The sequence below is a fragment of the Diceros bicornis genome, chromosome 2, assembly GCF_020826845.1.
Source record: "Diceros bicornis minor isolate mBicDic1 chromosome 2, mDicBic1.mat.cur, whole genome shotgun sequence".
Lineage (NCBI taxonomy): Eukaryota > Metazoa > Chordata > Mammalia > Perissodactyla > Rhinocerotidae > Diceros > Diceros bicornis.
The window spans coordinates 92,282,071-92,352,689 of record NC_080741.1 but is presented as its reverse complement, the minus strand read 5'-3'; the positions used below and the strand labels follow the sequence as shown (position 1 = coordinate 92,352,689).

Below are 70,619 nucleotides of genomic sequence, written 5' to 3'. Positions count from 1 at the left end.
GAACCTAGACCAGGGCACCGAGCTTTTCTGTGGCTTTCCATTTTGCATGTCGGTGTGGTGAGGACACCCACTGCTGAGCCATGAGGTGTGCATCCCCACAAGTTCTGCTGGGGTTCTACCTGCTGCAGAGGGGCCTCCATCCTCAGCCTGGCAAACCTTTGCACCACACTGTGCAGCGCGGGGATGGCTAGACGGCCTGCACGAGCCTCCCCTTTACCTGAGTAGAATCCCAGGGTGTTCTGGACGGAGCTTCGGCGGCCTGCCCTTCCCGGGGCTGCTGGCTGAGCTCTTCCTGCCCCAAGGTAGCAGAGGAAGGTGTCGGTTCCATGTCTCGGGGGGCCAGTGGGAAAGACGCTGAGGCTCCAGGGTAAAGGGGGTCTTCATCTGGGGTCTCAGCCCCGCTGGGAGCTTCTGTTTGAGGGAATGAAGCCAAGGACGGCACCTCCCCTTGCCTGCCAGCCCACCCAGCTGCTCCCACAGTGGCCTCCTCATCTGCCTCCTGAGGGGCCTCCAACTCTACCCCACGCCCTGTGGCTGGCAGCACTGTGCTCCCTGCCTCCTGGCTGGTGAAGTCCTGACCCCCCAGGGTCACTGTACTTGGGGTGACTGAGGGCGGTGGCAGGCTGGGCTCCATGCTGCTCCCCACCTCCACACCCGAGGAGGCCTGGTCCCCAGAATCTTCATGCCTGTGTTTGGCAGCCCCTGGAGTCTGGCTGCTGCCGATGGAAGAAAAGTCATGGACCTGAGTTTGGGCTTCTTCTTGGGATCTGTTCACAGGCAGCAGCGCCTCCTCTTCTTCCTCCTCCTCTTCCTTCTCTACCTCCTCCTTCTCCCTCTCCTCCTCCTCCTCCTCCTCCTCCTCCTCCTCTCCAGGAGCCATATGCCAGGGTGGCTCCACCAGGTTCATCTTGGGCAAGGGAGAGGGGAGGCTCGGCACCTCTTGACCCTGGCTGGTGTCTTCTATGGGACCTGCCTTCTCAGTCAAGTCTGGAAAAACGTAATCTAAGGACAGAGAGAGAAGGTTCATTCACTAGTTTAATCATTTGTTACTGGTTCAGTATTCACTGGGCAGATGATATAAAAGAACCACGAGACCCTCAGGAGAGGGGAGGTCATGTGGGAAAGGAGTGGGAAGTAGGCTGGCTAAGGGAGGGCAGACTGTCGGAGAAACATGGGGCAGGCTGGTCCTCATTTCCTTCATGATAATAAAAATGACACAAATCTGCTACTAAAATCCCATGAATACAGGAATGTACACAGTACAAGTCTGTGTGACCACCCCCTCAGAGATAGCCATCGTTAACAGTTTGATGTATATCTTCTCTATTGTCTTTATAATGTGTTTCTGTTTCCTTATCTGGAGACTTCACCAAGAAGATCCTTTTAGTCCCTTGTCTAATGGGTTGTTAGGAGGGTCTTCTTGGTGAAAGTCCAGATGGGGTCTGAGAACCCTCTTACAACAGGAGCAGATGAGACCCATATATTACAACCATTGTTCCTAAACTGTGCTCTGTTTCTATAATTTAGGCCTTGACAAGGAAATGATAAAGATGCAAGGAGAGCTAGACAGAGGCCACGGGCTGAGCCCAGAGGTTTCTAGAGCCTTCCAGAACTTCCAGGGTCCCTGCTGGCAGTGGGAGAGGGGATTTTTCTTCTCCCTGCTATTCTGAGGAATTACATTTTGAAGCAGAGAACTTAGAGAACTCCTGGAGACCAGGACGTTTTCTGGCTTTTCAATGAATGCTAGGCCTCTTCAGGATAATGACATATGAAAACCATAGACCTGTTTTGTTGGAAATTCATTCAAATGACAGATTTTTGTGTGTGTGTGAGGAAGATGAGCACTGAGCTAACATCTGTTACCAATCCTCCTCTCTTTGCTGAGGAAGATTGACCCTGGGCTAACATCTGTGCCCATCCTCCTCTACTTTATATGTGGGACACCTGCCACAGCATGGCCCGATAAGTGATGCACAGGTCCGCGCCCAGGATCTGAACCCATGAACCCCGGGCTGCCGAAGCAGAGCATGCGAACCCAACCACTACACCACCAGGCCGGCCCCTCAAATGACAGATTTCTTTTTTAACTGCCAAATGAAAGTTTAAAAGTTTAGACAAATTTCTGGGAATATGGAAAGCAGATGAGATCATAGGAACAGATAACCTCTCAGCCAAAAGAAGCACAGGAAAAGACAGCAGTGGAGGAGGGAGGCTCTCTTACCAGAGAGTTAAGGAGAAAGAACGACTACGGGGTTCAAGAACATAGAATATAGAAAATTCATGGAAAAGAAGATAATTTTTAAAATTCCACTTAGTATCCTCGGAAAGACTCAAAGATATCGCATCCCTAAAATAAGAACAGGTTATAAGAAAATCAAGTAATGTTTAAAAAAGAAAAAGTTCTTGGAAATTGAACTTCAGTTGTTGAAACGTGAAAACTCAATAGAACGGTTGGAAGAAACAGTCAAGGAAAAGTCTCCAGAGCAAAAGCAAGAAGACAGGAGAGAAAAGTTAACAGATATACAGGACCAGTGCAGGAGGTCTAATGTCGAGCTAATATGATTTCCAAAAAGACAGGACCAACAAAATGGAGAGAATAAATAGCCACACAAAGCAGAAAATGTCCCAGGCCTGGCAACATGAATCTTCATATTGAAAGGGTACATAATCAAAGGTGAATGATAAAAGACTCACACCTAGCCTCATTCTCATCACATTTCAGAATTCTAAGGAGCAAGAGAAGATCCCAAAAACTCTCAGAGAAAGAATAGGTTACCTACAAAGGATATCAAATTATCACCAAGCTTCTAATCAATAACACTAGACTGCAGGAAGGAAACTGAAAAATGCATTCAAAATTCTGAGGGAAGATTATTTTGAAGCTGGAATTCTATATTCAACTAAACTATCATTCACGTGTGATTACAAAATAAAGACATTTTCATATATGCAAGAACTTAAAAGTTTTACTATCCACAGCTTCTGAGAGAATTACTTAAAGAAGTTCTCCAAGAAATCCAAAGAAGAAGACATGAAAAGTCAAGAACCATGAGAGGAATGTGATGAAAACAAATCTCAGGATGGAAGCTGTGCAGCAGGCCTAGAGAGCAAGCAGCTCAAATCAGGACGAGGATCCAGAGGGCTCTCGGAAGAACTACCACACAAAGAAAAACTGATCCCCGTAAGAAAAAGCATGATTTTTAGCAGCTGAATAATCTTAGTGATAACTGAAAGTCCACTATAATATTTAAATAAATAAGTAGAATAGTCCGCCCAGCCCATTTTTGTTCATTATACTTTTTGAGTAGCAGAGACTTAGTAACTGAAGCTCTTCTCCTCCCCCTGCACCCACTCTGCAGGGAAGCTGACCTATCCCCACACACAGCAGTCAAGCACGACTCTCCAGGGAGAGGCCTGCTGGTAGGACAGTGACCCCAGAACTGCTGAGGAAACCCACGCCAGCCTCTAATAACTGAGCAATCTAGTACACCTTTATAAATATGAAATAATGAGCAAGATTCATAGGACATTTGAGGAAAGCCAGCCTCACGAAGAAGCATAAGGGAGAGAAAGCATGAGGGCGACCTCCGAGAAAAGAGTTACTCTAGTAAACAAAAGAGAACTTAGAAAAATTTCTCATTAACATCTTCAGACAGATTCAAGAAGAAATTATACCCATAAAACAAGAATAGAAGGGGGCTGGCCTGGTGGCGCAAGCGGTTAAGTGCACACACTCCGCTGCGGCGGCCCGGGGTTCACCAGTTCGGATCCCGGGCGCGCACCAACGCACCGCTTGGCAAGCCATGCTGTGGCAGCATCCCATATAAAATAGAGGAAGATGGGCATGGATGTTAGCTCAGGGCCAGTCTTCCTCAGCAAAAAGAGGAAGATTGGCAGATGTTAGCTCAGGGCCGATCTTCCTCACAAAAAAAATAAAAAACAAGTATAGAAGAATAGAATATATAAAAGAATAAAAATATTTTACTTCAAGAGAAGAACTTTATAATAGATAGATCTGTTTAAAATTAATATGCAATGCATTAAAACATAATTGAAGTGGGCTAGATGACCACCTGACAGGAATACTACATAACAGAATGTCAGATGGGTGCTTGGGAAACACAACATACAAAATCTCTTACAATCATACGATTTCATGACTAGAAGATTAATCTGACAGCAATAAGAATTAGATGAAGGAGAAGATGAATAAAAGCAGAGAAAAGAGTTAGGGGGCTTGTTGCAATGGTTCAGGAGAGATAAATGAAGGTGATAACATTAGAAATGATAAGAGAAGAAGGGATTCAAGAGATGGCCCTGAGGTAGAATTGATAAAATGTGTGAGTTGGCTAACAGGAAGAAGTTAGCACTCTGGCTGACTGTGGGAGTAGCCACACCATTCACAGAGATGGTGAACTCTAGAGGAAAAGTGCACTGGAAACCCTCAAGAAGCACTTGAAATAGCCAACAGATGAGAATGTGGCAGGAAGATGGTGGATGGGGACGCACTCCCTGGCAGAACCCCACTTGGGTAGGGGAGTTCCCTAGAAGGCAAGCTGACCAAAACAACTTGTCTACTCAGTTTGACGCTGTCTTTCCAAAAGTCTGAGTCTCTATACCTCCAGAGAAAGCCTGGCTCCCAAGAGAATTCCCTACACTGTTTACATCCTCCTCTAAGATGGCCAATAATAGCAGTCATGCTCTTGGTGACATGATCTGGAAGCTAGAAGACTTAGCCACCAACTTACTTGTCTAAGCAACGGTCAGTCCCCTGGCTTCTTGGGGCTTCAGTTTTTCGTATGACAAATGAGGATGCTGGTATATGTGATTTCTAAGATTCTTTCTAGCACTAATATTCTAAGCCTTAGTTTCGATAAATGTGTCTTATACACCACTGGCATTCAAAACAACAACTCCTCTACTGTCCTAAATAAGAATTAAATGTAATTCACTAGATTATAAGCCCCTTTTGACAAGCAAGGTGATTTTCTTCGTGTCTGTATTCCCAGCACCTAACACAGTGCCTGGTCCAGAGCAGAAAGGAGAGCAATGCGTGGTGTTGAATGCTTGACTCCCATCTTCTGCCTCCTTCTGTCCTTCTAGGGAGAGAAAAAAGCCTCCAATCACAGTGCAGACTTCCCCTGCACTATTTCCATTAGCGCCTCCTCCACCTCCTTCCGTGTGATCACTTCCAAACAGCCAGCCCTTGACTCAGCATTTCTGCATGTCTTTCTCCACGAGGTCACTGATTCCAAAGACGTGATCTATTGTCGCTGTGCTACCGAATCTCCATTTTGCACCAAGCCTCCCCCGTCCAGCCTCTCCTCTCCAGTGACGTGACAGGCCACTGAGCGATGCTCACTGGCACTCGGAAGCAGCAGGACTTTTCCTACTTCTTTACCACCTCTCAGCACCAAAAATTATTCCTTTTCCTTTTCCTGCATGATCTCAGTATATCAACTGACATACTATGATATTCCTGCCTTGGACATGTTACTTAACCTCTACCTGTCTCCTTTTCCTTATATGTAAAATAATAATAGTACCTAGCACATAGGGCTGTGGTCAGGACACAATGAGATTAAACGTGGGTACAGCCCATGGTACAGAGCATATTCCTCCACCACCTCCTGCCCCATTATTGTCATTAAAGGAATTTTTATATTGTAAAATCATAATAGGAAAAGTAGCGCTATTCTGGAAGTCCACTCCCCAGGATGAGGGGCAGGATCAGCGCTTGAGTGATAAGTCAGAGAGAATCCAGGAGAGAGGGCAGGGCAGGAGAGGATTGATCGTCTAGTGACAAGTCTAAATAACGATGTGAATATGAAACGTCTCTGACACCAGAAACAAGAATTTAACGGGAAGCCTAATGGGAGCACAGTCTGTGAAGCAGAGGTGTAACAGGAAGCCAGCCATGAGCAGCTGTGGGACAGACTCGATGGGATGAAAACGGGGGTCCCAGGCAGTGGGTAGTAGGCTTGGACCCAAATATGAATGTAGACTAGTGAGTAAAGAAACCAAGCTTTATCCAAGAGTAGAACCATGCTATGATCGACCAAGAAAGATACAATAGCACTTCTATGATATTCCTGCCAAAGACGGAGAACCTGAATCTAATCGTGGGGAAACATTAGGCAACCAAAATTGAGGGGTATTCTACAAAATAACTGGCCTGTTGCCTTCAAAAGTGTCAAGGTCATGAAAGACAAAGAAAAACTGGAGAATGTCCCAGAATAAAAGAGACATGACAACTAAATGCAGTAAATGATTCTGGACTGGACAGTGGACTGGAAAAAGTAATGTTTTTTCTTTTGCTATAAAGGACAGTACTGAGAAAACTGGCCAAGTCTGAATAAAATTTGTAATTATATAATACTATCGTATCAATGTCAATTTCCTGATTTTGATCACTGTACTGTTGTTTTGTAAAAGAATGTCTTTGTTCTTAAGAAATACACACTTAAGTTTTTAAGGGTAAAGGAATATCATGTCTGCAACTTACTGTCAGTTTAGAAAAAATGACATGTCTAAATGTCTACAAACACATACACAGAATAATAAAGCAAATGTGGCAAAATGTTAACAAGAGGAGAATCTGAGTGAAGGGTACATGGGAATTATTCTTTCTGTAAATTTGAAAATTTTTTTTCAGTAAGGAGTTAGAGAGCATCACTTTAATTACTGGCTAATGAACATGCCTGAGCCACCAGGAGAGGAGAGAATGGAGGCAGGGACAGGGCAGGCCGTCCTGGGCTAAGAGCTCTAGAGTGCTCCGGGAGGGGACACAGCTGCATGAGACAGGTGAACAGTCCTGGTGGACAGGGAGGAGAGGGCTTCTCCCGCGCAGGCTCCAGGGAAGGAAGACCAGGCCTCGAGGGGCTCGAGACACTGAGAGGGGAGGCGAAGCCTCAGCACACTGTGGAGAGGAAAAAGGAGTAAACTGGCAACGGAGGAAGAGAAAAGAAGCAGTGAGCTAGAGCAGGCAAAGGAGCGGGGTGGAGATCAGAGACTGAAGCAGGGGAGAGGAGAGGACAGCACAGGCTAGGGGCAAGAGGGCGAGGAGGCATGGTCCCCTCTCCAGGTAAGGCAGCCTGCTCCCAGCCCTGCTGCCATGGAGCGCTGCGACTCCACACAGGGAGAGCCGGCCTGCTCAGTGCCCAAGGTCCTGCCTTCCTAGTCCCCTACTTCAGGCATCCGGAGTCGGCACAGTAGGTCCCCCCGAAAGCCTGTCTGGGACGAAGACGGACCTGCAGAGCACTCCCCACACGCCCCACACCTGGACACTGGTGTGAACAAGCAGAGACGCCCAGGAATCTCGTTCGAGACAGCACGAAAGCCAGTCAAAGCCTGTCCCTGTCCCCAAGAGGGTAGTGACAGCTACGGCACCAAAGAGGTATGAAGGGTTCCCCATAGCTCAGGCCCTCTGGGGGAGGCTCCAGCTTGGCCTCAAAGCATGGAGGGTCAAGGAGTGGCTAAGCTGCAAGGGGACTCAGAAGACAGCTAGCGCAGTCCTTCACTGTCCAGGAGATACCCGAGGACCACCTTAGACTCATTAACTCTCCTCCCCGAAACACCAGGCAACAGCGCTGTGAAGCTGCAGTACCCCCTGGTGGCTGTCGTTGGAAACTACACCTTCCCCAGGGCCCTGGGGAAAATCCAGTTTCCCAGTCTCAGACTTAGTACTTTACAGGTCAATAGGGGCCCTGCGAGATCAAAGGGCCCACTGCCCTCCTTTTACAGATGAGGAAACAAAAGCTTGGAGAGGGAAGGATGCTTGCTCTAAGTTGTGAAGTTAGACTTGTCATAGCTGTAAAGTTGTCAAACTCAGGCTCATGTGTTAGGCCAGTGCCCAGACTTGGCTTCAAATGTGGAGAGGACCACACTGACAGCAGTCGCTTCTCCTCTCCCAGTTCATCTGCACCAGTCCCTTTAAAGCTGGGCCTGAATCACCAGAATGGTGGACACGTAAGAGCCAAGGCCAAGCCTCAGAGTTCTACAGGCAGGGGAAGGAATTCCGGATGCCCCTTGGCTTGGCAAAGGACCCTGGCTTCTAGGCTGGGCACACCCACTCTTCTGGGACATGAGGCTAAGATGAATGCAAAACACCTGGCCCGAGGAAGGCATTCTTTTCTCCCCAAGGCGATCTCTTCAAGTCACACTACGTCTTACACTCCTTTGAGCTTTCCACAGGACCCAGCTCCCAGTAGGTATACCTGCGGGCAGGTCTTATTGTAACAGGACTCCAAGGAGCTGAGGGTCCTAAGATAGAAGGGACCTAGGTGGTTATCTGATGGCCTCAGCCCTCTGGCAAGTGACTGGTGAGTCTAGGATGGTGGGCTGGCAATCCTTTTCAAGAGCATGTCTTGGCCTCCTCAGAAAGGCACTTCTGTGTTGTTGGCTTTTTTTTTCCTCCCTAATTTCCTTAAACCCAATTGTGATGGTTTGGTTACAACTGAAGCCCATTTCTGTTTTATCAACTAAGTGAGGAGCACCCGGAAAGCAGCTCCCTCTGGGAAAAAAACCCTCATATTCTCTTAGTTGTCCCAATTTAGCCTTCTTTTTCTGGGGCTAAACGACCATAATCATTCCTTGTTCTCAACCCCACTGTCAATCTTCTTCTCTTGCAAAAACTCTGGATTCGCCACAGTTTTTAAGAGCGGTTACAAAATCAAGAGTAGGTACACAATAATATTTGCTGAATGAATTGCTGAAAACTGAACAAGACTAACTAGAGGCTAACTGAAGCAAAATATAGAGTCCGAGTCTTGACTCCTGCAACATCATTTCAATTGATCACAACATTTAAGCTGCCTTCTCCCTAGGTGATTGATACGGCGGCTCAGAGGCAGCTGGAGGTCCCCTTGAAGTTCCAGGTCTCGACAACATGGATTCTCCAGGCTCTTTTTTTCTTTTAATCTCACTGTGGTGCTGGCCTTTGTTACCTAAATCACGTTGCATTTTTTCCCTCTTATATTTCATCACAGTTTTGTAGGTCTCTTCTCCCAATCTATCAAGGTCACACTGGACTTTTTCTGCCTTCCAGGGTAGCCATAGTCTTATGGATGACCTTCGGCATCAGCTGAAATATTAATGAACTGATTCGTCTAAGACACGGAATTAAAACAGGCATGAGGGCCAGTGGCCTTGAAAGATCACTTTAAATGTCCCTTTAGGTTAATGTCAAATCACAGAAAATTGTCCCCTGAGTGCAACAGTAAAGCCAGTTACTCAAGCGAGTGAATAAAAAAACACTCAAAAAATTCACAATAGATTTGTATAAAACACAGGTGCAAGGCAAGACGCTTTCGGTGTAATTTAAAATGACTTTTTAATAGTCAATCTCAGTAGTCATCAAAGAAATGTAAATTAAACAAGATGATAAATTTCTTGGACTACCGACTTGACAATGTATGTATATATTTAAAGATAATACCTGGTGTTGGATCAATGCAGGAAACAGGAACTCAATCTGTGCTGATGTGAGTGGAAATCAGGCCACATTTGGGGGGTGGGGGGCAATATGAATGAAAAGCTTTAAAAACAAACATTTTGAACCTACATTTCACTTCTAGAGATGCACCCTAAGGAAACAATTAAGGATGATCATAAAGATTTGGTTTTAAGGATTCCCATCACAGCACAGTTCATGTAACAGACTGGACACAATCCAGCTTCCACACAGCAGGGGGCCAACTAAAGAAATGGTAGCCTATCTATACTCAGGATACTACTTCAGCCTTACAACTGAGGCTGGAGAGCTCTGTTTGGTAAGTGAAACAGCAAGATCTGTACACTATAATTACCTTTTTTATAAAAGCATATTTTATGTATTTCCCATATGGGAAAAACGTCCAGAAAGATATACGCCAAAATGTTAACATTCGCAAACTCTGGGTGATGGGATCATGAGTGGTTTTTATCTTCTTTTAACTTGTTTGCATTTTCTAATTTTCCTATGATATTTATTACCAGCTTAAAATAAAAACACAGGGCTTTTTTTCTTGGTGTCTAAGTGAAAGTGCTTCTGTCAGCTGGCCCTCCTCTTAGTAAACGTGCGTAAGTGCGAGCAGTGACCCACAAGGTCCAATCATTCTATAGCAGATACGATCTCAGCAACGATTTGCTGTAGAGAAGCCGTGTCCAGGTCCCAGCAGACAGCTGCTTTGATGATCTGGTTTCTACAAAATTCATTACAGGCAATAGTAATAAAAGTAGTCTAACGGATGATTTCATTAGAAATCTCTTCTCTATAAAAGGAGCAGATCTGGAAGCAGAAACTCAGATTTGAGATTTAGCTCTGCCACTTATTATCTACGTAATTTAGTGCCACTTTTAAACCTCTCTAAGCCAGTTTCCTTAGCTATAAAACAGTGATACTAATCATGCCTGCTTTTACAGATTTCATTGGGTTGCTTTGAGGTAAAAAAAATCATGTGAAAATAATTTATAAAATACAAGCACTTGAGGAATCTTCCTTACTCAAGTGCAAATACCCAACCATCACTTCATTCCCCTCTTTCTGTTAATGGCACCTCAATTCTCCTTTGGGGGGAACTCCTCCCCCTTCTTGGTCCAGGAGTGTGGGGCCCTGGTCCCTGGCTTCAGACCCAGTCTGGCCCAGTCAGAGAATTCCATCCCCATGCCCTTAGCATTGGTTCCAAGATGGGCTCATGACCCAGACCAGACTAACGAGCCTCCATGCTGAGACTTTTCCAGAAGTGCTGGGGCAGCAGAGTTCTCTCTCTGCTGGCGTCGCAAAGTGAAAGAAGGACGAGCCCTAACCCCAACCCTAACTGGAGTGACTGGCGGCTCTCAGCCCCACAGGAGCAGCCTGCCCAGGAATGAAGCCAACGAGGGAAGGCAAAGCACGGAGGAGCAAGGCAGCTTCTGAAGCCGTTTCAACACCTGGACCACACTGGCCTGGAGCTGGAAACCTATCCCTGTGCCTGCAGGTACTGAGCCAATAAACGCCCTATTTTCACACAGGCCTGTGAGACTGTTTGAGCTGGGTTTTTAGAACTTGCCAAACCCAAAAAGTTATCTCTTTTCTTGTAGAACACTAATTAGCTTGTTCAATAGGAAAATTAAAAATGCATGTGGAGAATTTTATTAAGGAGACTGAAAAATGAAAGGGGTGGAGAGTGACCACAGGGACGGTCTTGGGATGAACAGGTAACCCAGGAAAGTATTCTTAATCATTAACAATTTTGCATAAATTAACTGACCAGGCTTTAAGTTGGCTTGATGCTAGCTGGTGGAGTGGCAATTTACATTCCATTTCTTTTTCCCTACTTTGTTGAGAACACTCTTTTCACCTGAAATGTCAGAGAATCATATTATTTTAAAGCTGGAAAAGACTTCTATCATTCCCATGGTCTCACTTACAGGTGAAGACTGAAGCCTCGGTTATAAAAGGAATCCACTCAAGGTCACACCACTCCTCACCGGCCAAGCAGAAACTCCGCCAGCTGTTCTTACCATCAGACCCCTGAGGGTCACTGCCACAGAAGGAGAAGGAAGGCACCATCTCTGGTTCTTCTAGGCCCAACAAACCAGAAGTGAGATGTACAACAAAGTACTAGCGACAATAAAACGTACTGGTTTCCTCTCTAACACATAGCATCCACGTGCTCCCATGGCAAGAACCCAGGTGCAGAGGCATCACTGCTCAGGAGACACCAATTCTAGACTCAGCTCTGCCACACACAAGCTGTGTGACCTTGGTCAAAGCTCTTAACCTCTCTTGGCCTCAGTTTCATCATTTGTGAAGCAAAGACAGTAACTGCTGCCTTGATGACCTCACAGAGTGGTTGTGAAGTTCAAATGAGCTAACCAAAGAGAAATTCTATGAAATAATGGTGATAAGTACTCTACAAAACATTAGACATTATTGTTAGTCTCTAGTCAAGTTATTTAGCTGAAAGGCCACATAAGAGAGCCATGGCTTTGGAGTATGACAACTTGGGTTTGAATCCTGGTTCCTACACTTATTAGCTGGGCTGTTATCCAACCTCCCCAAACCTCAGTTTGTCCACTGGTCAAATGGGAATAACAATACATACCTAAATGTTTTTGTGAAGATTAAATGAGATAATATACTAAAACACCCAACCCAGTGCCTGGCATTCTCGTGTCCAATACATGGGTAGACACCATAATTACTGAAAGGGTACCTGATCTGAGACTGGGCCCATCTGCAGCATGGCTCTCAGCAGTCATTGCTACTGCTGCAAGGAGCTATCCATGTCCCCAGTGGCCATGTTAGGATGGCACTTAGCATGTCACCCTGAACTATGGATGGACTCCTTACCCAGGCGGGCCCTTTGAAGGTTCCTTTGGTCCCCTCCAATCTGAGGAGCAAACCCCAAGAGTCGATGACCTCCTTCCTTCCAGAGAACTCGTAGATGGAAGTCTCTGATTTTAGGGTCAGGAGCAGAAGAGGGCAGTGGGGAGTGGCACACACTGTCCTCTCTGGGATGCCTCCCCATACAAATCAGCCTAACACCCTGAACACCTGTCTCTGTCATGTCCTAATAGCGTATTATCAAGGTGCTGTGAGAAAACAGAAGCAGGAATTACTAGCTTAACTTCAGGGCCAATGTCAGCACACAGAGATGTCCCCTCTGGGCAGATGAATTACAAAAATGTGCTCCTTCCATCCAGCCCACGGCCTGACAAGTAACATAGACTGGACTTCAGCCCCAGCTCACGTGCTCAGTGAGGCACCCCTGGACGGGGCACCAGCAGAATGACCATCTGTAGTGGTCCTGCTCACTGGGTAGAGCTGAAAAAGCCCTCTCAGAGGCTATGTCTTTTGAGCCTGGTGTTGAAGGATGAATACAAGTCCAGTAGGCAGGTGGGATGGAAAAGAGCACCCCAAGCAGACAGGACAGGAGTATGGGCATCACAGCTTTGGGAACTGGCCAAGCCACTATTACTAAGAAGACACTGATTCTCCACCCAGCTCCATCCCATACAAGGCGTGACCTTGCGCAAAGCACTTAACTTCCCTGTGCATCAGCTCCACGTGTGCCAAGGAGGGATAAGAACAGGCTAATTACATGACGCATGTTGGAGAAGGGAAGGAGGTGAGGCCAGAGGAGAGGCTAGGCCCAGACTGTTGAGAGCATTTTCTGCAACACTAAGGCCTTTAGCCTTCATTCTGCGGGTACTATTTTTTCACAAATCGCCTTGGCGGTGCAATGGAGAAGAGACTGGCCTGAGGAACAGTAAGGGCTGTGGGCAAGCAGACCAGTCAGAAGATGAGCAAGGAGGGAGCCTGGACAGAAGCAGCTCTCCCTCCATCCCCTCCTCTGTACCTCTTGCCATTCCCCTTGTAGGACACTCATGTCCCTGCCTCAGTGGATCAGGTATGTATAGTACAGGTGAGGAAACAGAGCCTGCTGTGGGGCCAGGTGAGGAGGAGGAAGAACGTCTGCAAAGTGCCTATCACGGAGATTGCAGTCAATGAATGACAGCTATTTCTATCATTAAGAGACCTAGAGAAGCCAATGGGAGAAGAGAGATGAAATGAGAGAAAAAGAAGGGGAAATGAAACGAATGGGGTGAGGCAGGGAGCAAATCCGAGTTTATCAAAGCCTGAGGGCCGTCCCACCGTAACCCTGAGGAGGTCCCAGGCCACACCTGCTGCTTTCTGACTGAGGCTCCCTGAGTAGCCTGCTTGTCAGACTAGAGTCTCTAGAGTCTGAACAAAAGGAAAAGCCCAGAGAAAGACCCAAGTACCTATAACTATCCGGCACAAGGTAAAAGCGGATTTCTTTTCAGTGGTGAGAGGATAGATTCATCAATGGATGCTGCTACAGCAACAGGTTATCTGTACAGGGGAAGTCAATTAGATCCCTATCTCACGCCACACACCAAAATAAATTACAGCTAGAAAAAGGAGTTAAATGTAAAAATTTAAACTGAAAAAGAATAGAAAAAATAAAGGTGCATATATCTCAGGGAGGGAAGGCTTTTCTAAATATAAAGCAAGAAAAACACAGAAACATTTCAAAGGAAAGACTGTCCAAGCTTATAAAAAATATATTTATGTATGTCAAAAATTACTATAATAAAAACAAAAGTAATTGATAAACCGGAAAAAGGTTTTCTGTATGTCAGAGAAAAGGTTGGTATCCTTTTTACAGGAAGATTTGTACAGTGCTAAGAAAAAATTAAAGCCTCAACAGAAAAAAATGGAAAAGTAATAATAACAGCTAATATTCACAGAGTCCTTATGATGTACCAACACTGTGCTAGGCACTTTAAATGTATTATTGCGTTTCAACCTCACAACCCTCTGATACTATTTCCTACATGAGAAAACCGAGGCTGTTACTCGCTAAAACCCCACAGCTGTTAAACAGCAATGCTGGGACTCTGGAATCTGCCCGACTCCAAAGGCTGCTCTTAATTACACTCTGCTTCAAATAAAAAAGAACTATAAATGGTCAGAATATATATATATTCAGTATATAGACAGATTCATCAATGTGTGTGTGTGTGTATATATATATATATATATATATATGCACGTATATACCTTAAAATTTACTAGTAATCAAAGACCATTATAATTTTGCCTATCAGATTGACAAAGTTTTCTAAACGACAAAATCCAGTGGTGGGAAGGGGTCCATAAACTGGCATTCATCCCACCTTTGGTGGGTGTGCAAATTGGAACAACCCTTCTAAGTGCTAATTTGGAAATATTTAACAAAAGCCTGTGGAAAGATTCACATCCTTTGTGTCAGACATGCTCCACCCCCTCCATATCCACTCTCCACCTTTCTCTACCCTGCCCTCTCGGGAGACTCACCCAGTGAATTACATCAATAGGCCACATCCCTGCTTCCTAACAGGACTCCTGGACAGAGGCAGGGGAAGGGAGAATGGTGGGAACCCTGGCAGGAGACGAGAGGAGTGGAGGCACGGGATTTACTCTCCTGGTTTCCCCCTTGTCGGGTCACTGCTCTCGTCAGGGCCACCTGCTCTCCACCACTCTATCTCTGCAGGTTCCTTTCATCCATCCCACCCTGTGTCCCTCTGGGTGTAGGGGCGCTGAGTGCTCTGCTGCCGCTGGCCCTGGATTCCTCTGTGGTTCGCTTGTCCCCTGCACATACCTTTGTAAATTCATGCCCTATAAATAAACCCTCCTTGGATTATCTTAATTTGATTGTGTCTTCTGTTTCTGGGTGGGATGTTGATTGATACATCTTCAGACCTAGCAATTTCATTCTAGAAATTTATCCTAAGGAAACAATCAAAAAAGTGCAAAAATATATAAGGATATTTGTAGCAGCATTAAAACTGGAAACAACCTAAATATTCAATAACAGGGAACTGGTTTCATACATATGATGATCCACATGATGAAATACTACATAGTCATTAAAAATCAGGTTATAAAAGAATATTTAATGATGTAGAAATACATTTATGAAATATTTTAAGTGAAAACATTATGTCCCCTATGATTCTAATTTTGCATACAAAAGTCACCTCAGGGATGTATCCCAAGCTATTAGCAGTAATTATCTTTTAGTTGTGAGATCATGGGTGGATTTTATTTTTTTCTTTGTATTGTTTTTGTATTTTTCATATTTTCTACAATTTTCATGTATTATTTTTATAATTACAGAACATAAATACAAAATATTATATATTTTAAAAAGAAAAATTAGGGTTAAATTCTGTAACACCCCACTCCCGTGTGCGCGTGCATGCACACATACAATCTGACAGCTTAACATTTACAGATGGGCTCCTGCTGGCGGAGAACATGTGCACAGCTGCTGTAGTGAGAAGCACCGTGAGCACACTCTGTCGCATCTGTGACCAGCCCCTGCTCTGCACATTCTGGCTGAGTGTCAGCCTCAGGCTTGCTTTGGGCCACACATGTTCGTCAGGCATGCTCTGAGACCCAGAAACCAGCTCTGGTGCATGACTGAGGGAAGGGCAATTACAATGCCTTGATCGGCGGTCAGAGAGACCTAAGGAGGGACACAGGATCTGCTGACCTCCAGGAACCTTCAACAGAGACAATACAGCACAGGAGGGGAAAAAACCAACCAAATAAAACCCTAGACCTCGGAATGATCTAGGCTTGAATCATGAGTGAATGTCTGAACAGCTGTGTGACCTTAGGCATGCTTTAACCTCTCTAAGCTTCAGTTTTCTCATGTTTAAAATGAGGATAATATTATTTATCTCACAGGCTATCAGCATTATACTGAATTATATGAGCACAGAATACTCAGTAAACAGGGGTGAATATTAAAGAGAAAAGGGCCTCCTTAGCCAATCAGACACTGGGAGTCCCGGAGACTTGGCTCTGCTGTGCATGGACAGCCACAGGGTCAGAGCTGGGGGTGGCAGGGAGGGAGGATGTGACTCGAAACACCAGCTGCAATCAGCACATACTCTCAGGTTCTCAGGTGAGAAGAGCTACCTGCAGTGGGTCCCAGGTCCAGACTTGAGTCATTTAGCTCCTCCTCCTCTTCCCAGAAGTACTGTGGCGGCTGCAGAATGCGGGACTCTTCGCTCTCTTCGCTGGGGAAGCCCGAGCCAGGGGCTCCCAGGCCAGCTCCCAGCCCCATGGCCTCACTGGGCTCCTCCGAGTCCAGCGGCTCCAGGCCAATGGGCAGCAGGAGGTCCAGTAGGGAGGTGGAGGTGAGGCCCTCTGGGCCAGGCTCATCAGACCCAGCTGTGCACGTGCCCAGGGACACTCCTGCACAGACACAAAAGCCAGAAGGTTAGGAGAAGCTGGAGGGAACAGAATGGCACAGAGTTAAGACGTGTCTCCAACAACAAAGAACCCAGGGGTGGGGGTGGGAGCTTCAGGGGATGCTCCCAACACCAAGGGGCTGCGAGGGGATTCTGAGATGCCGTTCTCATTTCAAAAAGGCCAAGCTGCTTTGCCCTGCCTGTGGCAGGGGAAAAGGGGAGACAGAGAGACAGCCAGGAGAGAGTGAGAATTGACCAACTCAGCATCCGCTGGGCATTTGCCCACTCAGAAACATCGACTGAGTACTCATTCTTCACCACAACTGTGCTAGGTGCTGGGGGCACAAATGCAGTAAAGACGAGCTCCCTGCTTTTAAGGACCTTGTGTAGACACTGTTCCCCAGGCTTCTATCCTTGGCTGAAAATTTTCCAAAACTGCATTAAGAACATGATTTGTATTTCAGCAATTCAGGATCCTAAACACAGTCTTTAAAAACCACGTGAGGTCACAGGTCAAACTCATCCAGTGTTGGTAATAACATGTTTGTTTACAATCTTGGATCCTTCTCTCCTAATTTCAAACAAATAAACAGAAACAAATTAAACAGCATCTTTTTATCCTCCCTCCCACTCCCATTCACTAAGAATAGGAATACAGCCCTATTTGCAGGTTTCACAACTTAGTTTACTAACTTAATTACACGAATATTACCAACTTGCTATATGTCCTCCTGAAAGTTGCCTCTGGGTCTCAGTCTCCTCATCTGAAACATGAGGAAGGTGGATGAAATGACCTCCAAATTTTCTTTTCCAAGACGAACATTTGATGAGGCAGGAAAGAGGGAACTTCAGGGGTTACTTCCTGCTCTACCCATGCCGTGCACTGTGACCTGGCTTGACAGTAGTTCATGAAAACTTCAGTGATGTTTATAATAAAAATAAGAGCTAACATTATTGGTGCCATGTGCTAAACGCTTTGCAAGCTTTATATGAATTTTAATCCTTACAACCACCTCATGAAGTATCAGGTCATTGGTTTGGCGTGTGCCAGCACAGCGACTGGCCCCCGAAGAAAACAGGGGCATTGCAGACTCAGAAATGAGTTCTATGAGAAATGGAGTGACTGTCCAGGGGGTGACGGAGTCTTTGCACACTATGCTCCAGTCGGACACGAATACGAACGTCTAGTAGTGAGGAAAGCACTCGGGGGTAGAGTGAAAGGGGCTTCACAAAGTAAAAAGTGTGCAGAAGAGGATAAACAGGTCTTGAAATCAGACACAGAAGGATGTTCTAATAGAGAGAACCTGGCGCCAGGGAAGCAGATTTACGTTGGTTGTAATTAGCTGGTTTCTCCTCACAAAAAGGTCTTGCAGATGTTCCGTAAAGAAAGATTGGAAACCTATTACTTGCTGGGCTGGGTACCCCTTCCCCAAAGGATTCGTAAAGGCAGAGAATATCCAAGATAGCCTAATACTTCATGGGATTTAAGAAGCAAGGAAAGAAGCCAGAGTTGAAGACTTAAGAGACACCCCCTTTCTTCTAGCACCCTGCTCAGGGTCCCCACGGCAAACCTAAACAATACGGTGGCTCAGAGTGCAGCAATCGCTCCTTCTCTCGCAAAAGACCTCAGTCAGTAAAGTGGCTCCCTACATGTTCACCAAGAACCTCCTTTATTTATATTTCTGCCTGGATCCTATGTTTAGAAATATTTCATATATAAACTGTACTCATTTAATAGTTACTTTCCAATTTTTTAAAAGTTACTCAGAATCATATATACGTACTGCCAGTCAGATATGACGCCTACCAGAATCAAACTTTGGTTTTAGGTAGGCTGAGCGTCCTCCTGGAGGTAAAATCTGCAGGAGATTTGCAGTTACACAGAAGAATATGGTCCCCCCGAGCTCCTAGTCTATGCCACATATTGCGCCAGGCCCTCCTTGGGAGACACAAAGATGAACAGGAGACAACCTCTGCCCTCTGGGAAACAACTGTTGTTTGGGAAACGTAATATAAGTTTTATATAAGATACCAGCCGACATCACAGCCCTACTTTGCAGAAGTGGCACCCTCAGGGCTGCGCAAACCAAACACGAGAAACTAATCCGGAAGAGCTCACGAAGTTCCGGGAGAAAAACAGTCAATTGATGAGAAATGTCTGTAGTAATTAAGTAACAAAAATTTTACAGGTTCTCAGGCCACCTGAGCAGCCAATCGTGAGAGGGCCATGCGGTGAAGAGCTTTATCTACATGCTCCAGTCTCTAGCAGGTATGCTGGGAAAGACACTACTTCAGCCTTTTTAGAAAAGTACAAACTGATTTTCTTTAAGAATTCTTGGGGTTTTACCCTCTACAAAACCACTGGAGGATCAAACATGTATTGCTTCTTCCAAACCTTCGAGCTGTGTCTCAGAGCTGAACTGTGGCATAGTGGGAGAGAAGCCACCGCCATCTCCACCTCAGTCCGGCTCTCCAGAACAACCTGGGTCTTGATAAAACCACATCTGTCCTCGGGAGCAAAGTCTGACCAGCAGTCCTACTGATTTCCCACCTCTGGGGATAAAATGCTTTTGAGTCAGTGAAGCTCTTTGTGCAGTGGTCTGCTGAGGGCGTTGGGTCTATTCCCTGCCATTTCCACAACTCAGGCAAGTTCCTCCATTCTCTGCACCTCTCTCCTCCACCTGTCAAGCGGAGGAGCCACAGTCTCTCTCTCCCTCCTTGTCTGCCTTTCCCAATGGTCTGATAGGAATTAACAGAGATCTTGATAACCTTGCTGAAAAGCTGCGTGTGAACAAAGCAATCTGGTTTTTCATTCCTTTTCCAGTAAACAGTTCCATTTTCTTCAAGTTATTTTTCCCTTTGATGATTATTTTTTCTTTATATAGACCTTGATATTTTCAAAAGCCTTGGCAATGGGTAATTATTTAGGTAATTACGAGAGACTACTTATTTTCAATCTTGCCCACCAAAATAGTAGCTGAGACCTAGCCATTCTGTGTATAATTACTTTTGCACTTAATAATCTGCCTTAATTGAGACCCCACCTGATTTAAAATATCAGAATTACACTCTTTGTGACTGATTTTCTTTTTTTCTCTAACACCTCATTTTACTTCATCACTCCCAACAGAGAGAGGGAGAGGAAAAAAAAGCACATGGAAAGGATTCGGGGAACAGCCTCAAAGAATTGAAAATGTGACACAAACAAACTCAGAAAAAGACACAAACGAAGGAGGCTTTTATCTCGGGGGGTGGGGGTTGTGAAAAAAACAAGGCCCTAGTAATCCCCATGTTTTATCTTCCCTGCAATCTGCTCCTGATCCAAACATCCTTTTCTGATTTCCACCATCAGCCACACCCCCACCCTGCCCCTAATCAGCAGCTTTGAAGTCCAGATCTCCTGAGCCCTTGCCAGACACCAATCCGGGAGCTGCCCAGCAGCATCTGTCACACAGCCCCCACACCCTTGAGTGTCAGCTACAACAGAAATTGTCTAGCACTGTCACACTACCACACACACACTTACACTTGTGTGCATGTCTGTATGTGTCTGAGAAACAATGCTGAAGGGTCCTTGCAGGGTTTCCATACAGAGATGTGTGAGAAAGAGACACAGCGCTAGACGTGCACATGTCACCCAAGCTCAGGGGTAATAATGTGCACCATGAGGAGCCCGTACAGGGGAGGAGGAGGAGGCAGAGAGAGCGGAGGGAGCGAAGCTGCTGATGTTAATCCACGGCTAGCCACGGGGGTACAGGCAGTTACAGCCGGGCATGGGTCCTGACAGATTCTGCTGGCCAGTTCTGGTGTGGCTGTCCCACAAAGAAACAGCAGACTAATCAATATTTAATTTAATTGTGGAATCTCACCTTCTCCCAAGGATGGTTTAAGGCACACAAGAATAGAGGCAGGTGTGTGTGAGTGTCTGAGACAAACACTGAGGAGCATTTTTTCTGTGCACACCACTTAGGTCCTTATCCATCCCTGGATTGACAGTGGAGAAAATGTACCCTCACTGAACTGAGCCTTCCTGGGACACGCATGGAAGCGAGTGGCCCCTTTTCCCTCCCAGCCATTTTCCCTGGGATTCTGTCACTAGGACCCCACAGCAGTGGCCCATCTCAGTGCCACCATCAAGCAAAGACTGCTCCTCCTCTCAAGTAGAGACCCTTCACAAGTTTCTCCTTCACTCACAAACATGCACACAATGTGCCCATGTCTTTGTGGGTTAACTGCCTGGGAAGCGCCTAGTAGCCAGGGGCCCATGTACACTCCTACATACACATGCACACATGTTATACTCCTGGGTGTCCACTGGAAGTGGAGTCACTTAAGGTTATCTGATAAGCCCACACGTATACACACACATACACACTCATCCCAGTACCTCTCTCCACCAACACCAATTACCAATCACACCTTAACATGTGTACTCACGTCCATCCTCTCCCCTCCGCTATGCCGGCTGCCTGGAGAAGCTGTTCAGCTGTGTCCTTATTTGACCCACCCTTGCAAACAGTCTTCTCCCTACCCCCATTCTGTGGTGGTGGCCTGTCTCATAGGCTGTCACATACCTCATGCCTACCCCCACGCACACACCTAAATCTCGTGTCTGCCACTCGGAAGCTGTTCAGCAGGTCTGTCTCTTTCTTTCTCACAAGCACATCCATTTCACATCTGCCCACCACCCCCAAGAGTGTCATCACCCGCAAACATCCCCATGCCCTTGTGTAGCTGCTGAATGGAAACCACATCTCAGGGGTCTCTCATGCACCTCCCCGCGTGTCAGCTGCGCAGGAGCTATCCAGCAGTGTCACTGTCACAGAGACCTTCCCGGTGCTCCCAAACCTCTTTTTATCAGCTCCTAACAAAGTTGCCCAGCACAGTCTAGTACACGCATTCACGACGACACCGGCCCCTCCCCGTCCAGCAGCACCCCACACACATACACGCATCCCCACTGTCGCCGCAGCCGTGTGTAGACACTCTCTGGCAGTATCCCCCTGGCAGCCGCAGACGCCCCATGCTCAGGTAGTGGCGCCACGAGACTTTTAAATGCTGTGTCCCCAGCCCTGTGTGCTGTCACGGGGGTTGGAGGGCAGGTCGCTCCCTCTCCCACCCGCGCTCCCCGCCCTCCCGACGCCCCCAGTGCAGGGCCCCAGGGGCGTGTGCAGGCGCCGCGGCCACGCTCCTGGCTCACTCTCGTGTGCATGTGCGTGTGTGTCGCGCTCACGCGCACGGGACCGCTCACACCGGGGCACACGCGGCCGCCCCACGCACCCTCGCCCCGTGAGCGCGCGTGTGGGGACGCGCAGCCGCCCAGCCCGCCCGCGCTCCCGCGCCCCGCCCCGACCCTTTGTTGGCGCTGGGAGCTGTCCAGCACCGCGGCCCGCCCCGCGCCGCCGCCCGGCCCCGCCGCCCGCCCGCGCGGCCGCACTCACCCCCGGCCAGCAGCAGCAGCAGCAGCGGCAGCAGCAGCGGCGACGGCAGCAGTGGCCGCAGCCGGGCGGGCCGCAGCACCCGGCCCATGGTGCAGCCGTCGCCGCCCGCAGCCGCAGCGCGCGGCGCCTCGGCCGGCGTCAGGGGCCGCGCGGGCGGTGGCGGCGGCGCGCGCCCGCCCCATTGGCCCGTGCGGCCGTCACTCACCCCGGCCCCTCCCGGCCGCGTGCCACGGGCGCGCCCCCGCGGAGAGGAGGCGGGCGCGCGGGCAAACGCCCCTCCGTTCCAACCCCGCCTCCCGCCGGCCAATCGGCGCCCCGGAGGCCCGGAGCGGGCGGGGCCACACGCACACCGCCTGGAGGCCGGAGCGTCGCGCCTCGCGCCTCCGGACCTCAGCCGCCTGCCGGGGCCCGGCGACGGAGGAGAGCGCTGGAGCCACCCGGTCACCCGTACACTGGGAACACTCCTGCGCGTCCCAGAGGCGGAGAGTGGTCCACTGCATCCACTGAGATTGGTGAGGGGACGGAGGAGAGGACACTGGCGCTGACGACGGGGAGAGCGTGGCTAACCGTCCATCAAGAGGTCCAACGGGGGCCGTGGGAGGAGTGGGGTCAGGAAACGCTCCTGAGGGGCGCTTGAGCTGGGTGGCCTGAGGGCCAAGGTAAGAGGACTAGGCGAAGGCCTGGGCCACGAGGGAGCAAAGAAGCAGACTTGCGGGCAGGCAGTCCCGTGCGCGTCTTTACTTCAAATTGGCTCAGAAACCTTGAGCGAATCTCTTTTCACTTCTGGGCCCGGGAGCCTCATCTGTTAAATGAGGGCTTTGGGTTAGTAGGGCAGTATTTCTTAACTCTTGTTAGGTGCTGTGTCCCGTTTGTCAACTAAAGTTCACCCATGTGCCAAGCACGATGGTAGCGAACAAAACAGGCGCAACCTCCGGCCTCATAGTTTAGTCCAGTGGAGAAGACAGACTCAAAATCAACACAACGCAGATATGATCGCGTAATTACAATTGTCGTGAGGTCTGTTAAGCAGTGTAAGGGGCTATGAGACAGTGTAGAAGCGAAGCCTTACACTTGCCTTCCTGAAGAAACGACATCTAAGCTGGCACCTGGACGGGTGAATGGGTATTAGAGAGGAGGTTGGGTCAGGGAGAGAACGTCTGGTTGCAGAGAGAAAAGCACACCTGTAATTTCTGAGTTAGCAAGGAGCTCAGCCTCTTTAAGGAACATAGAAAAGTCCCGACCCTTTTGGAATTACTGCTATTTAAATATCTCCAGCAGTCATAATTTTGTGGAATTTTACTTTATATACAGTATATTTGGAAAACACTTCTTTAAAGTAAATTATTATATTGAATCTGCTTTTTAAAACCATATCCTCACCCCTCTATCCAGGGGTATATTATTAGACATTGTATATGATCTCAAAGGACTCTCCAGGGCTAATTACTTAGGAGAAATAGGAGGTGGGGTGGAGGAGGATAGGGCGGAAATGGGTCCCAGACAAAGGAAAGAATAAGAGCAAAATGTAGCACAGTATGACAGTACATGGCATGTCGTATTTAGGGGGATGATGAGTTTCATGATTAGGATGGGGGCAGAAGACAAGCTTAGAAAGATAGATGACTTACTAGCTAAATACCTTAATGAATTGTTGGTTAATCTGTACAAAATAGTAAGCCCTTCTATTAAAAATGGGGAAATGAAACACAAGGAAGAAGTGACTAAGAAAATCATGAAAAGCAGTATCATAGAATTAGAATTTTTAGGTAAAGATGTTCTTATTTTATTCACAGAACTACATCATTTCGTTTAGCCTGTGGTCAGTTTAAACTCCACAGCCCATTTTATTTGATGGACATTATGGGTTCTAGAAAGGTAGTGAGGACCTGGCAGTAAAGGGTCTTGAATGTCATGATGAGAAGTTTGGACTTCATCCTCAAGAAATTCATTTCTTATATAGAAATCATGGCATGATTAGGTCTGTATTTTAGACAGACAATTCTGAGGGCAATAGGGAGGAAGAATGAGCAGAGCAGCCAGTGGAGAGATTGCAGCAGCAGTCCCAGGGGTGGATGGTGAAAGTCGGACCTGGGGCTGGCACATTCGATCTGAGAAAACACTCCAGAAACAGAACTAACAGGACTCGGAGAATGACTGAATTGAGTCTTGCTGACTGTGTTTTTTGGTGCTATTCTCTATGCAAGTACAAATTAGAGGAGACCTAGTTCATAACAGTTCACACACAAAGCCCTCGGATAGGTAATGTCTACAAAGTGCAAAGCAGTTTTGGACTTAAAATGAATACAGTGTCCAGAACAAGGAAGCTAATAGTCCTGCTGTTCCGAACTGTTTGAACTTCGTCAACATTATGTTTTTAGAGTAACCTTTTTTTTTTTTTTTTAGGAAGGACCAAGTAATAGAGGAAAAATCCAGGAAGATGTTATGAAAAACAACTGTTAAAGGTGAGAATATCTGGCTAGAAAGAGAAAACAAGCGTGGATGTAGACCCACCATCTGTCTCCTTCTTTCCTCTCTTACCATGAAGGAGGCATCCCTTCTTTATCACAGGCCTCCACTTGGGCTCATCATTGCATTATTTGTCTCCTTATCAAGGACTTCCATTTGAGGGTATCTCTTTTCTGACAGTATCAGTCTCTCTCTCTTCTGGATCATTCTCATTAGATACAAACACGATCCAGAATCTCTCACCTTAAAAAAAAAAAAAAAAAGAGGGAGATGAGATCTTGCTGCTGGTACACTGAGTCCATGTGCCTGCTTTCCCCTTCTGCCCTTCACTTCTAGAAATGATAGGAAAGATACATACACACACATAAGTCCAAGACAGCACTAGAAAACAAAATGGGATCAACTGGTGTGTCTAAAATGATGAAGAATCACTTGAAAGATAAAAAGCAAATGAGATTTAATTGATGGAGGAAATCACAGCCCCAAATGCATGCCCTTCTAAGTAACTCTTGGGTTAAAGAGTAAATCACAATATAAATTTTAGTCTGTTCAGAAATTAATGACAATGTGAGAACGTTGTATATCAAAATACATGGGATGTAGCCAACAGTTCACAGAGGAGATTTTATAGCCGCAAATCCATTTATTAGGGGAAAAAAAGACATTAACAGTAAATGAACTAAGCATTCAATTTAAGAAGCTTTAAACCACACACAAACGCACATGTACACATGAATCAATAAATTTCTATTGTTGTTAAAATAACAACAAAACCCAGTGGAACTGATTGCTAAAAGTCTGTTATTTGAAGAGATGAATGAAGCAGTCAAACCTTTAGTATCAAAATAAAAGAGAGATGACATAAGTAAATACCATTATGAGTTAAGAAGGGAACAAAACTACAAATAAGAAGATTTTAGAATTATAAGCAAAACTTGACATATAATTTATTAACAAAATTTAAAATTTTGTTGAAATGAATACTTTTAAATAAAACACAAATTAATGAAATTGATTCAAGTCGTAGAAGAGCTAAACAAAAAAATAACAATGGGGAAAATAAAAAGATAGTAAAAATCTACCCTTAAAAAGACATAAGGCCCATTTGGAATGAGTGTATTCTATCAAACCTTAAATATAAAAACTCTTCCAGAGCAAAGTTAGAAAGCTTCCCAATCCATTATATAAGGCTAGTGTAACCCTGATAGCAAAACAACTAAGAAGAATATAAATAGAAAAAACCCTAAGTCAATCTTACTGAGCACAAATGCAATTTTCATAAGAAAATATGAGCAGGTTGATTGCAGCAATATATTAAAAATATTAATATATCATAATTAAGTAGGGCTTATCCTAGGGATGCAAGATTGGTTGAGTATTAGAAAAACCCACTAATTTAGTTCTCTGCATTAAGAGAATTAATTTAAAAAATATTTCTCAAGAAATGCCTGCCAAAAAAGGGCATGCAATGAAACTTAGCATCTACTCCTATTAAAAGGAACGAAAACATTAGAAGCAAACAAGAAATAGAAGGAAACCTCCTTAATTCAATAAAGAATATCTCCCAGAAACCTACAGCAGTCATCATACTTAATGAAGAAACATTAGAAGCATTTCCATCTAAATGAGAAACAAGAAAAGAATAATCATTACCCCACAAATATTGAATATTCTGTAAGAGACAATGCAATAAGGCATGATAAAGGAAATGGATCTGAAATATTGTGGAAAACTTGCTAAAACTATTTGCAAGTGTACGTAGAAGATTCAAGACAATCAACTGACAGACTAACTGAAAACTAATGAGTTCAGCAAGATTGCTGGATAAAAGATAACATACAGACATCAATAACTTTTGTATGTATCATCAATAACCAATCAGAAAAATCCCATTCACAACAGCAACTATTAAAGCCAGGAATAAACCAAATTAGATGTATAAGATCTAAATGAAGAAAACTCTAAAGCTTCATATAATACCAGAACAAAGGGGAAAATGTATCTTGTCCTTGGATAGGAAGATTCAATATTGTAAAAATGTCAATTCTTCCCAGCTTAATCAACAAATTCAATGCAATGCCAACAAAAAATCCTAATGGAATATTTTATGGAATTTGACAAGATGATTTAAAAACTCATCCAGAAGAGAACATGTTCAAGAAAAGCCAAGGAAATTTTTATCAAAACACAGTATAAAATATAGAAATTAAAATAGTATGGTATTGAATCTGGAATAGATGCATAAATCAATGAAATAAAAGAGAGGTCAGAAATGTACCCCTGTACACATGAAAATTTATGATAAAGGAAGCTTTTCAAAGTAGTTAGGAATGGATACTCAATAAATGGTGTGTCAATTATATTTGAAAATATAAATTTCATTCCATACTTCACATCATCATACCAGTTAGACTGAAGAACTAAACATAATTTTAAAAAGCTATTTTAAATAAAGGGAAGTAATATAGGAAATATATTAACCAAACACAAAAGGCATAAAGGAAATGATTGAGATATACAATTATATAAAAATGAACACCAGGCATTTAAAGAAGAACCAAAAGCAAATTCTTCACAAACTCTTCCAAAAAACAGAAGCGCAAGGAACACTTCCCAACTCATTACATAAGGCCAACATTACTGTAATACCAAAACCAGATACAGATGTTGTAAGAAAAAAAAAAAACTACAGACCAATATCTCTTGTGAATATAGATGCAAAAATGCTCAGCAAAGTACCAGCAAACCAAATCCAGCAACATATAAAAAGAATTTTACAGCATGACCAAGTGAGATTTATCCCAGAAATGCAATGTTAATTTAACATCTGAAAATCAATTAATGTAATACATCGTATCAATAGAATAAAGGCCAAAACCCACATGCTCATCTCAATAGATGCGGAAAAAGTATCTGACACAATTCAACACTGCTTCGTGATGAAAACACTTAAGAAACTAGGAATAGAAGGAAAACTTCTTCAACCTGATAAAGGGCATCTACAAAAATCCCACAGCTAACACCATGCTTAATGGTGAAACACTGAAAGCTTTCCCCCCAAAGCAGGAACAAGACAAGGATGTCCATTCTTGCCACTTCTATTTAATATTGTACTAGAGGTTCTAGCCAATTAGGCAAGAAAATAAAATAAAAGGCATTCAGATTGGAAAGGAAGAAGTAAAACTATCTCCATTTGTAGATGACACAAGTCTTGTATATAGAAAATCCTAAGGATTCATCCACTAAAAAATGATTAGAGCTAATTAATGAATTCAGGAAGATTGCAGGATGTAAGATCAACATACAAAAATCAAGTGTATTTCTGTGCTCTTGCTCCCAAAGATGTCCCTATCCTAAGCTCCAGAACCTGTGAATATGTTACCTTATATAACAAAAGGGACCTTGCAAATGTGATTAAGTTAAAGATATGAGAGGGGAGAGAATCCTGGATCCAGGTGGGCCCAATGTAATCACAAGTGTCCTTACAATTGAAAGAGAGAGGAAGGCGAGTCAGAGTCAGAGGAGATGTGACTATGGAAGCAGAGCTCAGAGTGATGCAATTGCTAGCTTTGAAAATGGAGGAGGGGACCATGAGTCAAGGAATGCAGGCAACCTCTAGAAGCTGGAAAAGGCGAGGAAATAAATTTTCCCCTAGAGCCTCGAGAAGGAGTGCAGCCCTACTGACACCTTAATTTTAGCTCAGTGAGGCCCATTTCAGACTTCTGACCTCCAAAACTGTAAGAAAATAAATTTGTGTTATTTTAAGCAAGTAAGTTTGTAATAATTTGTTAAGGCAGCAATAGGAAACTAATATAAATTGCAATGAAATTAAGAAAACAATTCCATTTACAACACCATCGAGAAGTATAAAATACTTAGAAATAAATCTAATAAAATAAGTACAAAACTTACTCTGAAAACCACAAACATTGTTGAAAGACATTAAGGAAGACCTAAGTAAGTGGAAAGACATTCCATTTTCGTGGATCAGAAGACTTAAAATTGTTAAAGTAGCAATCGCCAAATTGATCTTCACATTCAACACAATCTTCATCAAAATTCCTGCTGGTTTCTTTGCAGAAACTGACAAGCTGATTCTAAAATTCATATGGAAATTCAAGAAATCCAGAATATCTGAAACCATCTTGAGAAAGAAAAACAAATTTGGCACTGACACAAGGGTAGTCATATCCTTGGACTAACGAGAGTTCAGAAATAAACCCTCACATTTATGGTCAATTGATTTTTGACAAGAGTGCCAAGCCAATTCATTGGGGAAAGAATAATCTCTTCAACAAATGGTGCTGGGACAACTGGATATCCACATGCAAAAGAATGAAATTGGACCCCTACCTCACACCATATACAAAAATCAACTCCAAATGGATCAAAGACCTAAATGTAAGAGGTAAAACTATAAAACTGTTTAGAAGAAAACATACAAGTATATCGTCTTGATCTCAGGTTAGGCAATGGTTTCTGAGATGATACCAAAAGCACAAGCAACAAAAGAAAATATATATAAGTTGGAGATCAAGAAAATTAAAAACTTTTGTGCTTCAAAGGATAGCATCAAGGAAGTGAAGACAACTCACAGAATGGGAAAAAATATTTGGAAACCATAAATCTGATAAAGGACTTGAGTATATAAAGAACTCAATAAGAAGACAATTCAATTAAAAAATGGGCAAAAATCTGAATAGACTTTTCTCCAAAGAAGATACACAAATGGCCAATAAGCACATGAAAAGATGCTTAACCTCATTAGCCATCAGGAAAATGCAAATCAAAATCACAATGAGAGGGGGCCGGCCCAGGGGTATAGTAGTGGTTGAGTTCGTGTGCTCCGCTTCTGCAACCTGGGGTTCGTGGTTTGGATCCTGGGTGCAGACCTGTGCACTGCCCATCAGGCCATGCTGTGGCAGCATCCCATATGCAAGGTAGAGGAAGATGGGCACAGATGTTGACTCAAGGCTAATCTTCCTCAGTGAAAAGAGGAAGATTGGCAAGGGATGTTAGCTCAGGGTCAATCTTCCTCACACACACATACACACACACGCACACACACACACACACACGCAAATACACACACACAAATCGCAATGAGAAGCCGCTTCACATGCACTAAGATGGTTAAAATCAAAAAGAAAGATAATGTGTTGTACAGGATGTGGAGAAATCAGAATCCTCATGCACTGATAATTGGAATGCAAAATGGTGCAGCTGCTTTGGAAAACAGTCTCGTGGTTCCTCGAAAGATTTAACATAAGTTGCCATATGACCCAGCAGTTCCACTCCTAGGTACATATCTAAGAGACCAGAAAACATATGTCCACACAAAAACTTGTTACAGGAATATTTATAGCAGCATTATTCATAATAGTCAAAAGGTGGAAACAGCCTAAATGCTCATCAACTGGATGAGTGGATAAATAAAATGTTACATATCCATACAATGAAATGTTATTAAACAATAAAAAGAAGTGAAGTACTGACACATACTACAACACAAATGAACCTTAAAAAGTATGCTAAGTGAAAGAAGCCCATCATAAAACACCACATATTGTATGATTCCATTTATGTGAAATGTCCAGAATAGGCAAATCTATAGAGATAGAAAGTACATTTGTGGTTTCCTAGGGCTGGTGGTGGGAGGTGGAGGAAGGAAGGGGAGTGACTGTTAATGGGTATGGGTTTTTTGAGGGGGTGATGAAAATGTTCTAAAATTGATTGTGATGATGGTTGCACAACTCTGAATATGCTAAGACCATTGAATTGTACATTTTAAATCATATGGTATGTAAATTATATCTCAATAAACCTGTTATTTAAAAAAACACAAGAATACACAAGCATACATTTTATATTATCTTTAACATACATACATGCATATACATACACATAAACAGGATGCAGTATCAGTATATTTTACATTTTTACATATATCATTTCACGCATTTTGGCAACTTATTTTTTCACTCACAGTTATCTTTCAGATTAATCCATGAATAAACTCTATTTCATGAATAAAAACTTTAATTGTCCAATCCTAAAATAAACACCAAAAGAAAAGCCTTCCCTTGATCCTATCCACGTTGCCAGCTGTCTAATTTCACTGCTCCCCCTCAGAATCAAACTTCTCAAGAGTTTTCTACATATACAATGTCTACTTCCTTACCTCCCTCCCCTTTATTGTACTCACGTTGCACTGAAACTGCTCATCAAGGTCACCACCAATATCCACATCACCACAAATACCATATTTCAACTTAAGATGCACATTTAAAACAATTTTCTAACATCTCCAAACTGAGATGTCTTATGGTTGATGATATCTAGTCCTTCTAAATGTTAGCATTTTTGTCTTAGTAGCACATAAAATAGTGGAGATTCTAATAATAGATGGCATCTTATATTCAATAAACATGGTACAGTGGGCAGGTTTGTCATTTTACTGATCTTTCAGCTACGTTGGCCCCAACTGACCTCAACCTTCTTGACACTTTTTCTTCTCCTGGCCTCCATAAACACCCCCTCCCCTAGTTTTCCTCCTGCCTTTGGCCCACTCCCAGGTGTCCTCTGCTGGTTCAAATGATGGGCACTCAAGTCTCCTTCAGCAACCATTCCTCCCGCTACACTCTGCTAGGTGATTACACCCAGTCCCACGGTGACAGCTGTCACATGGTTAAGCTTATGCCCAAACCTCTACTCAGCAGTCCAGACTCAAATCCGCCTGCAAAGTTCACATTTCTACTCTGTCTAAAAGGCATTTCTAGCCAACGTGACTAAAATAAAGCGCCTGGTTTTCCCTGCTAAACCTCAACCTATTTCTCAAGCCAGAAACTTGGTCATCATCCATGGTTTCTTCTTTTTCTCCCACTTCTTATTTGTTGTTAAATCTTGTCTAACGTACCTGCAAAATACATCTAAAATATGTCCACTTTCCCCCATCCCCCTGGTCCAGACCCCCACCATCTCTAGACTACACCGCATCCTCCCACTCAACTCTTCCACTCTTTTCTCCCTTCAGCACAATTGACGGTGGCCAGATGGGATGTCCCTGTAAAATACACTGGGCCATGTCACTCTCCTGTTTACAGCCCTCAAGGGCTGTCTAGTGTAGTCAGACTGAAGGCTTTATTTGTCTTGTGTGATATTGTGATATAATAAGAAATATATATTTTGGTCTTCATCCAGAGCTCCCAACACCCTTGTAATGTTACCAAACACAAACACAGTTTCTTTTACCCACTGCACAGTAGGACCAATAACTGAAATGACAGGCTCGTGGCAAGGAAAGAGGGTTTATTATTATCAAAAGGCAGCCAGATGAGAAGATGGGGGTTAGAACTCAGATCCACCTCGTCGAAGGGGAAAAGGTAGGGGTTTTTATCTGGGGTTTCAGGTAGGGGAGGGGTAGCAGTGGCTGGGGTTTTACGTAGGGGAGGGGGAGCATGTGCTGGGGTTTTAGGTAGGGGAGGGGAGGATGTGTTGGGGTTTTAGGTAGGAGATGGGGAGCATGTGGCCTTGCTGGTTGGCATCTTCCCACCAGCCTGTTTGGCGTTGAAGACTGAATTTCTTTTCCTTGACTGTCTGGACTTTTCTGGTTAGTTTTCATCTTCAGCCTGCGGTGGCCTTGTGAGGCTGAATCTTGACGTCTGGACCTTGACTTCCTGGGAAAGGCAGCTCACTCATATACTAAGGAGGGACAGAAAGACCTGGTAGTTTTAAACAACAGTTGATTATGCTGAATATGCACAGCTGCAGTTAGCAAAGCTTATCTCAAAGTTTCTGTTCTCTTCTAGCCCAGGGAAGACTTTTTAACCTCTCATACCCAGTTTCAGTAATTTCCTAAGTATAAGAGCCATAGCAGCATCTTTTGTTGTAATACTTGGGTTTTATCCCCAGCTCCTGAAACAGCTCTGGAGTAATAAAGGTGAAAAGAGCATCTTTTGTTATTTGTAACAAGCCCCTTTCCACCACACCTGAGTTATGTTAAGGAGGTGACTTTTGGAAAGCCCCTAAGGATGGGGGCTGGTTGCCAGGAGAACCAACCACGTGATTAGAGGGTTGGAACTTTCAGCCCCAGCCCCTGACCTCTGGGAAGGGGAGAGGGGAAAGAGGTTGAGCTAATCACTAATGGCCAATGATTTAATCAATCATTCCTACATAATGAAGCCTCCATAAAAACCCTAACCCAAGGGGTTCAGAGAGCTTCTGGGTTGGTGAACAAGAACACATCCACGTGCCTGGAGGGTAGTGCACCCCAGACTCCCTAGACAGAGAAGCTCCTGTGATGGAGACCCTTCTGGACCTCACCCTATGTATCTCTTAATCTGGCTGTTCCTTTGTATTCGTTAATATATCCTTTGTAATACATCAGTAATAGTAAGTGACCTCTTTCCCTGGGTTCTGTGAGCCAGATAGCAAATTATCAAACCTGAGGAGGGGGTCATAGGAACCTCTGATTTGTAGCCAAGTCAGATGGAAGTGTGGGTAACCTGGGGACCCACTACTCGTGACTGGTGTGTGAAGCAGGAGCAGTGTTGTGTGACTGAGCCCTTAACCTGTGGGGTCTGCGCTAACTCCAGGTAACCACCGTGGCAGAGCTAAGTTAAACCGCAGGACATCGTCTGTCCGTAGAGAATGAAATCGCTTGATGTGGAAAACCCACACATCTGGTGTCAGAAGTGTCCTGTGTGTAGAAGTAAAAGTTTTCCTTGCAAGCCTGCAAAACCTACCTGGTCTGGTTAGACTCTGCCCTCGGCTCTTGCCACCCCCCACCCCAACCCATGCTTCAGCCACACTCACTCTTTCCTTGTTGCCGGCTCCTTCCCATTCTTCCTTGTAAAGAGCTCACCTTTAATGCCCCAGTTCAGTCCCAGTACTTGATTGCTTTCTCTTAGCTCTCCCTTCCCTTTCCTGCTGGAATCTTATCCCCACACCCCCATCCCCCACCTCCCCAACCCCACCAGGCAGAGATCACATCTGATCTGTTCCTGTCAGGGTCTGCAGCTTATCACTCTCAAGGATTTGTAAAAGGAACTGAATGAGGGAATCAGACATCCTAGTTTCATCAGATATCTGCAGGGCTGTCACAGGAAGCACACATCTTGGAAAGTTCCACAAGGGAAAACTTGGACAAGAGAGAAGATGCAAGGAAACATTTCTGTTAAATCTCAGGAAAGAAACACTAAGAATTGTAGATGTCCACCCATCCCCAAGGCAGCTGATCAAAGCTTTGCATTTCCAGGTAGAGGCTGGATGGCAATGCTGGAAAGATGAACAGTGTTGCTCCGTTTGGAGGCAGGGCCAGATTACTTCCAGCCCCTCCTGGTGTACAAGTGTGTCTATGGTACCCATGGATTCCACACAGGGATCACACAGACAGCAACTGCTAACTGAATTCCCTAGGGAGAGTCACTGTTTTTTTGCTTTCTCCACATCCACAAATAAAACAGCTCTTCTAGCCTGATGTACCTCCTACAGAACACCAAAGGCAGAGATAGAAAACGCCTTCAAGGGAAGTCCAGGAAAGCCTGAGTTATGATATTAACAGAATTGAGACCAAGAGATATTAGTATTTAGATTTTATTTTATTAAAAATTAACCACAGAAACAAAAATTAAATGTACAAACAATGAGGATGGGGAAATGGCTAGGTAGGAGAAAACAGATCAACATGGCAATGGTGATGGACAGTCCTGGCTAGGGGACAGTCCCTATTACCATACTGTTACCACACCAACCCCTCCAACCCCTCCCACCCGGGGGAAGCCAAGCCTGCTGCGCCACGACGAAGGGCAAAGGGGCTGTGCTGACAACTGTGTGCTCTTCTGTCCACAGAGTGGAGAAAACCTGCAGGACAGAGTTCAGAAAAACACTAAAAATAACTCCAACTTGCTCTTTGGCCAATGTGACAGAAGCTGCCAGGTCACGGAACCCATGACAAGAGGGCTACAGTGTTCATAACACCCTGTTGTGCTCAGTCACCTAAAACAGACCGCAGGCATCCTGAACACAAGTGACTCTAATCCAAGGAACTGAGTGGAGGCAGACCTCCTGGAGGTGGTGGGCTGTTGGGCAGTTGAAAAAGAAACCCTGGCAAAGCATGCCCACCCCCAGCAGTGACAGAAGCAGAAAGTGGAACCAAAGAAATAAACACCATCATTCCCAGCCACAGCCTGAGCCCAGGAGACTGGAGAAAGTCAGACAGTGCAGCTGCAAGCCCCGGCCCACCACACTTTGGGTCCCTCAGGGGTTTGGTTTTGTGTCCGTGAAGCAGAGTGGAGTGAGCACTGGGTCTGACTTCCCAGCCAGCATCTCAGAGCGCTACTGTGGATGCTCAGAACTGCTGCAGGATCATCTTCCGTTTCAGGTCATGGCTGAACTTGTTCATCCTAAAGAGCTCACTGTCATAAAAAGCGGAGAGGCTGTGGATGTTGATCTGACGAGCCTAAGAGGAAGAAACATCAAGTGAACCGTGAGAAGGAGCTCCAGCACACCCACACTGCACCTTGTAAGGCCTCTTCATGCAGGCAGGGTGAGTCACATCTCCATTACATGGGAAACAGCAAACGGTCAGAGGCTGACTCAGGAAGGGTCTGGAGCTAAACACAGGGCTTGACATCCTGGCTCCGCCCACTGCCCGTGAACTTGCACAAGCTCCTTGGTTGTCCTGTGCCTGTCTCCCCTGCAGGATGGATGAAAACAACAGGACTACCTCGTTCGCTGCTATTAAGATTCAGGTGCACGGAACGGGGCTGAGCACGTTATAAACACCCAATAAGTGGCTCTCATCCAAGGCCCATCCACTTAATGACAGAACAAGTACTTTTTCCCCTCAAAGATGACTGACGGCCCCCCAGGAAGCGAACCCCACCCTCCCCTCCCATCCATGCCCATACCTTGTCCACCAAGTCCTTCTCAGGCACTTCAATAGTGTCCTGCTGGGCCCCAAAGCGGTTGCGTTGATATGTCACCTGCTCTGCCACTAACTGCTTCAGTATAAAGAGCAACAGCTCATTGTTATCACGGCGGAATGAAAGGTAGCGGGCGAAAGTCTGTGTGAGAGAAGAGCCAAGGTCAACACCGCTCCCTACCAGGCCTGTCAGAGTGACTACAGGATGACCAGTTGACCAGTCCCCACTCTTGCCATGCTCCCTTCAGCACCCGATCAAGGAGCCACTGCAGCCAGGGAGGACGGCAGAGCCCGGGGTCCGGCCCGAGCCTCGAGATGCCCATCTGTGGCCTTCTGTGCTGAGCTGGCCCTTCAGGCCGTGCTCCAACGGGCCCCACACCCCGCTCACACCCACCTTCCGCATGCTGCGCATGATGCTGAACTTCTGCGTGTCGATGAAGCTCTCCAGCATCACACGGATGGCCATGTTGACGTCGTCCTCCATCACGTAGTCCCGCAAGTGGATGCGCGCGTGGGCCTCTGCCATGCGGATCATGGACTCGATGTGCCGCACCGTGATGGGGATGCTGCCTGTTGCCTGGGGAAAAGGACAGTGTCAGGTCTTCTCAGGCAGAAGAGAGGCAAGGAAAATGGAGACGCAGCACTGCTGGCGGCCCGTACCCAGAGGGCTCATCTAACAGTCCTGTGGCAGAAGTGCTCCCCAGAGCCACCAGGTGAACGCACACTTTCGCTTCCTTCTCGAAGTGTGACGGTGCCGGGTGGATGCCGAATGCTTATGCTTGCCACTATTATGCCTGCACATTCTGCTCCAACCAGCTCACTCGTATGCACCCGAGTCCGTTATATCTGTGGCCAGCTGTACTTGTTACTGTCATGTACTAAGTACTGCACAGTCCAGTGCAACATAACTGAGAAAATAAAGCTGTTTTTATGAAAACTAAGTTGAATGCTCTCAAAAGACTTGATAAAGTTAAAAGGTAAAAGAAAAGAAACTGCTGTCTTGATTAGTTGGGAGAGATGGACCAATCTACGAGAATTCTGCATTTCAATTGTTTGCAAACTGCCTTTAAATTCTTGCTCTGCTATGAAAGAACTGAAACTAGTTCACACCACATGTTCATCTGGGTGAGATTCATGCAAAGTCAACATGGAACTTAATCAGTGGCCAAAAATGAAAAGATCCTGGCCCTATACTAAGATAGACAAATGCATGCACATTTAAGTTCCCTCTAAAACAAAATGGTTAAGGTATGTAAAGTTTCATGTTTTTAAGGCCTTGCTGTGCTCGCACTTTCTGAATTAACTGACCACACAGATGCTTCCCTCTCTGCGCCCCGCCTCGCCCTCCTGGCTCCAGCCTGGGCCCTCACCATGGACTCTTTCCTCAGGTCACTGTACATCTTGGCCACCTTGTCCTGGTCCATCTGGTTGAGCTTTGGGTGGACCTTCTCCTTAGCGTAGATGATGTACTTCTTCAGGACCTCCTGGGGCAGGGGCTCCACACCGTATGTGTTGGGCATGGCGGGCTCCAGGGTGCCGCTGCCCAGCCCCTCCTCCTCCTTGTTGCTGGGGTGGTGTCTGACGTGGCTGCCGACCACAAAGCGGGCCAGCATCTCATCCTAAGACGAGACGGGAGAGGGCAGGCAGCAGGGTGAGTCTGGTGAGCTGGCCAGAGTAAGTCAGCACACTGGAAGAAGGGAAAGCTGTGAGTGCTATGAGAACGACGTTGTCTCAACAACACGCACCCTGTGCCTGCCATGTGCCAGGAGACAGCAGCAACCCTGACAACCCTCACAGGGCTCTCTCCCAGCAAGGGGAGGGGAGATGCACAGGTGTTACAAAGAAACGTGGAAAGTAACATACGCTAAGAAGAAAAACACGGCAGTGGGGTCGAGGGCCCAAGGCTCCTCCAGCTGAGGCTGCCAGAACACCTCAGACACGCGACAATCAGGAGTGCAGCGTTCCAGAAAGAGAAAGAGTGAGACTCAAGACCGAGGCCTGGCATCTGAGAGAGAGAGAGAGGGTGGCGTGGATGAAGTGAAGGGAGCGAGGAGATGGGCACAGAACAGATCTCACAGGGCTGGCAGCCATGGCAGCAACGGTGGATCTTCTGCTGGTTACAGTGGAAAGCTGCCAGCAGGTTTTTAAGGTGAGGCACGATCTGACTCATGCTTTCGAGGTGGTCTGGCTTCTAACTGGAGAAGGTCTAAATGGGCGAGAGTGGAAGCCAGGAGACCAATCTGACCCACAGTACCTCGGGGCAGAGCAAGAGAAGCTGGGTCTCGGGTTGTAGCAGAGAAGCGGCAAGAAGCGGGTGGACTCAGGACCTGCTGGCAGAGTGTGGATTATGTTGGGTGGGTGGGTGGCTGGGGAGGGGCCAGTGAAGGAAAGAGAAATCAAGGATGACTTCTGGACACGAGAACTAGAGTGGAAACCACACCATGGTGCATGCGGAGCCCCGTTCCCTGTGCCTGGCACACCACAGGCCTGAGCTCACTCGAGGTCCCCGGGACTTACTGTACAGAACCCAGGACATGGGGCTGTGTACCTGGACTGGGTCCACTGTGTCCCTCACCACACATAGGACATCAAAGCGAGAAATGATGGGCTCCGTGAGGTCCACGTTTTCTGAGAAGGTCAGCGAGGGGTCGTAGCGGCCTCCTGTGAGACAAAGGCACCTCGCAGTCAGGGCCCACACTCCCCCAGATCCTCTCTTCTTCTTAACCATAGAAAGTGCATTCCAACCCCAAGTTGCTTTAGTGACAGAAGGGGAAGAACACTTTGGAAGAGAACTCAGAAGACGGAGACTCAGAGCCCGCTGTCTGTCAGGCATGCCGGACAAGACAAGAGCTTTCCTCCGAGCAGCTGCCTGAAGCAGCCGTGAGACAGAAGGGCTGGACTGTCGCCCAGCGAGGGAAAACACGAACGGGATGGGCGAGCGCCTGGGCTCTCTAAGCACTTGCTGCGGGACCAACACTGACGCTGCCTTAGACAGTGCACAGATTCTTCTCCCCTGTCTCCGAGAAGAGCTGCCAAGGGTGGTTCTGAGGACACGGCTCAACAAAACCCAGGTGTCCCGAGTCCCACTTCCACCCCTCTCTCTGGCAGGAAATGCAAAAGAGAGGAGTGCTTTCTGTTGCTCGACTCTTTCCTCATCTGCGCCTGGCGAGGGGCACCATGGCTCCTGATTCCCGAAGGTAGTGTCCATCTCTCTGGGTCTGTCTCCCTTTGGCAGGCCCCGAGCCCCCTGCTGGCCATCGCGCCTGATGTACCTATGGGGTTGGCTGCGGCGATGACGGTGCAGCGGGCCTGCAGGGAGGTGACGATGCCGGCTTTTGAGATAGAGATGCTCTGCTGCTCCATGGCCTCATGGATGCTCGTTCTATCCTGGTCGTTCATCTGCAAGAGATTCAAATGCTTGACTCTGCCCCTACCACTGTCTTAGAATGAGGCCCCAACGCTCCCCATGACCACTTGCTCCCCCACTGAGGGCTAAGCCTACACACCCGGAATCCCATCACTATGCGGCCCATGGACCCACCTTGTCAAATTCATCGATGAGACACACCCCTCGGTCAGCCAGAACCAGGGCTCCAGCCTCTAAGGTCCATTCCCTGCTGACGGGGTGCCGCTGGACATACGCTGTGAGGCCCACAGCTGACGCCCCCTGGCCAGTGGTGAAGATGGCTCGGCTAGACACTTTCTCAATATATTTGAGGAACTGGGACTTGGCTGTGCCAGGGTCTCCACACAAGAGCACGTTGATGTCGCCTCGCACCTTGTGCTTGCCACCTGGAGGAGACAGGGATGGGAGCAGAGGGAGTGGGACAAGAGGGAGGCAAGGGGTACAGGGCGCAGCTGGATTATCCCCAATTTCCTCTGATTATGAACGGCAAAAAAATATTCTTTCTAGGAAGGGATGTAACACCCTAGGATCAGCTATCCCACTTCTGAACACCGAACCCAGAGATATACAAGGAAGAGTGTATAAAGATGTTCTTTGTAAATGTAAAAAACTAGGAACAATGTACATGTTCTCCAACTAGAAGGAAAGCCAGATACACTCTGCCATATGGACCCTGATACAGTGACTTAAAGAATGGACTTGTTCTGTATGCACCAATACAAAAAGATGCCCAAGACGTACTGATGAGTGAGAAAAAGCAGGCTGGCTATTTTATGCGTGGTCACTTACACACAGGTACAGGAAGCCCTGCGTTTTCTGTACAAGTACACGTGTAAGTCTATGGGAACGTCCACAGTCTGCTCCTCTACCCACCACCGTGGTCAGAGGGGTAACCTACAGGGAGTTGACTAGGAGTAGAAAGGGTGGTCACTGGTGACTTTACCCTTTCTGTGACTACGAACGACTTTAGAAGAGGATGTAATATGAATATATAGTCATATATTCTTTTTATAGTTAAAACTGCCTAAGAGGCCACAGCCGTGGGCTATACTCTCCCTATGATGACCAAGCCACACATGGTCTGGCCATGTGTTCACATGTTCTTTCTCCCCAGGTGTCTGGACTTTAAAAGCAGAGTCCCACCTTGTCTGGGGCTGCTCACCTGGGTTTTTGGGCTCCCCTCCAAACAGAGCCAGTGCCAGGCCTCTCTTGATGTCTTCGTGCCCATAGATGGAAGGAGCAATACTGGCAAAGATCTGAAAGAAGGCAGAAGAGCCAATGGGAACAGGACCCTCCGCTCTCGAGTCTGGGCCAACCTGACCACACACAGCAGGTCACCCACGTGCTCCCAACTCAGGGACCCGGGACATCTCCAGCCCCACAGCACCCACTCCACGGCTGCCACAGTTCTACCAGGCCCCACATCAAGCCCTGCCCTCTGACTCTGGGCCATGTAATTAGTTGGCTCTTCCTGAGAATCACAGAACTTTAGAGCTTAACAGAACCTTGGTCCTACCCCTTTATTTTGTCCTATTTCGAAGGACTACCTCAAGGTTGCAGACCAACAGCAGAAAGGAGACAAAACGCAGGCATGGGAGACAGGGCAGTGTGTGAGGAGAGGGTGGGCTTTGACAACACAGATGCAGGAAGGCCCCTCACACTGGCTCTGTGGCCTTGAGCCTTAGTTTCCTCAAATGGAAAAGAAAGATAACACCACCCACTTCAGGAGTATGTGAGGTCTAAGTGAGGTGTTTACACAAGCCCGGCTCCTGGCCCAGCTGTGATAAATATGATAAACACGGACAGCCTGGGAGATGTGTCCACCAGGAGGTCATTTCAACCGCTGAGTCATTGAAACATTTCTCCATTTCTGTGTGTGTGAGTGAGAGGGAGAATCTCTCAAAATCTGGACGAATTTTAAACATAAAACCAGAGACATGAAAGAAATGTCCTGCTGGCAGGAAGCAGCTCCCCCTACCTGCGGCGGGCAGGTGCACTTTTACTGTTCTCAACCTCTCTGCCCTCTGTGCGGAAGGGCTCTGTAGAAGCACTGCACCCACACACTTCCCTCCTTACAGGTCAGGCCGAGGCGGCTCGGATAGCACCAGGCCACCGGGGTAAGGGGGCACCGAAGCAGGAAAATTGGGGCTGAGAGTGGTGAAGGAGACCCACCCGAATGCGGCTTGATCCGCTGTCCTGTCTGCACCACCAGCTGGGGGCAGAGTTGCTCCCTCTGGGTTCCCTGCGAGCATGTAGATGGGAGAAATCTAATTCTTACACCTGGGGCCAGGGCCGCGGGTCAGCAGTTATCCTGGGCATGGCCACTCTCCACAGCCGCCAGAGGGCAGTGTGACCAGCAGGTGCTTCTGGAAATGATCCCAGTACCAAGGGCATGGTGCCATTATTTTATGTAATACGTTAGGAGTGGAGGTCACTTTCCACAACATCACACCTTTGCTGATTCTTTCCTTGGCCCTAAAATTTACTGCAAAGCCCACACAAGGAGAGGCAGTACAGCACTGAACAGCTAACAGTGGTCCCAGCCCAGAGCACCTGAGTCTGACGTCTCTAAACACTATTTCCCACTGAAAGGAAATAATAGTTCCCACGGGGCTTTTTGAAGAAATAGCCAATTCCAGGTCTGGGGCAGGAAATGTGCAAGAGGAGCTTGCAATACCTTACACTAGAAAGCAAGAAAGCTATCGGAGGACGGGTCAAGTCAAGAAGACTCAGGAGCCAACGTGAATAGCTTCACACTGGCAAAAAAAAATGGGGCACCAAGCACCACCCGGATGGGAACTGCGGTGCTGAAACCTCAAGAATGTCTAAGTCCATTAACTGTAACGATATTCAGTGGTCACCTTGGAAGGTGAACCATTCATTACTTTGAAAACTGGTAAATAAAGGAAAATAAGCAGCATTATCCCTCTTCTCCTAGAGGAGCTCTACCTAGAGGTGGTCAAATAGTTAACGAAGAGAAGTTTATCTATATAGAAGCATTCCAGCAAATAAAAGAAGGATTTGGAATTAGAAGATCGTCATTTGGCAACCCCAATGAACGAATGGATTCAACTAAAGATCATCAATGGCGGCTCACATCACAGAGACAACCCGACGTGATGTACCTCCTGGTCGAAGTGCACCTCTGAGGAGTCTGTGTGACCCCCACCCAAAAAGAAAAAAAAAATCAAAGTGGAGTCTGATTAAGCCTCTGTATCTGAATGCCAATTTACAGAAAACAGGTAACAAAGGAATATACTCAACAAGGACATAACTGGCAACATCTAGACTGTGGGAAACTCAACAGGACAGTTTGTTCCACAAAAAATTCCAAGAAAAAAAGAAGAGATGCTCAGGAGACCTAAAGATTACAAGGCTTAAGAGACAGAACAACGAATCACAATGCGTGGACCTTATCTGGATACTGACTCCAAGAAACTGCTTAAAAAAATAAGATGATCAGGGAAATGCGCACACAAACCCAATAACTCATATTAAGGAACTGCGAATTATCTTAAGAGTGGCAGGGGCCAGCCCCGTGGCTTAGCAGTTAAGTGTGCGCGCTCCGCTACAGGCGGCCCGGGTTGGGATCCTGGGCGCACACCGACGCACCGCTTCTCTAGACGCACCGCTTCTCTGGCCATGCTGAGGCCGCATCCCACATACAGCAACTAGAAGGATGTGCAGCTATGACATACAACTATCTACTGGGGCTTTGGGGAGAAAAAGGAGGAGGATTGGCAATAGATGTGAGCTCAGGGCCAGTCTTCCTCAGCAAAAAGAGGAGGATTGGCAAGGATGTTAGCTCAGGGCTGATCTTCCTCACAAAAAAAAAAAAAAAGAAAAAAGAGTGGCAGCGGTACTGTAGTCAGGTTTAGTACAAAGGGAGCCTTGCAGACATACACACTGATATAGGCACAGGCGACGTGCTGTGTCTGGAATGTGCTTCAACATAGCTGAGGGGCAGTGGGTGCGAGCACAAAGGAAACTAGACTGGCCCCGGCTCGGCGACTGGAAGCCGGGGAAGGGTCTACAGGGCTCATCACGCCATTCCACGGGGATGTCTGAAAGTTTCTGTCATGACAAGTTTTAAAACACGAGCCAGAACTTGTGCTAGGGTGCCCCACGGATTCACAGCAACCAAATAAACTCACAAATGCATCCTCCCAACTGTGCTAACTGTGAGGAGAGGGAGCAGAGTGCAGTCCCTGGGAGCAGGGACTCTGGAGCCAGACAGCCTTGGGTGGGAATCCTGGCCCTGCCACTTACCAGTGACATACATGGGCATCTTACTTAACCCCTTGTGCCTCAGGTTACTCATCAATAAAATGGGCACAGATGACACTGACAGCGTAGGGTTGTTCTTATCTGCAAATTGCCTAGACAGTGCCTAGCGGATACTAAGTCCTCAGTACATGGAACGATTCTTTTATTAAACTCTATCTGTGTTGGGAAACAACCCTCTGTGGGCCTCCCACCCTCCTCTACATCTTGTGGGCGTGCAGGACGGCCAGTCCCCGACCTCTTCACCCAAACTGTTTCTCAGGGCTGTTTCTGTAGCGAGCACCCTTACAGGATGAGGTAATGTCTCCCTAGGACCAAACGCAGCAGGCCTGCTTCCCCCAGCTATGCAAGGCAGCTTCCCAGGCTCAGTCCCGCCCCCCTGCAAATGAACCGCTGTGTCCAGGAGGGCGTCCAGGCAGGCCACCCCGTGGGACTGGAGGGCAAGGGAGCAACCACGTGATGCCTGCGGTGCTCACTGCACCCTGTAACTGAGCCAGTTACTCCGCTTGTAATAGCCAACGTAATGTCTGGTAGGAAGGGTACCCCCCAGACCATGACCCGGGGCTCCCATGAATTATCTCACTCACCCTCATAATCGGAAGCTCAGGCTCTAATTCTCTATGTGCACTTGCCCCAGAGCCCCTCAGAACGCCCACCTATAGCACGGGACAAGCCCCCACCCACATGGCTACTGTGAGCAGGGGCGATGCGTGGGAAACATCTAACGGATGGGCTCCTCCGCCCAGTTTCTGTAGAAAGACTCTAACTTCTGTAACAACTGTGATGATAACAGCCGGCTGCTGCGCACTCCACATGAGCTCAGGTATGGAACCTTCGTGACAGCCCTACAAGCAGACACTATTGTCACTTCATCCTTACAGATGGGCAGTTCATCTGATCATCCTAGGGATTTAGGCCCAAATTCAAACCAGAAGTCTGGCTTCAGACTGCATGAGTCTCCTGTTCTTGAAAATCTAAGTGTTAGGCATGACATTTATCCCTTGCCTATTTCACCCTGTCGGCGGCGGGCCCACACAATCAAACGTCCACAGAAAGCAAGCAGGGTCACAAACTCGAGTTAGTGAGGCTGGAGAGAAGACAGCAGTGGGTGGACAGACAAGCCGCAGGGAGCGCACCCCGCCTGCAGGGGCAGCTGCCACTCAGCCTCAGTCAGGTGTTGCTGCAGACACACAGACCACTGATGGATACCTGGGTTGTCAAAAACCCGGGAATCCAGATTTTTATGTGAAATCTCCTGATCCCTAAAGGATGATAACTAATTCAAAAAGAAAAAAGAAAAATCAGAACCACATACCAACTGAACAAAAGCTGTCAGTAGGCTGGGTGTGGCCAGGGGCCACCAGTTTGCTTACCTCTGCTTACATGGTTCAAAGGAGCCCGATCCTTTTTGATCTTGCCCGTCATCCCTTCAATTTGTCCCCAAAATTGCTGAGCGTGCCTTCTACGTCTCTGTGCAAGTCACTGGTAAAGATATCCACCGCAGCAGGAGACTAAAGAGGTGAGGCTGGTACAGATCACCCCTGCCTGTTACTGCCCAGTCTTCCTTTCCCCACGGGGCTCAGAAAGGCATCATGCAGAGATGTCATCCTCTCCAGACAGATGACCTCTAGAGCCTTCTAAAGGACTTCACTTTAGAAGTCATCCTCTCCAACCCAAATGGGTCATCGCGTAAGCGTGCAGGAATAGAACTGAAATTGAGCATCAAGACCATGCTATTGGCACGTCTGCCTGGGGAAGTCAGCTAGGTGGACAAGAAGGGAGAAGGGCTCTCAAGGCAGACAAAAATACAGGTATCAAGGCTCGGGGGTGTGGCAGAGCCTTCCACGCCTGGGCAACTACAAGTCTGGGGCAGAAGGCACACACAGGGCAGCCTCGTCCAACTCCTTGTTTACAGTCCAGGCATGTCGTGTCCACTACACTCCAGGTTTCCCAGTCTCCTCAATCGACAGTGGGAGATCAGGGGCTAAAAACCGCAGTGGGAGAAAGAGGGCACTAGGAAAGAGCTCTGGAAGGACTCTCCTCCTTCAGCACGCCAGGTGCACGTGCAGACAAGCTGACGCGTGCAGAGGACACGGGCAAGGCCAAGTCCACTGAGAGACTGGCTCAAACACTCCGCTGATTCTGAAACTGCGTCCATCATATTAGCACTGATTTTCCTCTGGGAGTGCTAAGCATAGAAGAGTGGGGAAGCAAAGAATCATTGGTCACAGCTTTTCCCCCGTGTTACTGGTTTCATGAAAAGATCCTGTTTCTTTCTTATTATCAGGAAACCCAATAAAATATGAGCCCCCTGAGGGCAAGGACTGTGTTAGACTTCCCCCAGGATTCTAGAACGTGGCCCTAGAAGGTATTCAAGGACTGAGTGTGCACTGGCAGAACTCAAGTTCTCGTCCTCCCAAGGCTGGGGACACACCCTCCTCCCCAGTGGGTACCCCAGATCCCGGGAGAACAAGAAAGGTGGCAAGACCGAGGTGACAGAAGTGAGCACATTAGACTTGGCCCTGCCCACAGGGAGTTCACAGACTGCAAAGGGAAGGATCCCATTCCCTAAACCAGCCAACTGGAACCTGAACTGATTCACCTGAACTGAGGGCCTTGCTCATCAGAACCAGAAGAGCAGAGGCCAAAGAGACAGCTACACTGCTCTGCATTAAAAACCAAACAGGAAGTGGAGAGCTGAGGAAGAAAAAGAACAGAAGGAGGAGAACCACGAGCTTGGGAAGGACACCGAGCAACCTAGGGGTTGGGTGGCACCTGACAGTAGAAATGGCAGAGGGCTTTCATGAATAGAAATTTAACATTCTAGTTGTGACTATATGTCTGCAATGCCAACCCCATCTCCCCAGCCTTCAGTAAAAATGTCTACATAAAAATGCCACAGTGGTGTGGCGTTCCCCCTGGAGAAATGACTCCTGGTAGGAGACGGACACCAGGGGACACTCACAAGAAACGACTTCCTCCTACTGCTCGGCCTCCATTTCGGTTTGGAGCCTGGGCTTGATGTGATCTGATGACTCCTCACCACAGCCCTGTCCTAACTGGGTGCGGACACAGGCTCAGAGAGGGAGATCCCTGACACCCACGCTTATGCTCTTTCCCTGGAGCACGGGGCCCTGCATCAAGGCAAGTTTACTGAGCTGAAGCAGGGAACTAACACAATAAGAAAGGAGCACAGTTTCCACGACAGAGGAATCAAGACCGAGGTTCCAGGGGCAGCCTGGAGAAGGCAAGGCCTGGCAGCAAGCCCTGGATGCCCACAGGCCTCACAGAGCGCAGAAGCCCTGCCCGCACTTGCACCTGCCTTCTCCCCAATCTGCTGGTCCTTGGAGAGGCTGATGATCGTCTTCACATCTTCGTCGGTCAGTTCCCCCACGGCAACCTTGTTGTCCTTCTTGGCCACGTGGTTGGCTAAGATGACAGTGGCAAAGATGGGGAAGCCATTGGCAGTATTGAGGGAGCCATCGTAGTTGTTGTGGTAGATGCCAGTCAGCTCCTGGGGAGAGGGGACAGACCACGTGGTCAGAAGGGGCAGCCCTGGGGGTAGAAGTGGGGGCTGGGTCCACCTCCACACTGACTTCACCCAATTTCTTCTCCTCCAAGTCCTCCACGCCACAGACACTAAATGAGAAACTCAGCAAAACTACTCTGAGCCCCAGCACTCCAAGTGGCCAACCCACTACAGGAGAAAAAGCTCTTCACCCAGTGACTCAAGACCCATCTCAGCCGACCCCCTGCTACCTTCAACCCTCTCCCCACCAGAAATGGCCACACTCATTTCCTCAGCAGCTTGGCTCCCTCCCGGCCCGCTGCTGGCCACTCACGATCTCATCTCCTGGCTTGCAGCTGTCCACCAGATCAGCGAGGAGGATGGCGTCCTTGGAGCGGGGCAGCCGGCCGGCCGCCACTTTCCCGGGACTCTCCTGAATGCGGATGCGCTGGTAGTTCTGATAGACGGTCTGTGAGATGAACAGAAGGTCACAGGGGCCCATCCCTGCATGGCAGAGACTTCTCACTCCTCCAGCACTGACTTATTATGCCACCTGACCTTGACTTCGGCCCCATGAGGAGGGAGGGCAGGCAGTATTATTGTTCCCGTCTACTAACTAGAAAATGGAGAGTCAATGACAGCAGGAGTGAGTCCACCGTGACCAGCACATCAGCAGATGGTCCCTGCTCCTACCACCACCCCTCTGGAGGCCTTCCTACTGCTAGACAGCTGGATAGCTGAGCCCTTGTGTGTCTGGACGCCGGAGTCAGGCTGCCTAGGTTCAAATCCTAGCTCTGTGGCTTAAGCTATGTGATCCTGGGCAAGTGACTTCCCCTCTCTGTACCTTCTCTGCAGAGTGGGGACGCTAATACTGCAACTGCAATCTTACAGGAGGATTAAATCAAGTCATACACACACAGCATTTAAACCAATGCCCTACAAACAGCGAAGCACAGGAAGTGTGGGCTCTTGCTGTCAACTATCGGGTGCCAGCATCGTGCCGTGCAATTTAATGTCCGTTATCTCACTTACCGTCTAGAAAAGAGACCACATAAATCAGCAGTTAAAAGCGTGCACTCTGGGTCAAATGCCTTCGTTTTAATCCTTTGGGCTACTTTCGGGCTCGGTGACCAGAGAGTTTCTTCACTGGCAAAATGGGGTCAGTAATAGTACCTGCTTTAGGGGGTGTGATGAAGACTAACATATGACCCATCACCGGGCCCCTGGCGAGTACTCCAGGAACGTCAGCTATAACTGCTAACCCTCGCCCAGTTCTTCCTGCCTCAGGGTCCCTAGAAGCAGAGCCTGAGCCTGCTCCTCTCCTCCCAGGCAAGAACCTCTGGTGCAGGTGCAGTCTGTGAAGGGGGGACGCTAGACAAGGAGGGAGACTCTGCGCAAAGGCACGGGCTCAGCAACGTCCCGCCTGCAGCTGTCCCTCCCCGTGGCAAGACGCACTTGAACTTTTAAAGAGGTCCGTCTTTGGCCATGGGCTGCCACAAGTGTGGCCTCTCACATGCGCTCTGCTGCTGGCGGCCCGGGTTCGCATCCCGGGCGCGCACCAAGGCACCGCTTGTCAGGCCATGCTGTGGCGGCATCCCACATAAAGTGGAGGAAGATGGGCACGGATGTTAGCCCAGGGCCAGTCTTCCTCAGCAAAAAGAGGAGGACTGGCATGGATGTTAGCTCAGGGCCAATCTTCCTCACAAAAAAATAAAAATTAAAAAAAATAAAAATTAAAAAAAAGTGTGGCCTCCCAGCTGCTTCGTGGCAAGGCGGCTCCAGCTAGGCCCCTTCTCAGAAGCACAGAGCAGCGAGAAGTTAGCAGCCAACACACACAGCAGCCAAGAAAGAAAAGGGGGTCTGGGCGTCCACCACAGATACTGTGATGACCCCCACTTTACAGATGAGGTCATTCCAGTACACAGGCACATATGACGAGCCTGAGGTCCAAAAGCCCAGAGGCTTTCGGGAGCGTCTCCTGAATATGGCACAGTGGTGTCTAAGGTGGTCACCTAAGGAAGTGTCTAAGGGGCCCCCAACGAAAGGCCCTCAGAGAGGCAGGTACCAGACACATCAGGAGGAAGTCGCGATGGGACTGCTGGCACCCACGGGAGTGACGGGCTGGAAAGCAGGTGTCCTGCTAAGGGGGCTAGTGGGAAAGAAGGGGGCCCAGTTTTGCCAGATATTCCCATTTTTCAAGAGAAGCCATAAAATTTGATGTTTTAAACAAAATCATCTGATTTTTTAAATACTGGCTTGAATTCCTGAAAACATGGTGTGTGCCAAACGAAACGGGCTGGCCAGAAGACCCCGTTAGCCCCAGGGTGTGGCCAACACACAACTCCGTCATTGGAGTTGCCCAGGCTGGGCTTCCAAACAGCCTGAGAGGTCAGCCCTGTGTATTCGGGACCCTCCAAGACAGGAAGGACAGCCGGCAGCAGGCGCTGTGTGCCCTCTCACCTCTTCCATGTTGACTTCGAAGGGGCCAGCTGACTGGCACTCGGGACAGGAGCCCGGCTTGACCTCCTGGTTCTGGGACTGACAGAAAGGCCCTAGCACGAAGCTACACTTGTTGCAGTTGTACTTGACCATGCTGAGCTGGGGAAGGACACCTGTGCAGCTGGTCACCACCCCGCTGGTGCGGATCAGCTGGTTCAGATGCAGCTGCCTGAGGAGATAAGAGGGCACATTAGAGGCCTGGGGCCCCGACGCTTGACCCATGCCCTCCAGAGAGGCCAGGGCTACACATGAGGGTGTTCCAACACAAGATCCCAAAAATCTGGGGCCTGGCCGCCACCACATCCATCACATGGCAGCCCTGTCAAGCCAGAACTCACGGGCTGAGGGCTCTCCTTGGCTGCAGCCAGCCACCCCACACCACCACCGCCCTGTTAGAGCTCTCTGGAATGAGGCCTGAGCCACGAGGTGCCAAGGACCCAGACGCTTGACTCCCGCCCTGCCCTCAGCTCACCTCAGTGAGCGCAGCTCCTCCACTAGAGGCAGGTGGGAGATGCGCACGTGGATGTGGCTGGCTATGCGGTCGTACTTGGGGTACATGGCCAGCACAACCTCCAGGGCAGCCTCATCGAAGATCTGCAGCAGCTCCGCCGGTGCCTCTGGCAGGAAGTAGGCCAGGACGTGCTCCCTGGCCGCCAGGTCCTCATAGTTCACCACCAGGCTCTCGCGGTTCTCTAGAGGCAGGTGAGGTGGGAAGAGAAACTAAGCATCAGGGGCCAGCCCCGTGGCGTAGCAGTTAAGTGCACATGCTCCGCTGCTGGCGGCCCGGGTTTGGATCCTGGGTGCGCAGTGATGCACCGCTTGTCAGCCGTGCTGTGGCAGCATCCCATATAAAGTAGAGGAAGATGGGCATGGATGTTAGCCCAGGGCCAGTCTTCCTCAGCAAAAAGAGGAGGATTGGCATGGATGTTAGCTCAGGGCTGATCTTCCTCACAAACAAAAAATAAAACAAACAAAAAAAAAGAAACTAAGCATCAAGCCTGGCAGGGGACAAAGGAGGCAATTTCTGTCTCCCTGTTGGAGGAGGAGCCTGCCTATCCAAATCCTTGACTTCAAGCCAGAAAGCCCGGCTCTTGCTTCTAAGTCCAGCAGGCTTTAACCATGCGACTTAGATAAGTGAATACCCTAGGCCTCAACTTCCCAATCGGTGAAATGGGGATGTCACAAAGCAGACAAGGCTGCCAAGAGAGTTAAGTGAAATAGTATTACGCAGAGTGCCTCAGACGGCAGGGCTGCCAACTCCCCACAAGGGGCAAGAAGGAAACCTACGAATAAACTATGTCAAACATAAGACAAAGGGAATCGAGGGGACTGCAGGAAACCAAGATTTGCATGCCCCCTTTAAAATCCTTTCCTGTCAACAGAAATGTGCTGCTACTTTCTGATCAAAGTAGTAATTCAGATTTTTACAAAAAGTCTGCCAAAAGACACTTCTGTGGTCTAGAGGTGCTCCCTGCACAGTCAGCTGGAGCATCCTAGTGCAGACACTCAATACTTTTTGCTTTTGTCTGAAAGACATCTCAGGCTTCACGTCTAGCTCCTGTCTAGCTACAGGCAATTCGCTTGATACTCCCTGCGCCTCACGCTCTGTCAAATGTGCCGTTACAAAGCCAAAACAAACAACCCACAGGAGGATTGTGCAAGGCGGGCGGTGGTGAGCTGAGAGGCGGGGGGGCGGATGTGCAGAGGGCGCACCTTTGCACATGTCACTGATGCGCTCCTTGAAGACGTTGTGGCCATGGCCGTCCACATGGGTGCGCAGGAAGTTCTTGAAGCGGTGGTGGATCTCCAGCCGGGGGCCCGCCATGCTCACCCACTCGCGCACAGAGTGGCCCTTGAGGTCTTCCAGGTTCTCGATGCTCTCGATCATCTCCTCGTCCTCCTCGCCGTCCTCCGTGGCCCGCTCCACCTGGCGGCGCTTCCGGGTGGGGCGCTCCTCATCCTCTTCATCGCTGTCTGGGGGCAAAGCGACACCCTCGAGTGAAGCCTTTCCAGCACCTTCTCTCCGCCTTCCCCAGCACTCCTTCTTCCCAGCTCCCCGAGGCTCCGGAAGCCAGATCAGCCCCTCAAGGGTGCAGACATCTCAACCTACCATACAGGAGCCCACGGCGCATGCGGCCCAGGCCCCGGCCAGCCTCCCGGTCGCGCTGCCGCATGACACGCTCGGCCGCCTCTCTCTGACTGGCTGTCAGCTCCTCTACATCCTCGTCATCCAGGGCCAGTCCCTCGGCCTCGTAGGTGTCCAGCTCTGGGATGGCACGGTAGTCCCTGAGGGAGCCCCCAAATGGACCCTGTTAGTACCCAAAAACACGCACCCAGGAACTGGGCCTGCTCCAGAAGGCTCAGGAGCCCCAGCTCAGGCAGGCCCGCAGTGTCCAGGCCAGAAATACAAAAGCCTCAAAAAGGATCTCCAGTGGATAAACCAAGTGTGGTCTACTCATGCAATAGAATATTAGTCCTCAAAAGGAAAGAGAGTCTGACTCACGCTACAACATGGGTGAACCTCAAGGACACTGTGCTCAGTGACATAAGCTGGTCATAAAAGGACAAATACTGTATGACTCAGTTTGGGAAGATGAAAAGTTCTGGAACTAGATGGTGGTGATGGTCACACAACAACATGAATGTATTTGGTACTACTGAAGTGTGCACTTAAGGTTAAGACGGGAAATTTTATGTTATGTGTATTTTTCCACAATAAAAAAACGGGGGAGGGGATCTCAAGACAGCTTTGAACACCCAACAGGAATTGAAGGAACCACAAAACTGTCAGGCAGAAAGGCCTTCAGAGAGCCAACCCCAGCTCCCTCACAGGGCAGAAACTCTCCCTGCAGCTTCCCCGTCTCAGACAACGCCGCCTCAACCCCCTGAGGTCCTGGGAAGGTCATCCACACATCAGCCACGCTGGCCTCTGTGAAACGCCTGCCCACCAGCTCCACCCTCTAAGCTACTCCGAGACCTTCAAGGACTCATTTTCCACAATGTCATCTAGCAGATAGCTGAAGGGGAATGACGCCTTTTTTTTTTTTTTTTTTGTGAGGAGATCAGCCCTGTGCTAACATCCGCCAATCCTCCTCTTTTTTTGCCGAGGAAGACGGCCCTGGGCTAACATCCGTGCCCATCCTCCTCCACTTTATATGGGACGCCGCCACAGCACGGCTTGCCAAAGCAGTGCGTCGGTGCGAGCCCAGGATCCGAACCAGCGAACCCCGGGCCGCCGCAGCGGAGCGCGCGCACCCAACCGCTTGCGCCACCAGGCCGGCCCCTGGGAATGACGCCTTAACAAGGAACCCACTGAGAGTAAAGCACTCTCCTCCCTGCAATTCTGGGAGGCAGACAAGGCTCTGTCTGACAGACGCAGAAACCAAGGATTAGAGGGGCGATGTGCTTTTTGCCAATGGGTCACTCAGAAGAGCCGGGTGTCGAAATATGGTCCAACCACAAATCATACACTCTTTGCCTGACACCACGCTGCCTCCCCAAGACAATCCTCTGAGTTTGCCCTTTTGTCAGGGTAAGTGGTGATTAAGGGAACTATAGTATTATTATTATTATTTTTTGCAGTGAACTCTGTCAGACTACACTTTCAGAACAAATAATGCTACACTGCTGATGCCAGAAACAGAAACCAAAGCCAGTAAATTTCTGGGCTGATCCAGTTCTGAGTTCTTAAAAGTTCTCAGGGAAAAGGTATCTGACTCTTCAAGAATTTTAAGTCAGATCCAGCAATTCCACTTCTGGGAATGTATGTGAAGGAAATGAAAACATTATGTCAAAAAGACATGTGCACCTCCATGATCATAGCAGCATTCTTCACAACAGCCAAGACATGGAAACAACCTAAGTGTCCATCGGTGGATGAATGGATAAAGAAGCTGTGGATATATATACAATGGAATATTATTCAGCCATGAAAAATAAGGAACTCCTGCCATTTGCTACAACATGAATGGGCCTTGAGGGCATTATGCTAAGTGAAATAAGTCAGACAGAGAAAGACAAGTACTGTATGATCTCAATTATATGTGCAATCTAAAGAACAAAAAACCAAACTCACAGAGAAAGAGATCAGCTTTGTGGTTACCAGAGGCAAGGGTGGGGGAAGGAGGCCCTGGATGAAGGAGGTCAAAAGGTACAAACTTCCAGTTATAAGACAAATTAAGTACTACAAATGTAATGTACAACAGGACGACTATAGTTAGCACTGCTGTGTGTTAGATATGAAAGTTGCTGAGAGGAAATCCCGAGAGTTCTTATCACAAGGAGAAACACATATTTTTCTTTTACTTTTTTTTTGTATTTATATGAAATATGGATGTTAACTAAATGTGGTAATCATGTCACAATATATGTAAGTCAAATCATTATGCTATACACCTTCAACTTATAGAGTGCTGTATGTCAACTACATCTCAATAAAAGTGGGGGAAGAAAAAGAATTTTAAGTCATATGAAATGCCCTCAGCGAAATTCGAATTGGTTTGTTAAAAAAACTGATAAATTTGACTTCATCAAAAGTAAAATTTTTTTTTTTTTGTGAGATCAGCCCTGTGCTAACATCTGCCACTCCTCCTCTTTTTTTTTTTTTTTTTTTTTTTTTGCTGAGGAAGACTCACCCTGGGCTAACATCCGTGCCCATCTTCCTCCACTTTATATGGGACACCGCCACAGCATGGCTTGCCAAGCGGTGCGTCGGTGCGCGCCTGGAATCCGAACCGGCGAACCCGGGGCCACCGCAGAGGTGGAGCGCGTGCACTTAACCGCGTGCGCCACCAGGCCGGCCCCAAAAGTAAAAATTTTTGTGCGTCAAAAAATACACCATTAAAAAAGTAAAAAAGATGAGCCACAAACTGAGGAGAAAATATTTGCAAATCACCTATCTGATAAAGGACTTGTATCCAGAATAAATAAACTCTTACAACTCAATAATAAAAAGTCAAGCAACCCAATTATAAAATGGGCAAAGGATCTGAATAGACATTTCTCCAGAGAAGATATACAAATGGCCAATAAGTATATGAAAAGATGCTCCACATCATTAATCACTAGAGAAATGCAAATCAAAACCCCAGTGAGACACCACCTCATACTCGTTAGGATAACTGTTATCAGAAACTAGAAAACAAGTGTTGGCAAGTATGTGGAGAAATTGGAACCCTCATACACCACTTGTAGGAATGTAAAATGGTGCAGCTGATTTGGAAAACACCCTGGCAGTTCCTCAAAAGATTAAAGAGAATTACCATATGATCCAGCAATTCCACTGCTAGGTACATGTCCATGAGAATTGAAAACATAACGTCCACAGAAAAACTTCATAGCAACATTATTCATAAGAGCCAAAAAGTGCAAAGAAACAAATGTCCACCAACTTATGAATAGATAAAAATGGCGTGTCCATACAATGGAATATTATTCAGCCACAAAAAGGATTGACTGAAGTACTGATAAAAGCTACAACACGGATGGACCTTGAAAACCACACTAAGTAAAAGAAGCCTGTTGCAAAAGGCCACATAGTATCGACTCCATTTGTATGAAATGGCCAGAATCGCAAATCTAAAATGACAGTAGATTATTGGTTGCCTAGGGGCTGGGACAGGAATGGGCATTAACTGTAAACAAGCACAAGAAATCTTACTGGGATGATAAAAATGTCTAAAACTGGATTGTGGTGATGGCTGCACAACTCAGGAAATTTACTAAAAAGCACTGAACTGTATTCTTACAAGGACTGAGTTTTATAATATAGAAATTACAGCTTAATAAAGTTGTTCTTAAAAAAGCCACAGAAACAAAATCCAATTGGGCCCAGCTCGCCCCCAGATACCTCTACCCAGAGGCCCCTGCAAAGAGCCTGTCCTTCTCTGGAGGGAGAAGCAAAGGGGAGTGGAAACAGAGGGCAGCTGGCAGGGGAGGGGCACCCTGCCTGAACAACTCCACAACGCACAACAGGGACCCTGCGTCCAGGGCTGGTTCTTCCAAAAACTCCTCATTCCTTCCACAGTCTGGCATGCACTGCACACCCAGTCTCATCACTTGGGGTGGTGGTGCTTAAGGCAAAGATCCAAATGGTCCAGAGTGCCCCTGAAAGTCCCTCGGATGGCCCTGGACTGTGGGATGGCCTGTAAGTCCTCTCATGCACACCAAGTCTGGAACCCCAAGTCAGAGGACAGAAAGGCCCAAAAGGAGACTCTCCATGAGGCTCCTGGGCATTCCCACAATTCCACTACGAATGTAGCTGCCACATCCTGGTTGTAAACACACGGAAAGGCCGCAGCAGAGAGGTAACCCTGCTCACTTGCAGAGCTGACTCCACTATCTTAGCATTAAGTGTCGATATGTGTTAATATGCATTTGTATGAAACTATCTAACACAGGGCCTGGTACGGATGAGGCACAACAAATGTTTGCTGGACTGAATCTAAATCTTGATTAATCACCCCTCCCCCAACTGTTTCTTTGCAGTTACAGAAAAACACTTGGCTGTCTGCTTCTTGTCCTTCCCGGCTGGTGTCCCTGACGCGCGCCCCTCTCCCCCAGATTAGGGACCCCTTGCACGCATCCCCTGGGGTGCCCTTCTCATGGAGTTAGGGCTTACCCAGGCCTCAGGGTTTAGTGTAAGTTAGACACATCCGTCGCAGCTCCATGAAGCTGTCTCCCCCCAGACCTTGGACCAAGACTCGCTCAAGCGCAAGGAAGCTCTGATCCATCTGCTTCCTCAGCACCCAAAACAAGGTCGCCAGACACACAGCGGGCTCCCTGCAAAACTATCAGCTGAGTGCAGGGCCTTGAGTGAAAATACCTCTCCATGCCATCTCCAATAAGCTCCTCTCCATCCTCTTCCTCTTCCTCCAGGGGCCCGTCTGTGCCTAGTAGCCCCTCCGACTCATCCTCAAAGGGAGGAAGGTCCCGGCCAGGACTGGAGGTCAGGGCATCAGTGCGCCGGGAGCTTCGCCCAGGGCTGGAGGTGAGAGGATCATTGCTTCGCCGACGCCCAGCTGGGCTGGACGCCATGGTGAAGGACTCAGATGATTCCTGCAACAGGAGATGGAGGAGGTGAGGGCTGAGGTAGCTTTCTGTACTGTGGCCCTCCCCACCCGTAAGGCCTCCCTCTCCACAGCCACCCTGTCCGCCAACGCTCCAAACCCGTTCCAGCCTCAAGACTTGCGCTTGCTGTTCCCTCTGCCTGGCAGGCTCTCCTCTGAGCTCTCTGAGCCAATGGCTTCTCCGCACAGGGGGACCAGCCCAAATAACACTTCCTCAAATGCTGTCACTCATATTACCCTGTTTTCTCCATGAGAAATCACTGAGGGTACATCATTTGTCTGTTTACCTGTATATCGTCTATTCCTCCCCTATAAGCATGCATTCTCACCCATTTGAGCACCCCCAGTGTGCCAGGCACTGTGACTGGACACGGGCTACAAAAGCGACCAAAACATAAGAGGTCTGGAACTTACAGAATGGTGGAGCGGACAGATAGTAAACAAGACAAAGGGACAAAAAATGTTACAGTAAGTGCATGAAGACGCAGGACTTGTCTGTCTTGTATACACACAGCGCCGGGCATACAGAGAGCGCCCAACAAGCATGTGCGGAGTGAATCAACGATAATGGCCGGGCGGGCTGGGCTCGGCCTAGGGAGTCCAGCGCTCCCAGGTTGGCGCGGGGGAGGAGGCATCACCAGGCAGACCGAAGCGGTGCGGGGCCCGCTGGTTTTGCAGGCCCCGCACGAGGGGAGTAAAGGAGAGAAATCAGCTCCATATGGAGCCCAGGGACCCGACCTCGTCCGGAGCACCGATCCGGGGCGGCGCGAGGGCGAGAGAACCAAAAGCTCGCAGCCCCCGCACCTTTGTTTCCGGCGCGCGCTCTGCACCGCCTGCCCGCGCCCCAGACCGCGCAGAGGCGCAGGCCGCGGGGACCACCCGCGCCCCCGGCCGGCGCAGACGTGCAGCGTCGCAGGGACCACCCGCCGGCCCCCACGCCCACGCCCCACCCGCGCCCCCCGCATGGCAGACACGCAGGCCCGCAGGGACCACCGGCGCGCTCACCGCCATCGCAGCGCCCCGAACCTCTCTGCTTCTCCAGCAACTACCAGTTTTCGCGCGAAAATTGGCCCACGTGACCCGGCCGAGCCCGGGAAGAGTCTGACGGAATACGGCGTCATGACGTCGGTGTCCCTTTGCGTCAAGCCGGCGCGCAGAGGGCGGGCCGGAGGGGGCTCCGCCCACGCCACCCCGCGGTCTCGCCCACGCTGCCCGAGGCGCACCCCCACGTGCTGGACGGCGGGCGGCCTGTGCTCTGCGCTGCCCTGACCAGGAAAGGTGTGGGAGTGGAAGCTGCGGGTTGGGGCAGCGAGGACCAGTCCCACCTGCTGTTTGCGTGACCTTGGTCACGGTATGGTTGTTTTTCAGACGAGGCAACGGAGGCTGAGAGTCTTGTTTTTTGAGGTCGTCTTACTGTGTCATGAGCGGACAGCCCCTTTCCACTTCCCTAAAAGCTCTCAGGCTGGACGCTTGGAGCACCAAAACGCTCTGAGATTGTAGGAGGCCACATGTGGTGTTCTACTAAATTGTCTTCACCGAGGGGAGCAGAGATGCAGGGAGGATGCCAGATAGAAAGAACGTCGTCTGGAGTTCTGGTTAAAGAGCGTGTGATGCTCAGGAAGGGGCAAGGCTTGAGATCAGAGAGCCCAGGTCGCTTCAGATCTCCAAGTCTTTCTGGGGAGTTTTAGCTTTATCCTGAGGGCAGTGGAGAGGTGCAGAAAGGTTTTAAGCAGGGTGAGAGGAGAGCCAGTGTGGGCTTTAGGAGAATTCCTCAGGCTGCCCCCGGTGGAGGTGGAGGCGGATTGCTGCGGGTCTTCCTAGTTACAGGCAGCTTGGGCTAGGGTGGGTTGCTCGGTGAGCAGGGCAGGGCTGGATCTCCGCCCTCTTCGCCTGGTGCTTTTGTGCGATGAACAGGCATCTCTGGATAGACCCTGGGATAGGGGGAGGAGTGATGTTGAGGACTGGAAATATCCGAGAGATATTTAGGAGATATAGTCTATTGGCCTTGGGGATGGAGGACATTAAAAGGGAGGCAACCAGGAGAACAGCAGGATTCTGGTTCAGGAGTCTAGGCAGACGATGGCACTACCTCTCAGATGAGGAAGGCAAGAGGAAGACAAGAAAGTTTGGGGGGAAAGAGGGTGAGTTTGTTTCTGGCTGTGTTGAATGTGGCCCCTGAGTAGAGATGTCCAAGAGGCCAGAGATATCCTGGATGTTCAGGTCTGGGGCTCGAGAGGAAGCTTGGGCTGCAGCCGCCACTGGGGAGTGGCTGGCTAATCCAGAGAGCGAGTTCAGTGAGAAGAGAAGGCCTAGGCCTAGGACCCGGAAAACCCCAACAGTTAAGCAGCACCAACAAAGGATGCTGGGCAGGAGCTGGGATGCTGGGAGCTGCTGAGGGAGAAGCCAGAGCAGAGATTGTGGGTGGGGTTGTATTAATTATCCATTGTCGCCTAGCAAATTATCCTGCAATCTAGCAGTTTCAAACAGTTACCATGTATTCTCTCCATGTCTGTGGGTCCAGGATCCAGGCCTGGTTCAGGTGGGCGCCTCTGCCTCACTGTCTCGCACAGTGCTGCACTCAAGGTGCTGGCCCGGGCTGCAGGCCCATTTGAAGGCTCAGCTCAAGGAGGACCTGCTTCCAAGCTCCCTCATGGGGTGGGATTCAGTTCCCCCCAGGCTGCTGGACAAGGACCGTTTCACACTGGCTCTTGGGTGGGGGTCTCCTCAGTTCCTTGTTATGTGGGCCTCGCCATAGCGCAGCTCACAACATGGCAGCTGGCTTTGCTCAGAGGAAGTGAATGAGGGTGAGAGAGGCCATACAAGCCGGAAGCCATGGGCCAGAAGTGACATCCCCTCACTTTTACCATCTTCTGTTTGTTAGAAGCAAGTCGCTAGGGCTAGCCCACATCAAGGGCGGGGGTTCATTGGGGGCCATCTCAGAGGCTGCCCACCAGGGTAGATGGGGTCAGCAGGTGACAAGCTGCCAAGAAGTCAAGTTTGGTAAGGACTAGGGGCCATTGGTGTCTCTGGCTGTGCGGGATTGGTGTCGGACACCACGTTGGAGTGTGTTGAGGAGTAGGGTGCAGGGAGTGAGAAGGTGACTGTGGACAAATCTGTGGAGAAGCTGAGCTGTGGGAGGTGGGGCAGTGACTGGGGAGGGATGCAGGGCTGGGGAAGGACTGTTTTTGAGATGACATACCTGGGCATGTTTAAATGCGAATGGGAGGGAGGCTAGGAGAAATGGTAAGGTGGAAGAGGGTGGGGTGCAGCCTCTCTTATGGCCCCCAATGATCCCTGCCCTCTGGTATTCACACCTTTTTATAATCTCCTTCCCATTGTACCAGAGTTGGTCTGTGTGACCAATAGCATCCGACAGAAGTGATTAGATATCACTTCAGATTAAGTGATTAGGTGATTCACCAGATCACTCACTCTGAGGGAAGCCAGCTGCCATGTCCTGAGGACACACAACCAGCCCTGTGACAGGCCCACGGAGTGAGGAAGCCAGGACCCCAGCCAATAGCCGTGTTGGACCCACTCTGGGTGCACATCACCCTGGGGATTTTTCTCACATCAGTAGGCATCCAGCACTGAACATCATCAAGGATAAGTCTGCTTCCCAACTTCTGCTTCCACCATCCGCAGCCTGTGGCTTTCATCCCTGAGGTCTCCACACGGCTGCTTCCCCTCCAGGCCTTGCCTCTGACCCACAGAATGAGCCAGCTCATCTCTGAGCAAGCTCAGCCTCCCCCTCCTTTGTCAGCTGTCTGAGGGACCTGCCAGTCAGCCATAGGTGTGAATGAGGGAGAGGCACTAGTGTGACAGTGGTAGATGACGTGGATCTGCCATGGATCGCTTACCGTCATGCTATGGCTGGCTGCTGGGCCCACATGAATTTACAAGTGGGCCTGATAGAACCCAGTTCATGAGGGGCAGCTCTGGCCTCCTGGTCACTTGATGCTCCCTAGTCATCTCTGCCAGGGTCCAGTAGCCTGGTGGAGTTGTTCTTTGGATTTGTGTGTAGTTTGCTGTAGAAGGCCTGGCCTCGCTCTAGAACCCTGGGGAGCGACATTGTGGTTTTCCCAGGAGGGCTTGCCCTGACTTTTACACAGCATCTTTTCCTCCCACCATTAGAGGGCTTCTCATATCATAGGGTTTGAGGGGCCTGTGGCCTCTGGGACAGCCTTTCCTGCTGTGAGCCTCACTCAAAGCTGGAAGCCTTTTATGTCACCCAGAGATGTATGGGTCAGAGCAGCATTTCCAGGTGTGGAATATGCTGCCTCTAGAACCCAAAGAGTGGATTCTGGCGTTGTGCTTCCTTTCTTGTGATGGGGTGTGCAAGATGCAGTCATTTGTCCTTTACTTTGGAGAGGATGTCCTGCTATGCCCCAGACCACTAGACCCCTACAAACTTCACCGATGTGCCAAGCCCCCAAATCTTCATAGAGTTCATCTTCCACCCTTTGGAGCATGTATGTCTCATCAAGGTCTTCATTTGCTTGTTCCTTCTTGTACGTCCGGCAAGGTTAGCAGGATGTCATCAATATAATAAACCGATGCACTGTTCTGCAGAACGTTCAGATGGCCAGGGCCCTTCAGACTATGTATACTGTGACAGAGGGTGAGAGAGTGACCGTAGGCCTGGGGCAAGACCATAAATGTAAACTGCTGTCCCTCCCTGTGAATGATAGGGGTGGCATCCTGATAGGGACAGTCATCGCAGGCGGCCCACTGCTACCTGAGCCACGTTGATCTGTGCTAGCAGTGACAGCAGCACAGCAGCTGCCATTGGGCTACTACTTGGTTGGGTTTGCAGCAACCTACTCCTATTCTCTGTATGTTTTAAAGGCCAGACTGATGAATTAAATAGGGATACGGTGGGGTCTACCTCCCCATATGCTTTAGGTCTTCGAGGGAGGCCCTGATCTCTGCTGTTTTCCCTGGTATGTGATATTGTTTTTTATTTACTATCTTGGCTGAGGCAGGTGGGGGGAGAGGACATTTCAGGGGCTTTTACTTGACTTTCACCTCTGTGAAAACTCTCATCGCCCAGACAAAGGAACCAGTGTTGGCATTCTGCCGCCTACTGACTATGTCCATCCAGTGACCTATTCCACCTTCCTGGCTGCTCCTTTGACCTCGATGGTTGCATGACGATTGTACCCACTTTGCTTCTCACGGCTGAGCACTGCCATCTCATCTCTATTACTTTGGGATCCCCAGTTCTGTAGCAGCATCTCCTGCCGTCAGCCATGGCCTAGAGAGGATGGCCACCCCGAGCCTGGTGTAGGGCAAAGAACAGAACTTGTGTTTATTAAACTACCATTCATTGAACTTGGCTGATGCCACACTCTGTCCTGTGTGTAAGGGATACTGCAGTGAATAAGTCACTGCCCTGCCTTGAAGGGGAGGGGTGAAGTAGATACCCTCAGTTATTCTACAAATGAAATCCCACAGAAGGCTACATGTGGGCCCCAAAACTCAGAGTAGAAAATGCAGAATTGTGCATTGCAATAGTAATAGCCAACTTTTTCCCCCCTAGGAAGTCTGTACTGTCTCAAAAAACATGAAAATAAAGATGAAGGGTGATCACTCAGCCTGGTCACAGATTCTGCATTTCTCCTCCTCCTCAGCACATGGTAGGAGGGAAGTGTCCTGTCCCTGGAGGTTAGGAGTGGCCTGTGATGGGGCCGGCCCTGTGGCGTAGCAGTTAAGTGTGCATACTCCGCTGCTGGTGGCCCGGGTTCGGATCCCAGGCGTGCACCGATGCACCGCTTGTCAGGCCATGCTGTGGCGGCGTCCCATATAAAGTGGAGGAAGGTGGGCACAGATGTTAGCCCAGGGCCGGTCTTCCTCAGCAAAAAAAAAAAGAGGAGGATTGGCATGGATGTTAGCTCAGGGCTGATCTTCCTCACACACACAAAAAAACCAAAAAAACAAAACAAGAAAAAGGCGTGGCCTGTGACTTGTTTAAGCCAACTGAATGTGAGCAGGGGTGATTCTTCCTGGCAGAAACTAACTCTAGGAGCTGATCCTGACTCCCCACGGCCAATTCATGCAGGCACACATCAGGCTGGAGCCCAGCCTCTTCTAGGTAGTACAGAAACTGCACCTTGACCACGGTCTAGGCTGGGAAAGTCCCAGATAAACCAAGTCTCAGATGGTCACAGGTGGTTATTTCCTAACCTTCCCCTTTTTAGAGCAGGAGTCAGTCTCATTCCAGCCCAAGTGTGAAGCAACTGTGTCATCACAGGGTGTGTATCTTGGGGTTACTGTGATAAGCAGGTGTCTACAATTTGCACCAGGCACTAAGCCTCAGGACATTGCAGGGAATGTGACAAGCATGACTCTGTCCTCATGACACTGACATTCTAGTAGGGGGAGGCTGATGACTAACTAGGAAGCTAGTAAATGAATATAATCAGGTTAGAGAGTGATGGTGCTCTGAAGGAAATAAAAGGGCATTATGTGACAGAGACTGGACAGGTACTTCAGCTAGGGTGTCAAGGAGGAGGTCACGTGACAAGGAGCAGCCGGGCAGGGGACAGACACAGAGACCAGCAGGCAGGAACAAGCTTGGTATATTTAAGAGAAACAGAAACCAGTGTGGCTTGAGCATGCTGAATGAGGAGGGGGTGGGTTGGAGATGAGGACCTAGAGGCAGGAGGGGCCAGACCATGGAGTGCTAGCAGGAGAAGGGCTAGGCGTGAACACAGCATAGATGTCAGGAGGAGCAAGGACGGGGCAATCAGGGAAGGCTTCCCAGTGGAAGTTGCCTGACTTGTTGACGTTAGAGATAGGGGGAGGGGCAATTCAAACTCGGGCGTCTTGGCTTTGTCACTTCCCACTTGTTTGCTTTGGGCAAGTTATTTAACCTAAGGCTCAGACTCCTTCTCTGTAAAATGCGACTAATCATAACCGTCCTGCACGGTTGTCGTGAAAATTAGTGCCTGAAACCTGGACGGTGCTCAATAATGCCAGGCGCTTTGATGGTGGACATCCAGGCGGCGGGGCACGCTGGTGGAAACGCGTCGTTCCGGGGAAGGGGTTGTCCCGATCCTTCCTTCCTCACCCAGGTGACCAGAGGTTACCCGGCCGGACTGCCGCTGCGGGGCGCCTGGGGCGGTGGCACGCGAGGGGGCGGTCCGCGGAGGCTCCTCCCTGAACGGTCAGGCCGCAGCCTGGCCAGGAGGAAGAGCGCTGGCTAGAGCGAGCTGGTCCGTTGACAGCTGCTGACAGCCGGCAGGCGTGGGGGCCGAGAGGTGGCAGCGTCCTCTGCTCCTGGGTCCGCGATCCGGGCCGCCTTCCGGGTGAGAAGCGCAACTTCGCTTCCCCGCCACGGCTTCTCGTGCCCCAGTGCCTGCGTGCTGTCTCTTTAAGAGGTCAGCGGGCCGCCGCGCCTCTTGGGGATCTGATTGGCTCCTTCCGCTGCTTGCGCCCTCTTTTTGGTGTAGCTCTATTTCTATAGGCTACTGAGGGCTGGGGGGCGGTCCTGAGTGCGACAAGTAGGGACTGTGGCTGTTTTTGCAGTTGTGGCTGAAGGAAAAGGACGCTCCTGCCTTCCGGGTCGCCGCTGCCAGGAAGGGTGCCAGACGTCCTGGGGGCCAGTGGGCCCGGCGCGCTGACCGCGTCTCGCCTCCCCTCCTACCCTCCATGTCCGCGGAGCCGGCCCCCCGCGGCTCTTGCGCGACGCTCCCCAGCCCCGGCCGCCTGCCCAGGCGCTGAGGGCCCGAGTCCCGCGGCCTGTGCCGGGTCCGCGCCCCGCGGCGGATGGGCGGCTCGGGCCCTCAGGTAAGGAGGAGACCCGCCGCCCCCGCCTGCACTGCTGGAGGGCGGCCCGTCCCGCGCGGCTGGGGCCCTGCCGGGGGCTGGGACCGGCGCCCCGGCGGGAGCCCCGGAGCCGGTGCCGCTGGGGTCGGCCCGCGCGGCTGCGCGGAGCCCGGAGCTGATGCCCGCCCCGCCCCCACGGCGGGCCCGCCCCTTCCTCCTGACCCCTTCCCGCTCAGGGCGCAGCCGCGGAGGGCCGCCCGGTTGCGAAGGACTCGGGGCCCGCCGTGAGGACTCGGAGGGAGAGCGCCCGCGCCGGGCCGGGCCGGGGCTCGGGGCGCGCAGGGTGGCCGCACGCGGCTGCACAGGCCGGGCTGCGGCGGGGGAGCGGGGCCGCTGGACCCCGCCTGAGGCTGCGCAGCAAGCGATCCGGGCCTGTGGGCACCCGCAGACCGCGGGACCGGGCGCCTGCGGCCGCGCCGAGGCCTCCGCGCCGGAGAGGGGTAGGGGAGAGTGTCTGCGCGGAGGCTGCAGCCCCGTCGTCCCGGTTGCCCTGTGAGCGCATCTCCGTGCCTCAGGCTCGGCTTCCACTGGACTCGGAGAAGGAGAGTGTGGAGTGACTTGACCTTCCAGCTCGGCGGTGGGGATGGGGTGGTGATGGACCCTTGTCCCACTACGCAGGAGGGCTTGGCTACCCTGTGCTGGAGGTTCATCTGTCCACATCGTGACATTTTGCGGAGAACTTATTCTAGGCCGGGTGCTGTTCCAGGGGATTGGGTCGTCAGCATGCTTGGGTGGACAGCCAATAAACACATGAACACACAGCCAGGGGCACTGCAGACAGAGGCTAAGCACTGCAAAGAAAACACAGTGGGGGCTAGCTGTGGCTTCTGTGAGGATGTGGCCTGCATGATGAGACAATGCTGGGAGAAGAGCAAGCACCAAGGCCCTGAGGTAGGCATAAGCTTAGCAGCTTGGAGAGCAAGCTGGGGCTGGAGAGTGGAAAGGAATGAGGCAGAGCAGTAGGCAGGGGTCAGATCAGCTGGGGCCTGGAAGGCCGAGGGGGCTTCCTCCTGGGGCTCCTGCCTGGGCTGCTGACAGTGTGCTAGGAGTGGCCTCTCTCGGACAATGTCCGCTTCCCCCCATCTCCAAGGATGAAGGATAAGGCGGGTGGCCTGTGTCCTGTGGAGCCTTCCTCATCCTGTTTTGGTTCCAGGGTTTAAAAGCCCAACAAGCTGCTAGGAGTGGGAAGCACTGAGGGGCGTCACAGCCACTGTGAAGAAGTATGGCCTCCCTTCTGCTCAGGGCTCTCCGTGGTCCCCAGGGTTTCCCATCCAGTAGCTCTGGGTGAGGTGGGTCAGTCCCACTGCACAGATGAGATGGGAAAGCTGAGGCCCAGAGAGGGGAAGGCCCTGTCTGGGAGCTCATGGCATGTCCAGCCCTGCATGACCTAGCTGAGCTGGTATCCTGCCCCTCAGTCTGGCCACTGGAGGGAGGGTGGGAAGTGGAGGCCCAAGACATAGGTGGAAAAATTGCCTCTGAAATGTTAATGAGGGGCCAGCCCTGTGGCGTAGTGGTTAGGTTAAGTGCTCACGCTCTGCTGCTGGCGGCCTGGGTTCGGATCCCGGGCGCGCACTGAGCCACCGCTTGTCAGGCCATGCTATGGCTGCGTCCCACATAAAGTGGAGGAAGATGGGCGCAGATGTTAGCCCAGGGCCAGTCTTCCGCAGCAAAGAGGAGGATTGGCATGGATGTTAGCTCAGGGTTAATCTCTCTCACAAAAAAAAGGAAAAAAAAAAATAGAAAATGTTAATGAGGTCAGGAGAGTCCCTCCCAGGTAGAAGAAACAGTCTGTCTCAGTTTCCCTGGTCCTGAGAGGCCTGGGGTTGCCCCAGGCCCTCAGCTTCCAGGACCTCCTCCTCTGAGAATCCCCTGACCCATCCCTCCAGTCTGGTCCCCACCCTGCCCCCCTGCCCACAGCCAGCCTTCCTACCATCTGTTCCCTGGGGCTGCAGACCCCTTCCTTCTCTGTCACTCCCCGGGCTTCTGCCCCCAAGGCCAGGAGCTCACTCCTTGGGGGAGGAGAATGTGGGGCTACTGACTTAACCCCTCTGTGCCTCTCCTTTCCCCCTCTGTACAAGGGGAGAGGCCGGTGTGATGCCGTAAAGCAGTCTGCTCTGTGTCTGCACACAGTGTGCATGGGTGTATCTTTTTTATCATTGCTTCAGTTATTTTGTAAGCGCTGACACACAGTGGCAGTTTTGGTATGGCCCGCAGCCTCCATGACGCAGCCTCCATGACGCAAGTGTGGCTCTGGGAGCACCACCTGAGAGTGTGTTAGAAATGCACTCTCAGCCCCCCGGCCTGGGGAGCCAGGATCTGCATGTTCACAACAGTAGAGTCATCCTCCGGTGGAGAAACCCAGCAAGTTGCCACGGCGGGCCGGGGCCCTGGAGACAGACAGCCGGGGTTGCAGGCCCAGAGCTCTGAGCTCTAGAGTGGGGATAATGTAAGTCCTTCCCTCGTAGGGTGGGAGGGCTCAGTGAGTGTTCCCTGCTGTCGTTACAGAATTAGCAGGGAAATTGGTGGAGGGAGGCCAACTGACACTCTCCTTTCTCACCTCAGACCCCAGAGCAAGTGGGGCTTCAAAAGGGGCCTTTGGACCTGGGTACCAAATCCTTACCCCCTCCGTGCCCCCAGCTCCTCCTCTGGGAGGAAAAGCAGCAGTTACTTTTGTGTGTGTGACCTTTTGTAGACGTTTACTTCTCTGGTCTTTTTTGGTCTTTGCAGCAACCTTGTTAGGTAGGTGTTATTGTCCCTGTGACATGCATAGAGGGGAAATGACTCACCTAAGTCACACGTCAAGTTATGTGGCAGAGCCAAAAGCACAACCCAGGTCTGCCCAACTCCATAACCTATGTTAGCCAGAAGTTTTTCAGTGGTAAATTAGAGAAATCAGACTCAAACCAGCCTAGCAGAAAAGGGAATTTGTTAGATTTTATAACAGAAAAGTCCAGGAGTGTAAGGCTAGCTTCAGGTGTCGGTGGATCGGGGGGCTGACATGAGGATCTATGTCCAGGATCTATTTCCATCTGCCTCCCAGCTGTATGTTCCTCTGTGTTGGCTTTATTCTCACATGGGTCTCCATGTGTGCAGTCACAGTTGTACAGCTCTGGCTTAGTGTTCTTAGTAGTGTAAGTAATTATAGCCGAAGTCTCAGGGCTGATTCTCATTGGCCAGGACAATGGAGCATCCTGATTGGCCAGGCTTAGATCACAAGCACATTCCCTGGAGTTGTGGAGGGGGAGAGTCAGCCATACCTAAACCTCATGGACGAAGACTGGGGGAGCTGAGGTTCCCCTCAAGAAAATGGGGTGCTGGACAGGGAAAACCAAGAGAAGCCCCCCAATCCCTCCAGGCCCCGGACGCTCTGTCCTGCTGCTCTGGCTCCTGGCCCCTGTGCATCCTCCTTGGCTCCTCTTTGCCACAGGGGCCTCTCAGCTTCCTGTGCCTGCCAGGTGCTTGGCCTGCACCCCAGCCCTGCCCCTGCTGGGGCTGCTTGGTGCCCTGTCCTGGGCCAGAGGTGGTGCTGGGCCAGAGCTGGTGCAGAGTTGCTAGGACCAGAAGTTTGCTCCGTGGGGAGTGGGGAGTGGGGAGTGGGGCAGAGGGGGCTGTGGGATCTTCTCCACCTCACAGCCACTTCCCAGTCATTCTGGCAGGTCTGGGAAGTCTTGAGGGAGGCAGCACACCCCGCCGGCTGTAAGCTGCCTGCCCGTGCTGGTGCGCGGCGGGTGGCCTGGTCCGTGGTGCGGCCTGCCGGCTGCAGTTCATTCCTCCTGCGGGCTCGGCCGGTCAGGGAGGGAGACACGCAGGAGACTTCTCCGCACGGCGTCGCACATCCCTGCCAAAGCGGCTGCCCTTCTTGACTGACCCGAGCTGCCCTGCAGGGCCCTGCTGGTAAAGGAAGGAGGTGAACTGTCCCACGCGTCCCTGGACTGCTGGCAGCCCTGGACCCGGCCGCCCGCAGCCTGTGCGCCGCTGAGGGGCCCGGTGCTGCTCCGCCCTGCCCCAGCTCAAAGCCGCTGGCTTACACGAAGTGAGATGCAGCTTCTGGTGCTGCGGAGGCCCCCGCCCTGAATGCAGGGCAGCGTCCCTCTCCAAGGGGGTGCTCCTGCCGTGGCCTAGGGTTGGAACGCAGCGAGCAGGAAGGGGGCGGTGTCTGCTGGGGCCGCCTCACTGCTGCAGGGTACCCAGTGGCTCAGGCCAGAAACCATGACGTCGCCTGCCGTGCTCCCTTCCCTCCCTGCGTGTCTGTGGGCAGGTCCTGTTGGCCTCCCTCCCAGACCCCCCATGCCACCCCACTGCCGCCACTAGCCGAGCCACTGTCTTCTCACCTGGACTGGCAAAGTAGCTCCTCGGCCTCCCTGCCTCCACTCTATCCCTGCTTCAGTCCATGCTCCGTGGTGCCAGAGCAATCCTCTCCACATGGAAATGGGACCCTGTCACCTGCCCTCGTAACACCCTTCTCGTGGATTCAGCATGAAATCACCTTGCACGTGGTCACACAGCCCCGTCTGACCTGGCCCCGCCGACTTTTCTGCTCTCACCTCCAGCCACACTGGCCTGCTTCTTGCCCTTTGAACCTGTTTCTACCTCAGGGCCTTTGCATTTGCCATTCTTTCCCTGGTATGCTCTGTCCCGATTGTTCCAAGTCTGGCTCCTTCTCAGTTATTTAGATCTCAGCTCAAATGTCACCTTGTCTGATAACCCAATCTTAAGGAGCACCCCTTTTCTCTGGGATTCAGGCTTAGCTGTTGCCACAAAGGCCAAAAGAATAAGATAGAAGATTATTTCTGTCTGTTGTATGATAGTCGGTGTGCAAGCTGTCCAGGACATGCATGGGGGCCCCGTTGTGTCTGGAAACCAGACACCTTTCTTACTGCTCTGTTATCCTCAATATGTGGCTTCTGTCTCATGGCCTAAGATGGCTGCTCTTGCTCGCACCACCACATCCATGTTCCAGCTAATGGGAAGGGAGAAGGGTACAACTTGAAATTGGCAAACCTCACTCCTCATGTCCGACTGAATAAAACTGAGTCACATGGCCACAGCCAGGGACAAGGGAAGATGGGAAAGTAGCCATTGTTCTGGGAAGCCATGGGCGAGCTAAAATCCATGGGCTTTAGTACTAAAGGGAAGGGTGGGTGTTGGGGACCCAGCAGCCTCTACTCTTGTTTCCTGTCGTTTGGTCCACTCCTGTTTTCTTCTCTACGTAGCGCTTATATCTAGGAGACAATATGGGTTTTCATGCTGGCTGTCGGCCTCACCTCCCAGGATGAAGGCCCTGTGAGGACAGGTGTGTCCCAGCACTGGGACTGCCTGGCCCACCGCAGGTGCTTGCGGGGCCTGCGAGGTGGAGGAATGCGTGAATGAAGGAGGGTGGGCTGGCCGCCTCTCCCATCAGTAGGGAGCAGGGGAGGAGCCAGCTTCTTTCTTTGGACCTACTGTGTGTCATATGTTCTCCTCTTGAACACTCCCCGTCACCCTGGCGGTTGTTGGGATATCCTCGGGTTTCAGTGGGGGCAGGTTCCAGATCCAGTGAGTGGCCTGTTGGAGAGAAGGATGGAGGGGCCTGAGCCCCAGGTCCTGGCCTCCCCTTCGGAGACTTCTTTCAGCCAGAGGCGGCTGCGTCTTACGGCTGGGACAAGCAGTGAGAATGTCCCCGCGCCCTGTCCCGGCCTCAGCGTGGGCCTGCTGCTGTTCAGGGCTAGTGTTCGTGATAGCACAGCACGGGTTCCTGTTGCATTGCTGCAAATCCTTCTTGCCAACAGAGCACTACGAATCCTGGACTGCTCCTTGCTGAATGGGAGACCTGTGCCCTTGACGTGTAAACAGAACATCTTTTAAATTTTTAAAAATTGACTGAGGTGCAAAACAGACAGAAACGTGCGGGAAGCATAGGTACGTGGCTCAATGAATTTGGGCACAGTGAGTATGCCTGTGTGCCCAGCACCCAGATCAAGCACCCAGACGCTGGTGTGCCCCCCTCAGCACTGTGCCCTCCGTCCTCCGCAAAGCTGACCCTCAGCTGGATCTGTGTGTGGGGTCAGACCGCACGTCCGCTCCTGTGCCTGGCTCTGTCGGCATCGGAGTGTGAGGTCTTCTCGCGTTGCTGCTGTAGCGGTGGTCCATTCTCTTCCTCACTGCATAGGGCTCCACTGTTGACGTGAACGCCCCCATTTATGTGTGCGTTCGCTGATGGCAGGCCTTGGAGCTGCTCCCGGCCTGGGGCTGCTGTGAACGTCCCAGGAAGTGGGGACACGCTTATAGCACCCAGTCTGCTCATCGTCACTTGAAATGCTGGCATCTGTTATGTCCTGGTGCCCGGGGCCGCTCCTGGCTCACCCTGCCTTGTGCCCCCCAAGCGCCCCCCAAGCTCCCTGCAGAAGTCCCTGCTGCTGTCCCCAAGAGTCCTGTGACACGGGGTTGTCCAAGGTGGCTTCAGGACCCCAGACCACCAACTCTC

General features: G+C 49.6%; 3 protein-coding genes across 8 annotated transcripts in view; 1 reads left to right on the top strand and 2 right to left on the bottom strand.

Annotated features, from left to right (window-relative positions):
- PODXL2 (podocalyxin like 2) overlaps positions 1–22,260 on the bottom strand; it is a 32,369-nt gene extending 10,109 nt beyond the window's left edge. The window contains exons 1-4 of one of the 2 annotated variants that reach the window (XM_058566865.1): positions 22,173–22,260; positions 16,457–16,735; positions 647–1,002; positions 218–292 (exon numbers count right to left, since the gene is read on the bottom strand). In XM_058566865.1, the coding sequence (XP_058422848.1) occupies positions 218–292; positions 647–1,002; positions 16,457–16,735; positions 22,173–22,260 (798 nt within the window). Of the gene's footprint in view, positions 1–217; positions 1,003–16,456; positions 16,736–22,172 lie in introns of both variants that reach the window. The other variant, XM_058566858.1, reaches the window with a different exon arrangement.
- Positions 22,261–34,218: 11,958 nt separating this feature from the next.
- On the bottom strand, positions 34,219–57,424 carry MCM2 (minichromosome maintenance complex component 2). Its single transcript, XM_058566851.1, has 16 exons — positions 57,332–57,424; positions 56,083–56,315; positions 51,370–51,545; positions 50,973–51,233; positions 49,732–49,951; positions 49,221–49,428; positions 47,095–47,229; positions 46,575–46,766; positions 40,131–40,224; positions 39,104–39,354; positions 38,835–38,961; positions 38,111–38,223; positions 36,933–37,181; positions 35,957–36,139; positions 35,549–35,704; positions 34,219–35,097 (listed from the first exon to the last, which is right to left on the bottom strand). Exons 1-16 carry the CDS (start codon positions 57,335–57,337, stop codon positions 34,987–34,989), a joined length of 2,715 nt encoding a protein of 904 aa, XP_058422834.1. The 5' UTR covers positions 57,338–57,424; the 3' UTR covers positions 34,219–34,986.
- Positions 57,425–63,523: 6,099 nt separating this feature from the next.
- The window catches only part of TPRA1 (transmembrane protein adipocyte associated 1), a 14,605-nt gene continuing 7,509 nt past the window's right edge, over positions 63,524–70,619 (top strand). Inside the window, exons 1-2 of one of the 5 annotated variants that reach the window (XM_058566834.1) lie at positions 64,430–65,047; positions 69,925–70,054. The gene's annotated coding sequence lies outside the window, so the exon portion shown is untranslated. Of the gene's footprint in view, positions 63,709–63,806; positions 64,118–64,429; positions 65,048–69,924; positions 70,055–70,619 lie in introns of those variants that run through there. The other 4 variants (XM_058566820.1, XM_058566827.1, XM_058566812.1 and 1 more) reach the window with 4 other exon arrangements.

Bases quoted from the DNA above. Each gene is read 5' to 3' on its own strand.
- MCM2 (XM_058566851.1), bottom strand. The intron at 49,952-50,972 runs GTGCGCCCTCTG...ACCTGCCTCTAG, and splicing joins CATCAGTGACATGTGCAAAG to AGAACCGCGAGAGCCTGGTG. The intron at 35,705-35,956 runs GTGGGTGTGAGC...TCTCTCACACAG, and splicing joins TCATGCGCAGCATGCGGAAG to ACTTTCGCCCGCTACCTTTC.